Source organism: Triticum urartu, chromosome 4, assembly GCF_003073215.2.
Source record: "Triticum urartu cultivar G1812 chromosome 4, Tu2.1, whole genome shotgun sequence".
Taxonomy (NCBI): domain Eukaryota; kingdom Viridiplantae; phylum Streptophyta; class Magnoliopsida; order Poales; family Poaceae; genus Triticum; species Triticum urartu.
In genome coordinates, this window is record NC_053025.1 from 259,138,473 (window position 1) to 259,210,561 (window position 72,089).

The following is a 72,089-nucleotide window of genomic DNA, read 5'->3' on the forward strand; positions in this document are numbered from 1 at the left end:
AGGGGTAATCTTCACACATCCCATGTACTGAATAAGAAAGGGATAAGGAGTTGGCTTACAATCGCCACTTCACACAATGCATAAATAATCCATACATCATCCAAGGTACATTCAAAGGTCCGACTACGGAACCAAAATAAAGGAAGACAACCCCAAATGCTAGATCCCCGATCGTCCCAACTGGGCTCCACTACTGATCATCAAGAAAGGAAACATAGTAACGGCCCGATTCCTTGTCGAACTCCCATTTGAGTTCAGTATCATCACCTGCACTGGTATCCTCGGCACCTGCAACTGTTTGGAAGTATCCGTGAGTCACGAGGACTCAGCAATCTCACACCCGCGAGATCAAGACTATTTAAGCTTATGGGTAGGAGAAGGTAGTGAGGTGGAGCTGCAGCAGGCACTAAGCTTATATGGTGGCTAACATACGCAAATAAGAGCGAGAAGAGAAGCAGCGGAACGATCGAGAAGCTAGAAATGATCAAGAAGTGATCCTGACACTACTTACATTCAGGCATAACACAAGACCGTGTTCTCTTCCCGGACTTCGCCGAAAAGAGACTATCACGGCTACACACGCGGTTGATTCATTTAAATTAAGTTAAGTGTCAAGTTATCTACAACCGGATATTAACAAATTCCCATCTGCCACATAACCGCAGGCACGGCTCTCGAAAGTTTATACCCTATAGGGGTGTCCCAACTTAGCCCATCACAAGCTCTCATGGTCAACGAAGGATATTCCTTCTCCCGGAAAGACCTGATCAGTCTCGGAATCCCGGTTACAAGACATTTCGACAATGGTAAAACAAGACCAGGAAAGCCACCTGACTGTGCCGACAACTCCCGATAGGAGCTCCACATATCTCATTCTCAGGGCACACCGGATTGTCCAAACTTCCGGTAGGCCAGCCCAGAGTTGCCCCTGGTGGCCACCGGCGGTTGACAGGTTGGACCAACACTCAGAGGAGCACTGGCCTGGGGATTTAAAATAAAGATGACCCTTGAGTCCGCGGAACCCAAGGTAAAAAGGTTTAGGTGGCAAATGTTAAAACGAAGCTTGGGCCTTGTTGGAGGAGTTTTATTCAAAGCGAACTTTCAAGGGGTTCCCATAACACCCAACCGCGTAAGGAACGCAAAATCAAGGAACATAACACCGGTATGACGGAAACTAGGGAAGCAAGAGTGGAACAAAACACCAGTCATAAGGCCGATCCTTCCACCTTTTACCAAGTATATAGATGCATTACAGTAAATAAGATATAATAATGATATCACAACATATCCATGTTCCAACATGGAACAAATTTCAACTTCACCTGCAACTAGCAACGCTATAAGAGGGGCTGAGCAAAAGCGGTAACATAGCCAAACAACGGTTTGCTAGGAAGGTGGGTTAGTGGCTTGACATGGAAATATGGGAGGCATGATATAGCAAGTGGTAGGTAGCGCGACATAGCGATAGAACGAACAACTAGCAAGCAAAGATAGAAGTGATTTCGAGGGTATGGTCATCTTGCCTACAAAGTTCTCAGAGTCGTCGAAAGCTTGATCCTCGTTAGCGTACTTAACAGGTTCCTCAGTCACGTACTCGTCTCCCGGCTCTAGCCAAAGCAAGACCACAAGCAAAGGACCAACAATCAATCATGGTGCAATGCACAAGCAACATGATGCAATACATGCATGATATGCGAGATGTGATATGCAATGCATATGCGTGCTCTGGAACAGAAAGAAAGATCAAGGCATCAACTTGGCAAACCAACTATGCCGCTGGAATGATGAGATGATTTCGGTTGAAATCGATATAAAGATCATCGGAAATGGATGCACGGTTTGCAAATGGCAAGCAAAACAAGAATGACACAATTCTGCGATTAACAGCACGATGGCACTTAGAATACAACAAGAAACTAAGCTACTGCACTCCAACATAGCAACAAAGCATATGGCAGTGATGTACAAGATATGCTTGACAAAACATGAACACTGAGCTACAGCTAAATCACACTAGAACAGGTTCAAACAAGCATGGCAAAAGTGCAAAAGATATCAGCTTCATAGACTTTGTGAAAATACTAACATGTCAAAAACAACATCAGGAAGCAATGTTTAGAGCAAGCAAACAACATGCTACAGGAACATATCATGGCAAACAAAAGCATGGCATGATTCTACTGAAAGCATAGATCAAAAATCCCTTACTGAACATGAGCCAAAAATGCACAGAAGATATGATGACACCCATGTAAACATAGCAAGTTTTATTAACAGTTTCAGACTTAGCATAAAAACAGAGCATGGCATAAACAGAATTATGATAGCAACTTTGCGAGCTCATGCCACTCACCACAAACCATCAAAAGACAACATAAGCATACCAATAGCAAGATGACATGTTCATGAAGCTAACCAAGGCAAGAGAAAGTTCATAGGATGCATGGATCACTAGCAACAACCATGGCAATTTTGATTAACATGTTAACATTCTGCCAGGAACATTTTATAGCAAACGTAGAGCAAAAAAAGGACATGCTAGACCACTCCATATTTGCAATAAGGGGCATGGATGGATAGAGCATAATCACATGTTCAAAACATCCTTACTGAAGTAACTCAAAATAAGCATGGATCTCACTATAGCATCAAGTTTACATGGCATCAAAATAATAGCAGGAAAAGGACTTAGCAAAATCCTAAGTCCCTGAAAACAGCAAGATCACGGAAGCCTAATTTGCATGTTTGTGTTAGTCACCACATAGATCACAAAAATACAAGATAAGCACCCCTGTAAATATGGCATGTTGTAGTTCAAAACTCATGTAGACCTCATGTTCATATGATGCACACATCAAATGCAACAAAATGACAAAACACCATGATCTGATAAGTACCGGCAATTAACATTTTATAGCACTCTTGCATCTATGAAAATGGCATCATAATGGGCAGTAAAATGCATGGAAATGCTTCTAACATGAAGAGCCCAACGAGACAAACAATTTGATATATCATATGCATGATTTGGAGCCACGGTCACCTAGATAGGACATGATGAACAGGGGCATAAAACATATCAGGGGAAAAAGACTTGGGCAATTTTTACCCTTCGAAAAACAATCTAGGGTTTCGGTGGCGCGGACTTCGAGGATCGCCGGTGAGCTCGCCGGAGTTGGAGGGAGACGGCCGGAGCTCGGGGTCGGTGCCAGAGGGACGAGGTCGGCCGGATCCGGGGTCGCCGGCGTCGGAGCGGGCGGCGGCAAGGAGGTGGAGCCGGGGCGGCACGTGGCAGAGGCAGGCGGCGACGGGAGGACGAGGTAGCGACGCGAGCTTCGGGTGGCGGCGCGGGACGGCGAGCTCGGCGCGCGGCGGCCGGACGAGCGCGGGACGGCTGAGCGGCGATCGGGCGGCGTGCGCGCGCGGCGGGAGGAGGAGGCGGCGCTTCGGGCCGAGGGGGGAGACCTCGGGCCCCAGCGGGTCACGGGCGGACGGCGGCGGCGGCGTGATGTGTCGCACCCCGATTGGCGCGGGTGGGCAGCGGACTTGTCTGGTCCAATCCGGACGTGTCCGGCGACGGAGAAGGGCTAGTCTAGGGTTTGGACTGTGAGATTTTTGGAGGGGTGCACATATTTATAGGTAGGTGGAGTTTGTAGTGTCCAAATGATGTGCAGTTTTCGCTCACACGGTCGTGATCCAACGACGGAGGACATGAAGGTGGTTTAGATGGGTTATTGGGCTGATTTGGAGGGGTGTTGGGCTGCACCACACAAGGGGATTTTGCGGTTACCCGGTTAACCGTTGGAGCATCAAACGGACTCCAAATGGAACGAAATTTGATAGGAGGTATACCGGTGATGTACCAAGGCCACTTGGAAAATCTCGGTCTATTCCAAGAACGTTTAACTCCCTCTCACGAAAAGAGAGACAAGAGGGGTGCGCGGGTGCATGTGGGAGTGTCGGATTGCGAAACGATCAACGGGGAAAATGCTCGTATGTATGAGACGAACACGTATGCAAATGCGATGCACATGATGACATGATATGAAATGCATGACATGAACAAAATGCAAAATGAAGACAAAAACCCAACCACGAAGGGAATCTCATAACTTCAAGCCGAAAATGGCAAGAGTCGGAGTTACAAATATGGCAAGTTACATCTGGGGTGTTACAACACTCCACCACTACAAGAGGATCTCATCCCGAGATCTAGGACTGAAAGAACTCTGGATATTCGGAACGGAAGTGATCCTCACGCTCCCAGGTGGCTTCTCGGTCGAAATGGTGTGACCACTTCACTTTCAAGAATTTGATTGACTTGTTGCGAGTCTTGCGCTCGGTTTCTTCAAGAATAGCAACCGGATGCTCATGATAAGACAGATCTTCTTGGAGATCAATCTCTTCGAAGTTGATGGTGCGCTCAGGAGTCTTGAAGCACTTGCGAAGCTGTGACACGTGAAACACATCGTGCACATTTGCGAAGTTGGACGGAAACTCAAGTTGATAGGTGAGCTCGCCTCTTTTGCCAATGATCTTGAAAGGACCCACATATCTCGGGGCAAGCTTCCCTTTGATACCAAAGCGACGAGTGCCTTTCATTGGAGAGACGCGGAGGTAGACATGGTCTCCGATCTCGAAAGCCAAGTCATGGTGCTTGCTATCATAGTAACTCTTCTGGCACGATTGCGTGGCTTTGAGATTTTCACGGCTGACTTTACACATTTCTTCAGCTTCTGTGATTAAGTCATTGCCAAGAAGTTGGCGTTCACCAGTCTCTGACCAATTGAGAGGAGTACGGCACTTTCTGCCATAGAGAATCTCGAATGGGGCCTTGCCCGAACTTGCTTGGAAGCTGTTGTTGTAGGAGAACTCGGCATATGGAAGACAATCCTCCCACTTCATACTGAAGGAGACGACACAAGCCTTGAGCATATCTTCAAGATTCGATTGACTCGCTCGACTTGGACGCTAGTTTGAGGATGGAAAGCTGTGCTGAAGCGAATGTTGGTGCCCATAGCCTTCTGAAAGGAGTCCCAGAACTTGGAGGTGAAAATGCTTCCACGATCTAAGGATATCAATTGTGGAATGCTGTGCAAGGAGACAATCCTGGAGGTGTATAGCTCTGCTAGCTGAGCTGCTGTGATAGATTCTTTGATTGGAAGGAAATGAGCCACTTTTGTAAGCTTGTCGATGACAACGAAAATATCATCATTCCCACGCTTGGACTTAGGAAATCAGTCACGAAGTCCATCTCGATACAGTCAAAACTTGCATTCTAGAATAGCAAGAGGTTGGAGGAGACCAGCTGGTCGTTGGTGTTCTGCTTTCACCCTTCTGCAGACATCACATTCATTCACGAATTGATCAATTTCTCGCTTCATTCGAGTCCACCAATACAACTGCTTGAGGTCATGGTACATCTTCGTACTTCCAGGATGAATGGATATAAGGGAATTGTGCGCCTTGTTCATAATGACTTTCCTTAGATCACCTTTAGGAACCACAATCCGGTCCTCGAAGAATAGAGTGTATTTGTCATCAATGTGATAGCACTTGTATTTGGGTTGGCTCTTGGCAATCCCATGTTTCACCTTCTTCACCATGGAATCCAGGAGTTGTGCCTCACGAATTTGATCTTCCAAAGTAGGAGAGACTAGGAGGTTGGCAAGAAAGCCTTGAGGAACAACTTGGAGGTTCAGTTTGCGGAAAGCTTCACAAAGGTCCGTGGAAGGGCTTGAGAATTAAGCTATTGCAGTAAGCCTTCTTGCTCAAAGCATCTGCAATGACATTGGCCTTGCCTGGAGTATATTCAATACTCGGATTGTATTCTTGAATCATTTCGACCCATCGAGTCTTTCTGGGGTTGAGGTTGGGTTGAGTGAAGATGTACTTGAGGCTCTTATGATCTGTGAAGATGTCCACTTTCCTTCCCAACAAGAGATGTCTCCACGTTAATAATGCATGGACAACTGCCGCCAACTCAAGGTCGTGAGTGGGGTAGTTCCTTTCGTTGGGCTTCAACTAACGAGAGGTATAAGCCATAACTTTCTTCTCTTGCATTAACACAGCACCGAGACCTTGCAAGGAGGCATCACAGAAAACTTCGAATGGCTTGGATTCATCAGGAGGAGTCAAGACAGGAACTATGATCAGCTTCTCTTTGAGGGTGTTGAAAGCAACGTCACACTCAGGCATCCAGACATACTTGACATGCTTCTAGAGGAGGTTGGAAAGAGGCTTTGTAATCTTAGAGAAATTCTCAATGAATCTTCGATAATAGCTTGCAAGCCCAAGAAAACTACGGAGCTGCTTGACATTCTGAGGAGGTTCCCAATTCACAGTTGCAGACACCTTCTCGGGATTAACAGCGATGCCTTTGGCGGAGATGATATGACCAAGGTAAAGAACTTCGTCAAGCCAGAACTCACACTTGGAAAACTTAGCATAGAATTGATGCTCTCTGAGTTTGTCGAGTACCAATCTCAAATGCTTGGCACGATCCTCCTTATTCTTGGAGAAGACCAAGATATCATCGAGATACACCAGGACGAAATCATTTGTGTAAGGGTTGAAGATGAAGTTCATCATGCGAGAGAACGTTGGAGGAGCATTGACAAGGCGGAAAGACATGACAATATATTCATAAGAACCATAGCTTGTTCTGAATGATGTCTTGGGAATATCTTGTTCACGAATGCGAATCTGATGATAACCCGTATGGAGGTCAAGCTTGGAGAATACTTTGGCACCTTTAAGTTGCTCGAATAGCTCATTGATGTTGGGAAGTGGATACTTGTTCTTTATCGTCTTCTTGTTCAATGGACGGTAGTCGACGCAGAGTCGTTCTGTTACATCCTTCTTATTGACAAAAAGAACACCACAACCCCATGGAGATGAACTCGGTCTGATCAGACCCATACGCTCATGTTCATCGAGTTGTTTCTTCAACTCCTCTGGTCCAAGCTTGTAAGAACGCTTGCAAACAGGTTCCGTGCCAGGCTCAAGATCGATAATGAATTCAACTGGCCAGTGAGGAGGCATTCCCAGAAGCTCTTCTGGAAAGACGTCTTGGTATTCACAAACGACTGGAATCTGAGAGATGGCATTCAACTCGCCCTTCTCATTGAGAGAAAACAGTCGAACGTTTTCGTCATGAGCGGCATAGATGATCACATCCTCAGAAGAGTGTGTCAATTGAATCTGCCTGGCAGCACAATCAAGCTGAGCCTTGTGCTTAGAAAGCCAGTCCATGCCGAGAATTAGATCAATATCCGAGTCACCAAGAACAATTGGAGAAGACACAAAATTTATAGTTTCCCATCTTGATAGAAACATCCCGAACCATGGAGCTTGCGTTCATGCATTTACCCAGAGAGACGACTGATAACGGTCTAGGCAAAACTTGGAAAGCCAACTCATGCTTAGATGCAAATGGTCTTGAAATGAAACTAAGCGATGCACCAGTGTCAAAAAGAACTTTTGCAGGAAAGTCATTAACAGGAAGATTACCCATGATCACTTCTGAAGAATCCTCTGCCTGAGCTGTGTTCATCATGTTCACCTTTGCAAACTTGGGATTGTGCTTGACTACTGCATTGCTGGAAGATCTCATAGGAGGAGGAGGCGGAAGGTGCCTTTGGTTGAAGCACTTATTTGCATAGTGCCCTTTCTGCTAACACTTGTTGCAAGTAGCCTCTGAGAGCGGGCGATGATAAGGAGCCTTTGACCTTGGAGTTTGAGATTGGGATTTGTTCTGATAGCCTGGGTTGGGTGGGTGGGAAGATCCATTGCCACCTTTGCTCTTCTGCTGGTAGGGCTAGCGAAACGGAGGAGGAGGCAACCAGAACTTCTGGTGCTTAGCTGCCACTTGTGATGAAGAAGAAGACCGAACTGCGTCCCTGACTCTCTTCTTAGATGCCTCACACTTGAGCTGAGCAGCTTCTTGCTTTAGTGTCATGTTATCGAATTGATCGAACTTAGTCGGCTCAAGAAGCACGAGAGCTAACTGCAGATCCTCTCTGAGGCCACCTCTGAATTGATAGATCATACTCTTTTCATCAGGAACGTCTTGTTTAGCGAAGCGAGCAAGTTTCTGAAACTAGATATTGTATTGATACATAGGCATGCTGCCTTGCTTGAGATTGCGGAACTCCTCAGCCACGCTTGGTGGGATGTGATGAGCTTTGAAGTCTCGGCGGAAATCATCTCAGGTAATCACACGACCTCCTCCGGAATCTCTGTATTGTTGATACCACTCAGCAGCTTGGTCCTTGAGTTGAAACGAAGCAAACTTGACAAAGTCCTCAGGTCTGACATTGCTACATTCAAAATGCTTGCAAATTTCCATGAGCCAATCGTCGGCGTATGTGGCCTCGGCACATTTGCTGAAAGACTTCGGTTGGTTTGCGAGGAACTGGTTGAGGGTAGCAAACTGAGGCTGATTGTTGCCTTGGCCTTGATTTCCTTGGTTGCCTTGACCTTTGTTGCGCTCTTGCAAGAGTTGCAAAAGCATCTGAGTGTTGGCGTTGGTGGATGCCATGACAGCTTGCCATGCCTCCGGAGGTGGAGGTGATGGCGGAGGGTTCGACTGATCCCCATCATTGCGGTCCGGATTCTGATGCGTTGGAGGAGCCATCCTGAAGAGGGTGACATCCGTTAGAATCTTGAAAGACAGATATTCAAGCTGAATCAATGGATAGAAATTGCAACAACCAGTTTACACAATAAACATTCGAACAAAGGATGAACGAATGAATTCCAAAGTAAATCATCACACGTCCATAAGGGTGAGAAGCCACTTAGATCAAGGTAGATGAATAAAGCAACAAGGTACGAATATGAACAAATAAGTGGTAAGGATTACCCAATCACAAACCAAATATCTGCGGGAAGAAAATACTAGAGCTACTTGAATTCCCACCTATAAAACTCCCAAAACTTTCTGGTTATGCAATCAGGTGTTGGGGATACAGGGGAAGCATAATATCTCACCCAAACTAACAATTCCTACATCCAGCTGTATCCATCCTTCAACACATAACGAAGAAACCTTCGGAAATCATGTACCTCAACCTTCAAAAAGCATTTGTTATACGAGTTATGGCAATACTCCCGAACTCCCGCCCTAGTACTGGGTGGCGTCGAGGTTATCTCACCAACAACTGCATAAAAGAGATTTTCGATGTCGGTGAACTTAGGTATTCCAGAACTGCAATGATAAAATTGTGACGACAACACCTCGGAGCTCAACTCCCCGGGACACTGCCACAACCCCTAAATGTCAGGAGGCACCAAGAACAATGTTCTCGTCACAAGACTATCGGAACGATTCCAAGATACCCGCGTGATCCTAAAAAATTCATGAAATTTGAGGACAGGAGAGTCAAAACTTCTACGTCAGGAGGCCTCACCAGAGCGACGAAGGGACTGGGGAGTAAAAAGAATCCTACTCTCCGATATATATAATCCTAAGACTCAAAACATTTTGTTCTAGACTCAACAACGCCAGCGATTCGATTAAGCAGGGGGCTCCTAAGTCGGGGATGGCTCTGATTACCAACTTGTAACACCCACAATGCGGCTATATCTCCCACGTGTCGGGACACGACTTAGAGGCATAGCCGCATGGTAGGCTTGTCGCGAGAGGGGTAATCTTCACACATCCCAAGTACTGAATAAGAAAGGGATAAAGAGTTGACTTACAATCACCACTTCACACAATACATAAATAATCCATACATCATCCAAGGTACATTCAAAGGTCCGACTACGGAACCAAAATAAAGTAAGACAACCCCAAATGCTAGATCCCCGATCGTCCCAACTGGGCTCCACTACTGATCATCAGGAAAGGAAACATAGTAACGGCCCGATTCCTCGTCGAACTCCCACTTGAGTTCAGTATCATCACCTGCACTGGTATCCTTGGCACCTGCAACTGTTTGGAAGTATCCGTGAGTCACGAGGACTCAGCAATCTCACACCCGCAAGATCAAGACTATTTAAGCTTATGGGTAGGAGAAGGTGGTGAGGTGGAGTTGCAGCAGGCACTAAGCTTATATGGTGGCTAACATATGCAAATAAGAGCGAGAAGAGAAGCAGTGCAATGATCAAGAAGCTAAAATGATCAACAAGTGATCCTGAAACTACTTACGTTCAGGCATAACACAAGACCATGTTCTCTTCTCAGACTCCGCCAAAAAGAGACCATCATGGCTACACAAGCAGTTGATTCATTTTAATTAAGTTAAGTGTCAAGTTCTCTACAACCGGATATTAACAAATTCCCATCTCCCACATAACCGTGGGCACGGCTCTCGAAAGTTTATACCCTGCAGGGCTGTCCCAACTTAGCCCATCACAAGCTCTCACGGTCAACGAAGGATATTACTTCTCCCGGAAAGACCCGATCAGTCTCGGAATCCCGATTACAAGACATTTCAACAATGGTAAAACAAGACCAACAAAGCCGCCCGACTTTGCCGACAAATCCTGATAGGACCTGCACATATCTTGTTCTCAGGGCACACTGCATTGTACAAACTTCCGGTAGGTCAGCCCAGAGTTGCCCCTGGTGGCCACCGGCGGTTGACAGGTTGGACCAACACTCAGAGGAGCACTGGCCTGGGGGTTTAAAATAAAGATGACCCTTGAGTCCGCGGAACCCAAGGGAAAAAGGCTTAGGTGGCAAATGTTAAAACGAAGCTTGGGCCTTGCTGGAGGAGTTTTATTCAAAGCGGACTGTCAAGGGGTTCCCATAACACCCAACCGCGTAAGGAACGCAAAATCAAGGAACATAACACCGGTATGACGGAAACTAGGGCGGCAAAAGTGGAACAAAACACCGGGCATAAGGCCGAGCCTTCCATCCTTTACCAAGTATATAGATGCATTAAAGTAAATAAGATATAATAATGATATCCCGACATATCCATGTTCCAACATGGAACAAACTTCAACTTCACCTGCAACTAGCAACGCTATAAGAGGGGCTAAGCAAAAGCGGTAACATAGCCAAACAACGGTTTGCTAGGAAGGTGGGTTAGTGGCTTGACATGGCAATATGGGAGGCATGATATAGCAAGTGGTAGGTAGCGCGACATAGGGATAGAACGAACAACTAGCAAACAAAGATAGAAGTGATTTCGAGGGTATGGTCATCTTGCCTACAAAGTTCTCAGAGTCGTCGAAATCTTGATCCTCGTTAGCGTACTTAACAGGTTTCTCGGTCACGTACTCGTCTCCCGGCTCTACCCAAAGCAAGAACACAAGCAAAGGACCAACAATCAATCATGGTGCAATGCACAAGCAACCTGATGCAATACATGGCATGATATGTGAGATGTGATATACAATGCATATGCGTGCTCCCAAGGTAAAGAAAGATCAAGGCATCAACTTGGCAAACCAAGTATGCCGCTGGAAAGATGAGATGATTTTGGTTGAAATCGATATATAGATCACCGGAAACGGATGCACGGTTTGCAAATGGCAAGCAAAACAAGGATGACACAATTCTATGATTAACAGCACGATGGCACTTAGAATACAACAAGAAACTAAGCTACTGCACTCCAACATAGAAAAAAGGATATGGCAGTGATGTACAAGAGATGCTTGACAAAAGATGAACACTGAGCTACGGCTAAATCACACTAGCACAGGTTCAAACAAGCATGGTAAAAGTGCAAAAGATATCAGCTTCATAGACTTTGTGAAAATACTAACATGTCAAAAACAACATCAGGAAGCAATGTTTAGAGCAAGCAAACAACATGCTACAGGAACATATCATGGCAAACAAAAGCATGGCATGATTCTACTAAAAGCATAGATCAAAAATCCCTTACTAAACATGAGCCAAAAAGGCACAAAAGATATGATGACACCCATGTAAACATAGCAAGTTTTATTAACAGTTTCAGACTTAGCATAAAAACAGAGCATGGCATAAACAGAATTATGATAGCAACTTTGCGAGCTCATGCCACTCACCACAAACCATCAAAAGACAACATAAGCATACCAATAGCAAGATGACATGTTGATGAAGCTAACCAAGGCAAGAGAAAGTTAATAGGATGCATGGATCACTAGCAACAACCATGGCAATTTTGATTAACATGTTAACATTCTGCCAGTAACATTTTATAGCAAACGTAGAGCAAAAAAAGGACATGCTAGACCACTCCATATTTGCAATAAGGGGCATGGATGGATAGAGCATAATCACATGTTCAAAACATCCTTACTGAAGTAACTCAAAATAAGCATGGATCTCACTATAGCATCAAGTTTACATGGCATCAAAATAATAGCAGGAAAAGGACTTAGCAAAATCCTAAGTCCCTGAAAACAGCAAGATCACGGAGCCTAATTTGCATGTTTGTGTTAGTCACCACATAGATCACAAAAATACAAGATAAGCACCCCTGTAAATATGGCATGTTGTAGTTCAAAACTCATGTAGACCTCATGTTCATATGATGCACACATCAAATGCAACAAAATGACAAAACACCATGATCTGATAAGTACCGGCAATTAACATTTTATAGCACTCTTGCATCTATGAAAATGGCATCATAATGGGCAGTAAAATGCATGGAAATGCTTCTAACATGAAGAGCCCAACGAGACAAACAATTTGATATATCATATGCATGATTTGGAGCCACGGTCACCTAGATAGGACATGATGAACAGGGGCATAAAACATATCAGGGGAAAAAGACTTGGGCAATTTTTACCCTTCGAAAAACAATCTAGGGTTTTGGTGGCGCGGACTTCGAGGATCGCTGGTGAGCTCGCCGGAGTTGGAGGGAGACGGCCGGAGCTCGGGGTCGGTGCCAGAGGGACGAGGTCGGCCGGATCCGGGGTCGCCGGTGTCGGAGCGGGCGGCGGCAAGGAGGTGGAGCCGGGGCGGCACGTGGCGGAGGTGGCCGACGACGGGAGGACGAGGTGGCGGCGCGAGCTTCGGGCGGCGACGCAGGACGGCGAGCTCGGCGCGCGACGGCCAGACGGGCACGGGACGGCGGAGCGGCGATCGAGCGGCGCGGGCGCGGGGCGGCGCTTCGAGCCAAGGGGCCCGACCTCGGGCCCCGGCGGGCCACAGGCGGATGGCGACGGCGGCATGACACATCGCGCCCCAATTGGCGCGGGCGGGCGGCGGACTTGTCCGGTCCAATCTGGACGTGTCCGGCGACGGAGAAGGGTTAGTCTAGGGTTTGGACTGCAAGATTTTTAAAAGAGTGCACATATTTATAGGTAGGTGAAGTTTAGAGTGCCCAAATGAGGTGTGGTTTTCGCTCACACGGTCATGATCCCACGACGAGAGACATGGAGGTGGTTTATATAGGTTATTGGGCTGATTTGAAGAGGTGTTGGGTTACAACACACAAGGGGCTTTTGCAATTACCCGGTTAACCGTTGGAGCATCAAACGAACTCCAAATGAAACGAAATTTGACAGGCGGTCTAACGATGATGTACCAAAGCCACTTGATAAATCTCGGTCGATTCCGAGAACGTTTAACTTCCGTTCACGAAAAGAGACAAAAGGATGCGCCGGTGCATGTGGGAGTGTCGGATTGCGAAACGGACAACAAAAAAAATGCTCAAATATATGAGACGAACACGTATGCAAATGTGATGCACATGATCACATCTGAAAAAACACCTATCATCCTTAAAGTTAATAGATGGATAATACGGAGATAAAACCTAGGGATCAACATTCTGTACTGTGCCACCAAAGCGAGCTGTTGCATTCCACATCAAAACTGTTAGGAATATGCAACTTGTATTCCCATGAGGCCATAGGCCGATATATATATACATGTACAGGTGTGGAACATATGCAAGAAACCCCTCATACAACGGGATAAATACAAAGGGGTACATGACTTATATTATAACTCTAACACCCCCCCTCAAACTCATGGTGGATGAACAACACTGAGTTTGGAGAGATAAAAGCCATGTTGTGCTCTAGTCTGAGCCTTCGTCAGGAAATCCGCCAACTGTAACTCGGAAGGCACATACTGAAGAGCAATAACCTGATCCTGCACAGCAGTACGCACATAGAAAGCATCAACACCAATATGCTTGGTGAGCTCATGCTTCACAGGATCGCGTGCAATGCTGAGAGCACCTGTACTGTCAGATAGAAGCAGAGTCGGTGTAGTGACAGAAACACCAAAATCCTGAAGTAACCACCGTAACCAAGTCACCTCTGCCGTCAAAAGAGCCATTGCTCGCAACTCAGCCTCGGCACTCGAACGGGAAACTGCAAGCTGTTTCTTCGTCTTCCAGGCAATGAGAGAACCACCAAGAAAAACACAGTAAGCAGAAAGTGAACAGCGATCGGAAGGATCACTAGCCCACATAGCATCCGAATAGGCCTGGAGCTGTAAAGAACTGGAGCGACGAAAGAAGAGACAGTGAGAGATCGTGCCTCGAAGATAGCGAAGAACACGAAGGAGATGACTATAGTGAATCGAGGTGGGGGCAGAGATAAACTGACTCAGAATATGAACCGGATAAGATATGTCCGGACGAGTGACAGCTAGATAGACAAGACTGCCAACAAGATGACGATAACGCGTCGGATCAGGGAGAGGATCACCATCAGTAGCACGGAGGTGAACATTGAGCTCCATAGGAGTCTCAACAACGCGCTCGTCAGTAAGAGCAGCATGAGCAAGAAGATCCTGGATATACTTTTCCTGGGATATAAAAAAGCCATCAGAGGTAGAAGAGACTTCAATCCCAAGAAAGTAGCGAAGAGGTCCAAGATCAGACATAAGAAACTGCTCACTAAGACGGGCCTTTACAAAGGCAATATAGTCGGGGTCATCCCCCGTGATGATCATGTCATCAACATAAAGAAGAAGAAGTGTCCGACCACGAGGAGAAAGGTGAATAAACAATGCGGGATCATGAGCACTTGCGAAAAAACCAGCAGCAGTGATCACAGAGGCAAAGCGCTCAAACCAGGCGCGGGGGGCTTGCTTAAGGCCATAGAGAGAGCGACGAAGATGACATACCATGCCATCAGGAACAGAATACCCAGGTGGTGGCTGCATGTACACCTCCTCACGCAGCTCACCATTAAGAAAGGCATTCTTAACATCAAGCTGAGATATAGACCAGTGGCGTGCAGAGGCAACGGCAAGGAGGGTACGAACAGTGGTCATATGAGCCACAGGAGCAAAAGTCTCGTCATAATCACGACCATGCTCCTGCTGAAAACCACGAGCCACAAGACGAGCTTTGTGACACTCAAGAGAACCATCGGAGCGAGTCTTAACCTTGTAGACCCACTTACAAGTGATCGGACGGACTCCGGGAGGAAGAGAAACAAGATCCCAAGTACCAGTGCGTTCAAGAGCAGCAATCTCCTCTGCCATCGCAAACTGCCATTCAGGATGAACAACAGCCTGACGGTAAGAAGTTGGCTCAAGCACAGCAGCACCAGCGGTGGGAAAGCCAAAGCGATCAACAGGCGGACGAGGACGAGAACGCAAGCCATAAGGAGGCGGAGAGGAAGATGACGACCCATCCATAGAGGCATCAACTGGTCGTGGACGACGAGTGTAATGCCGAGGAAGAGATGGAATAATAGAAGGAGGAATCGGCAAGGTAGAATCAGGGGGTGGCGACGAAGAAGGCACCGGAGATGAAGGTGTAGAATCCGGTGACAGACTGGGAGAGGAGACCGGGGAGGAAGTCACCGGAGAGGAAGGTGGAGAACCCGGTGACATGCTGGGCGAGGAGACCGGGGAGGATGGTGGTTGCAAATCAACTAGATGTGGAGAAGAAGAGGAAGTGGAACGGAGAGGTACAGTCTCGGCGGGGATGATAGGTGAGTCAGGAAAAGTGAGGAAAGAGATATCCTGCACTGAAAAAGTCGAGGAAGATGAGCGTGGGTAGAAGGGACGAGACTCTTCAAAAGTCACATCTCGAGAGATACGCATCCGACGACCAATAGGATCCCAACAACGATAGCCCTTATGCTCATCACTGTAGCCTAAGAAGACACACTCAACAGACTGAGCGGTCAGTTTGGTGCGTTCGCGAGGGGCAAGAAGAACATAGCAAACACAACCAAACGAGCGAAGCATCGAATAATCGGGAGAACGATCAAAAAGTCGCTCGAAAGGAACACCACCCTGTAGAGCAGCAGAAGGCTGTATATTGATAAGATAGGTGGATGTGGAGACGGCCTCAGCCCAAAAATGAGGCAGGAGAGAGGCGGCAATCATCAATGCACGAGCCGTCTCAAGAAGATGTCGATGCTTTCGCTCAGCCACACCATTCTGAGCATGAGCACCAGGACAAGAGAATTGAGAGAGAGTCCCGTGCTCAGCAAGAACACCACGCAACATCTTAGAGATATACTCGCCAGCGGAGTCAGCACGAAAAACACGAGTGGGTGAAGAGAACTGAGTATGAACCATGGCAGCAAAACGCTTATATATAGACAACACCTCAGAACGAGAAGTCATGAAATAAAGCCATGTGTAATGAGAGAAATCATCTATGAAAATAATATAGTATTTATGACCACCTTTCGAAGCGAAAGGGGCCGGACCCCAGACATCAGAATGAACTAAATCGAAAGGACGCTTAGACACTGACTCACTATGTGAATATGGTAACTGAATCTGCTTGCCAAGACGACAACCCTGACACTCTAAAGAGACATCTCCTGAGACAGACCCCAGAAGGCCTCGACGAACTAAAGAGGACAACCGAGAACCACACAGATGACCAAGTCGATGATGCCACTGCTGGAAGGAACCAGTGACGAAGGCAACAGAAGCAGAAGAACTGGCGATGGTGGTGGCAGCAGAAGGAACATGAAGCCAGTCCAACTCCCAAAGACCCTGAGAATCACGGCGGCGAGGGCCAGCCCCAACCAGAGTGTGCGTGTGACGGTCCTGGACAGAACAAGAGTCGCCATCAAGGATGACGCGACAACCAGAATCCGTAAGTTGACCAGCAGAAAATAAATTCATGGTAAGTCGAGGAACATGAGCAACATCAGGAACAGAATAAGAAGGAGTAGTAAGATGGCCTCTACTAGCAACAGAAAGTGGAGTACCATCAGCAGTGAAGACATGAATAGGAGAATCCAGTGATCGAAGAGAGGACAAAGTGGAAGAATGAGAAGACATATGAAAAGAAGCTCCAGAGTCCAAAACCCATGGGGATGTACCTGACTGTGTAGAGGGTGATTGCTCAGTGCGGGAAGCATCAGTCACAGAACCGGCAGTACCCGTCGAGGAAGAACCTGAAGCCGCGAGCAGACGCTTAAGTCTCAGAATATCCTGCTCAATCAAAGCAATGGCGGAAGCTGTCGAGGTAGATGACGAAGTCCCTGAAGATGATGATCGAGCCTTGCGCAGGTGTTTCTTCTTCGTGTAGCACTGAGACTCAAGATGACCATCATTGTTGCAATAGGCGCAATGTGGACGGGGGCGACCTGAGCCTCCAGAAGGAGTGGGCAAAAGCGGCGGAGCACTTGAGCGAGAAGGGGTCGGTGGAGCAAGTGGCGTAGGAGCACGAGTAGCGAGCACAGAGGGAACCTCCAGCAAACCAGCACCACGTAAGCGAGTCTCCTCAGCACGAATCTCAGAAAGCGCCTCCATGAGAGAAATACGGCCACGAGCAAACAACTGAGCACGTCGGGGCTCAAACTCCTTACGGAGCCGAGACAAGAACTCATAGACATGATGAAACTCCAAATTGGCCTGGACAGCCTGGCAACAGGGGCAGGTACGACACCCAGCACTACGGAGAGAATCAAGCTGGCGCCAGATAGCAGAACTCTGTGCATAGAAGTCATCAACTGTAGAGTCACCCTGCTGAAGAGCATGCTCCTGACGGATCACAGAGAGGTATAATGCATCACCAGAGGGCTGATAGCGCTCACGAAGACGGGTCCACATCTCAAAGACAGTAGAAAGACCCAGAAATTCAGAAGCAAACTGAGGCAGAACACTAGCAGTGAGAACAGCTGCAGCACGAGCATCATCATCAAGCCACTGGGTGTAAACAGACAGAGCACCATGATACGTTTGAAGAGCCTCCTCATAAGCCAAAACCCTCTCATCATAAGCACGATCAGCAGCCTCATCAGCAACCTTAGCTGCATCCTTGGCGGCCTGATTAGCATCCGTAGGAAGAACCGATGGAGTTGGCGGAGTAGGGGCCACCGGAGGAACTGGACGTGGCGGACAGCAGACCTCGCCAGAAAGAACACCCCAAAGGCGGATGCCACGCATGTGAATGCGCATGAAGCCAGTAAACTCGGTGTAGTTAGTACCATCAAAGATCACCGGACAGCGAGGGACAACAACATAGCCCGATGCAGCAGACATTTTTTTTAATTTTTTTTTTGCAGTAGAACGAAGGAAAGCTTCAGCCGAGAACGAAGGAAAGCTTCAGCCGAGCGACACCAGCACAGAACGGGAGGAGCGGGTGCGGCCAAGGGAGGAGGCGAGGGCGGCCTGGGAGGCAATCCCGCGGCGGATCCGCAGCGGCGGGGTCCGGATCCGAAGTGACAGATCGGGCCCGATCCGATGCGGACGGCAGCGACGGCGCGGCGCGGATCGCCCGATCCGACGCGGACGGCAGCGGCGGCAGGTTCCGGGGCGACGGCGCGATCCCTGGGCGACGGCGCGGCGCGAATCCTGTGGACGGGGAGGGAGGGGTGACGCTGGGCGGCTGGGGCGATCGTCCAGAGCGTGCTTGGCGCCGGGGAGGGAGTGGGCCGCCGATTCCGCCGTAGGGAAGGGAGACGTCCCGGCGTGGAAGTCGCGCCGGAGCAGGCTAGGATTCTGCCGGACGAAGATTGGGGAATCGGTGGGGATCTTAGCACGAGTTGCGCGTGCAGAAAAAGAAACCTAAAGCTCTAATACCATGTTAGGAATATGCAACTTGTATTCCCATGAGGCCATAGGCCGATATATATATATATATACATGTACAGGTGTGGAACATATGCAAGAAACCCCTCATACAACGGGATAAATACAAAGAGGTACATGACTTATATTATAACTCTAACAAAAACAAGGACCTTTTTAGCTCATGGAAGCTATTCCAAACGGTTACGATTCAAACTTCAACAAATTTAACTGAACTGTTGACGGCAGCCCCACCTGCTATCAATATAGGGGGTGGGAACATTTCGATGGCTTTCTGCAAAATCTCGAATTACGCGTTTAAGGGTTCTTCCACCTTTTCCTTGCATGTAACCAGGATGGTTTCTGCAATTGTCACCAGTCCTGCTGTGAAGATAGTCCGAGGCGGCATCCTGAAGCACCTTGAGCCACAATGGAATTATCATCTCGGCTTCCCCTTGCCTTAGGTACTCTGAGGGCAAAGAACTCACCTGATCAAGTTTTAAAACATTCAGCTAAATGAAACACATATGGCCTCTATATAACACAAGAACTCAGGAAGGTAGCAAAAAATCTTCAGTGCCAAGTTGCAGCATGCGACTAGACTACCATGACCACATTCTATGACTACATCGACAGATTCTCCTTGCATCAGATGTCAAGTATTGAACACCCTTAGTTAGGTTTAAACAGTTACGAAAAATAGTCTGCAAGAATAGCGCTGCTAAACCTTTCCAATCTGGAAGAGAGAAATGTACGGTAAGCGGATGGCACAAATTACAGCATATGATATTTTCAAAGTTATGGAACTAAAACGAAGATGAGAAAAGCATGAAGGCATGCCTAGCATAATTACAGCAAAACAGTGATCATGGAAATGGTACCGTTGTCTGCAGCCACCCACAAAGGGAATCCCAACAAAGTATCCCCCTCCACATTGTTCTCTCACAGAGGCTACACAATGCCGCCAACTGCTGCAGCATTGTTGCAGATTTATGTACCTGTTGAAGAAAAAATTCAATATTCTGAAACATTTCTATTATCACCTAATCTATCGCTGGTTAGAGCAAAATTAAGAAATATGTAGTATGTAGAACAACAATTAAATCATTAGTATGGCTGTAGTACTAAAATGGAAGAACAGAAGCAAGTTATTATAAGTAGCATCATCAATATGCTAAGGATTAATAGTCGACTTAGTAACAACAAGAGCATCAGTATGCTAGCTTATGCCATGGGAAAATGCAGATAATCTCCAGGTTCCAGAATTTATTGAAAGGCTTTGAGGTGCAAGCATAACACCATGGCCAGTTTTGACACCTCACATAACAAAATGGTGAGTTACAGCAAAAACTGAATGAGGACCAATAGTGCCAAAAAACAACTCGAAAAAGTATTCTTCAAAATCTACCTACCCTTGACAAGGCTGATACACCAAGTAGAGCATAAAATACGTTAGACATAAGACCTTCACCACAGCGTGCCAAAATTTGAACCAGCACCACACCACGTGATTCATCAGAGGGGCATTCTGGAGATTCCAGCACATCAGTAAGGCTAGCATCAAAAAAACCTGCAGGTGTGTATTTCCAAATATTACTTTGAAGTGATCGAATTAGCAACAAAAAAAGTGTTACGCCATGTTAAGCGCAATAGCATGTCATAAGGACTTCATCAGTCAATGATCCTCACTGAATACGAATAATTCAGCAAGTACAAATAGATTTTTAAAGTTCACATAAAAAAAGAAAACTGCCCAAGGTGCTTTCCAAGCTCTAAGTGATATACCAACTTGCTTCGCAAAAATCCTGTGCATAGTTGAAAGTACTACGAAAAATTTACTAAATGTGGTTAAATGATGCCCTACTGTTGCTATACAAATTGGCTGTGCTATCCAGAAGACAAGAGGGATAGAAACTTGTCGGTGCAACAAACCCTGGGTCTGTTGCCCAGATTATGCACAGGCACGAGATCAAGATTGAAGCACCAACCCAAGTCAGTGATTGAAGGACCAAGAGATTTGAAGAACCAACACGCGGTTCAGAGAGACCAAGATCGAGCCAGAAGAGCAAGATATCGGCAAGAGAAGGGCCTCCCTTACCGGGTAGGCGAGCCCGGCAAGGGGCAAGGCCACCGCAAGGAGCAGGCAACCGAGGCACCCCTGGAAGGTCTGTCGGGGCTCGCGGGGGCAGAACCACCCCACCAACCACTCAAGCGCGACCCACGTCATCAATCAGTGCGGTGTCAAGCCGCAAGATGATTGAGTGGCAGCCGTTCGCGACATGGCAGCCATTTCCTACAGAAGAAGTCTACAGATGACACCCGTCATGCGACGTGTCAAGGGAACAGGCGCGGAGCTGGCAAGATAGCCCGGCAAGCCTTGCCGGGCGACCAGTGATGTGACACCAAGCAGCGCATTTAATGCACCCTGTCAGCCCGCAGAGTTAGGTATGATAGCACTGTTTGCTATCATATCAGTGGATAATGACTACTTTGCCATTGTGGTGATCCCTTAATCTATAAAAGGAGGCCCATGGCACTCGTAGGAAGGGTTGGAAAGTTGAAGAACCCAAGCCACCATACGCGCGTAGTCGCCGCGGCCCCGAGGCAAACCCTGCCGGGCAAGTGTACTACGCATCACCACATTCACTCCACCATCAATCCACCAAAGCAGGAGTAGGGTCTTACGCCTCGCGGCGGCCCAAACCTGGGTAAATTGCGTGTGTGCTCTCCGCCGCGCTGCCGTACGTTGGTCTGCTCTTTGTGCAACACGACGTCCCCCTGCCGAATCAGCAAGGGGCCACCCGGTCCCATAGGTGGCCGCGGATATCCCGCGACAAAACTAGACAGAAGTACATTTATGCACTTGAAGTAAAAACACTAACTTGACACAATTGTGCTTCTACCAGCAGTCTGTCCCTTGCACTACTTCATTGGTCACAATTCCAAAAACACTCTGTCCCTACTTGTCTCTTGTACTTGTACATTCGCAGTAAATAAACTAACTTGTAAAGCTTATTCTTCTACCAGCAGTCAACACTCGACAGCCCACGCACTAGTTTATTGTGCACAAAGCATCAACCCTCCCTCATTCTGCGTATCTCGCACTCTTCTTTCGAATGCAACCGGCAAGTTTACTCATTGTACACCTATCTAGCGAACTATGGGAGTAATACGAACATTCAACTGATATATAGCAGAAGGCCATATACAAAAAGTGGTCAAGTGGGACTCACATGACATATATGAAATTGCTGCAAGTGCTGCTCCTCGGTGCATTGCTGTAGAGCATATAGCTGCCTTTTGAAATGACAGCTCGAGCAGCGAGCGAGATGCGACAATAGCTTCCTTGATTAATCATGCAATCAACAGAAGAATTAGTGTCATGTGACGATAGCTTCCTTAATTAATCATGCAATCAACATAAGAATCAGTGCCGTACTGTCAATCCATATTGTGCAACAATAATGAATGAGGAACCTTAACATAATATAAAATGGAACCTTTTGACAGCAGCGGATAAATGCAGATGTGAAGTTTGCATAGGCTTCAATAAGATCGGGTTCTTGATCACATGTGTAAGAAGAATTCAAATTTGATAGTGAAGCTGCAGAGCTAAACGTTTCAATAGTTCTGACACATACAACACTGTATTCTTCCTTGTGGCCAAATTCTTCAATCATGTTGGCAGCTGAAAATGTCGATAATGTCAATGTAGAGTAGACTTTCGAGATACTCCCTCCGTCCCAAAATAAGTGTCTCAGCTTTGTACTAACTCTAGTACAAAGTTGTATTAAGCTTTAGACACTTATTTTGGGACTGAGGGAGTATATTGGAAGAAGGTGCTGCAGTAGTAAGTACACTTGGGTGCTATCAGCCTATTGTATGGCACTGTTATTTCTTTTACAATGTAAAACTATAAAGTAGGTCAAAAATGAAGTCCTATGAGCATGGCATAGTCGTTTAAGTAATCAAGAGAACATAGGTAGGGGAATAAGGAAGTAGTAAGTGGTAGCCATTGATCTTCATGGACGCTCTAACTAAAGACAGGATTATGCAGGACAGCTAAGTTTATTCTTGTAGTTGTAGGTGCAAATTGCAAGCCAAACCCCCTTGTGAATAAAGTATCACCCATTACCTGTTCTTAAGAAGCAGTCATGCCTTTGATACAGCAAGAAATTCGTAGATAAGCATTCAAGAATTTTAGGTAACAAAATTTGGAAATGTTGTCCTGCAAAATGCTTGATCAGCATAATGATCTATATACCATACAGCTTGAAATTTAGCATTTTAGAGATCAGTTGAACTTACCACAAGAATGTATGGCCGAAGAAAGAGAACGACAAGCAGCAGTAGATAAACTAGTGTTCTCCATATGAGATGACTGTGAAAGTTTTTCAAGGAGTGGCCAGAATATACCGAAAAGAACCGAAATCGTATCATCATCAATTAGACCAGATGTAATTGACATCGCCAAATGACTGAACAATGCACCCATTCTGAAAACATAAAAGTATATTTGCTTATACTGTAGATCATATCGAATTTACAAAAACAGGACTTGGAGAGAGCATGCAAAAGATTTGCGTGAATTTTCTGTTAAGAAGAGAGCCAACAGAACCTACAACATATTGCCAACAAGTGGTAACAAATATGTTAGATTAGTAGCAAGGAACTTTAACTGTAATACCCCTTCTCATGTTCGAACTAGTCAAATTATATCAATACTGCCTCTGATAGTTATCAATGACCATTAGTTGAATGTGCCCACTTTCCCATGATACAAATTTTAGCTATGGTCGTTAGCAGAGATTCTATCTCTGCATTTCAACAATTTCACTTCAATGAATGACCGAGCATACATTCTTGACCATCACGAGATGCCTGCTACCATGCTTTTGCTCTTCCACTTTCTTGTTCTGTTCTTCACTTGTTAATCTCAACTGGTTTTAGTTTCTACAAACAAAGTTTCCCGCATGTCTACAGTAACTTTTCTTTTGATGATATTTCTTTTGATGATAGCGAGAAAACACACTACTCCTTTATGTACACACCAATGCCCACCATATATTTTCAATCATCTAGATCTTACCAACGTGTGCCATTTGCAGAGCTTATAAGTACATTAGTCTATACTTGTTGATGCAAACCATAATTGTACCCACATAAATATGATTTTCGTTTCTTCAAAAAAGGGCAGCCCGGTGCATGTAGCTCCCGCTTGCGCAGGGTCCGCGGAAGGGTCCGACCACTTTTTAAACTAGAAAAAAATCACTTTGAATTGGCAAACAAACTCGACCCACCATTAACTGGACCATGCTTGAAATAATACATCAAACTTGTAGCAGGAGCGCTGGAAAGTGTGGCACCCTTGAAGTATCATTTCTATTATTAAAATCTAAAAAAGAACACCAGGGCGGAGCATGCAAGAGTCAAACATTGTAAGCACCTGTGAAGTCCACGAACTGCGATGTTCAAGGCTTGTGCGTAAGCACTAGAATTTTGCCTTAGCAATTCATCTCTGTCTATGTCAATCTGCATAAGAGGAAAAGAAATGCATTGTGATTTTAGATAAGGACTTTAATAGAGAGCAAACGTGAGACCTACAGCACTGCGCGACCACAAAATCTCCTTCTCAGTTGCATGCATGTGAGGAGGACAAGGCAGATGATGTCATCATGTGACCCCAAACTTGAAATTTCAAAACAAAAAAAAACTCCCAAACCACAAGTCTAATTTACGATCCGTGAAGAGATCCGTCTTCACGGTTGGGTTTTCCACAACAAGGGCTTCGATAATAGATCACATGTGTATGTTTTAGCGAAAAAATTCAACTTAAAAGTTGCAGCCCAATGATTTTAAAGCTGCCACCCAATGATTTATAAAGTTGCCACTGTAAAAAGGGCAGCCCGGTGCACGTAGCTCCCGCTTGGAAAGGGTCCGGGGGAGGGTCCAACCACTTAAAAAGGTTGTCACTGTATTGGTGGTAAAGTTGCCACATGGTAACTTGTTGCAAAATAGGTTGGCAACTAATGCACTACTACTTGGTAACAAAAGAGTCCAAAAAATATTCATAGAAAGATTGCAAATCGAACATACGGTTTAGCCTACAACAGGGTCGTGGCCCATATATCCCAGTTCATTGTTGTTTATCCCCAATCTTTACAATATCTTGAACTCCATTTTGCTTGATTTTTGCCTACATATATATGCCTTGTGTTAGGTGTGTGAGCTCTCATACAAGGTTCATAACCAAGCCCCACTCATTTCCATAACAATTGTGAGGTATTGGTCCTTCAAATACATCAGAAAGAAGTAACTAGGCATATTTCATTTCCATTTAGCTGCTCACACCTTGCTTAGTGTCACAATGTCTAGGGAAAATGGATCTCATCCGGGCCTTCGCGACCAACTGCGTCTTCAAAGCCGTCAAAGATTGGGAACTCCAGCTTGTGAAATTTGGGTTTCCATTGTGGGAAGGTCATTTTGTGGTGTCCATCTTCATGCTCGTCCATGTACTGGCCCTTGCCGAAGTCACCCTGCTCCAGACACTCGATGGCCAGGCGATTGACTGATGCTTGCTCCCAAACTTCTTCAATGTCCTCTTCAAATTTCTCGAAGACAGCGCCCTTCAGTTCATCCAGAAGTTCTTTCTGGTGGGCAGACAGCATCTCATCTAAAAGGTTGTTGGTCTCTGCGATGGTGGCCATGGAGGATGGTTGCGGGGATTGGCCAAGGATCAGTACATCGATAGCAAGTTGTCACGACCTAGATTACATAGGGGATAGTCGTTGTTGGAATTTCGCCCTCAGGATCGATCAGATCAAAAACATGACGAACGCGCGCACGCAAAAACTTGTAGCCGGGCCTTGTCATGTCCTTTTTTTCTTTATTTCCTTTACTCTTTTCCACGATACAATATTGGAGCCCTATGCATATGTATATATAAACGCACGTAGCCAGACTACCAACGGGACACGGACCGACTCAAATAACCTAGACGTACACGGACTCCAACTTAAAGCCTACCTGGACTAGTACTCGTACATACACAACTTTGCTTCCCTAATCTAATCACCGACAACGCTGATCACACTACTAATCCTAACTGGACTCAACACATATTTGCTGCAAGATGGCATGCAAGACAATCAAAGCACGTATGCCTAAACTTACCTAATCATAACTAGCACATGTTTGAATTATTCTGACAGTCGTGGGTGTTAGGAAGGCAAGGGGGGGTTAGGCTTGGGCGTCGTGATGGCTGGGGAATAAATTGGTTCTGGAGGTAAACTGATTATATGTGTGGTTACATGTGAACTGTCTTTGCTTTATAAGGCAGCTTGGCAGTAATTTAGCTAAGACTTGAACTGACTCCACTAACAAGGAAAGGCCTAAACAGAAACGGAAGACCCTAAACAGAATCCAAACTAACAAGACTAGGAAACCAAGGAAACATATTCGGCTGGGTCCAATACCCTATGACGTGACATAGATGACCATAGTGGCGCCACTAGTTTCTTCAAGATTGAGTTGAAGAGTGGTTATCCCCAAATCCATATGCAATTTGGCGATGAATGGAAAATGACTTTGAAAACCAATTTTGGGCTTTTTGGTTTTGCTTAATGCACACTTGCATGTGTCTCATGAATCATGTGCTTAGACACCTTACAAGAAAATTAGTTGTTGTGTACTTTGATGGCATCTTGATATATAGCAAATCTACTTATGATCATCCTATGCATGTTGCCTAAGTTCTTGAGGTGCTAAGAAATAAGAAACTTTGTGATAATCTTGAAAATGCACATTTTGCACAACTCAACTCATTTCTTAGGATCCATTGTTTCCTCAAATGGCATTGAAGACAATGAGTCTAAAATCGACTCGACTAAAAGTTGGCCTCAATCCACGAATGTGACGCAAGTTCGTAGTTTCCTTGGGTTCGCCGGATTTTACCATTGTTTAGTCAAAGACTTTAGCACTATTGCTTTAACTTTGCATCCTCTTCCAAACAAGGATATGACTTTTAGTTGGGTCCATTGCAAGACAAAGCTCTTTTCTTGAACTTTAACACAACTTAAACTTTAGAGAGCTTTGCTCATCTATCTCCCTAAGGGGGGCAAGGCCTCCCTCTTATGTGAGAAGACTTCATTGGAGTTCAAGACCTCCCTTGTGGAGAAGATTGCTCCATTGGCATTCAAGACCTCCTGGAGATGAACTATATCTTGTTTACCTTTTCCCTTTGTTCTTTGGATACAAGATGCACCTCTTGTATTGACTTTTGCTTTATGAGATGAGTACTTGGTGCCTTGTGGTGAATCTAGCTTCCCTTGTGTCTTTCCTAGTGCTTTTCCCCTCTAGTTCTCCATTCTCTTGTGTTTTCCCCTCAAATCCCCATCCAATTGGTGAAGATCAGTCCACCCCTAAGCTTTGCCCTGCATCAAACTTCTAAGCATATGGAGAAAACCTCGTATAAACTAAGAGCTGAACATTCGGAAATCCATTTTGGCTCTAGGGAGCACATGCTCCTGCGTGCCAAAAATGGATTTTACAAATGTCAAAAAAAAAGATGTGTTCATTGGCACACCCAAATGGTACATGCAAATTTCCGCGTGTGTGTGTGTGTGGGGGGGGGGATGTAAGCATTTCGACCTGTGCAAAAGAAAAACAAGTCGAACGCCAAATGTTACACTTAATTTTGTTTTTTTCACGGAGGAAGCACTGCTATCCCATATGGCATAAAATTGCCAAGCACACTTGCTACACTAATACGAACATCAACAAAAAAAAACCAGAAATTTTAAATTTATTTACTATTTATTTTGATTTTACTGTTCATTAGGGAGCATATGCTCCCCAGAGCCAAAAATCGGCGTCTGAACATTTATATTTTAAGTTGGAAAGATATGCTTAAAAATATTTCACATGAAAGCATCATCTAAAGTAAGAACTGCAATATTTTATATTGTATGGCCAGAAAGACACGCTTCAAAATATTTCACATAAAAATTCTATACTACCATAAAAACCTTCAGACCCATCAATGAAAAAATGATTCAACCACCTATAACATCTGACTCACTATTAAATTGCAGTAACATAACCGCTTCACTTGACCTTTGTAGGATCCTTTAGTATGTGGGGGGGGGGGGGGGGGGGGGGGGGGGGGGGGGGGTAGACTGCAAGCAAACCAAAGGGACGTTTCCCAATTTTAAGTTTCCTTGCCAATTTTGTGTTTTTCTATTGGTAATCTACCAACACCCTACACATGGATGTCTAATAGAGTACACCAACGAAAGACAACTTGCACAAGTAGAAGTAAAGGTAGAGTTGGAGTCATGCAAACATGCGATGGCTGGATGAAGATTTTTTAACCATGGTTTGGATAGTTGGCACTATCCTACTCCACGTTGATGGAGGTTGCTTGGTGATGAATCCCTTGCTCTTGTGCTTCAAAAGATAATCTCCTTCACACTTAAAACTCTCAAGATATGGCTTTGGATTGGAGAGGTAGGAATGGATCAGAGGCTTGGCTTGATAGTTAGAGTAGAAAGCCCTTTGAACTTAGCACAAGGAGGTGGGTTCTCTCTCAGAAAGTATGATGGGAGTAGAGTTTGTTTCGAGTGAACTAATGGGATGGGCAGGGGGTATAAATTGGAAGGACTGGAAATTTGACTGTTATACACTTTTTAACACTGCTCGAAGGCTCCTAGTGATCAGCTCGGAATCACCGAATGATGCTAAAGGTGGCAACGTTCAAACTACTCGAAAGGGCTGACCAGACATTGTTCGGAGGGTCTGACTAACCGACGTCACACTTGCACATGACTCTGTAACGCCTTTGAAAATTTCAAGCACGTATGTTTGAAGGTTAAAAAGAGGACGCAGAAGAGTATGTTCTAAGTAGAATCGTTCGAGAGCTTCGAGCAACGAGGGTTTTGCCACGGCTATATCTGGACAACTATTCGAAGGATCCGAAATGAAAGAGCTCGAAGGCTCCAAAGGAGTGAAAATAGGTCGATATAGTGGAGAAATGAAAGAAATTCAGCTTAGCAACCTCATTCCCCTTTTGATAGTATCGGCATACCTATGGACTCAATGTGATCTTGGATCACTAAAACGAAAAATCTAAGTCCTTAGCTTGGCTAACACTTATCTTCATGGAAATTTGAGAGGGTCACCAATCATTTCCTTGTTGCAACCTTTTGGAATTAACCTGAGATAAACTTGATAATTCCTTCAGATATGTTGACATTAATTACAAAATCCACCAAGTGAATTAAGATGCACATTCAACCTTAACAGCAATTTAAAAATAGAAAATATCCAAGCAAACGGTTTGAAGTGGGTCCACCACACCCGAGAGTTATGCTAGAGGCGATTGCGCTGGAGATCGGTAGGTGATCAAGTAACTAGGGTTTCTCGGGCGAGGGTAGCTTTCTCTAGTGGCGAGGGGACTTTGAACGTGTACTGCTATCATCAGCCGACTCAAGATGGCCCTACGGTGCATGCTTGATGTTCGGTTTGTGGAGGAGCGGTTGGGTGTTAATGGCCTGCCGACAGAAGGAGCACACGAAAGGTGGACCTCTAGATAGGATCCCATCTCGGTCCCCGACAGGGAGAATGTTGAGGAGGTTGACGCCAGCCTCTCGGCAACGCTGGGTGGACTGATCTTGACAAAGAAGGAAAAGGCTAGTATCTTTGAAGACGAGTCATCGGTCCGGTACAGGACAAGAACCTTAGATGGGATGTTGTTGGCAAGGTCAACACCAAAGCTCAATATTTATGTGTTGGGGAGAGCGAAAAATAGTGGGGGCTTCATAGTGTCGGACAGTACAGGAGGCAGTGGTGTCGTTCCACAGGACCATCATGACAATTTCCATGCAGGAGCATGCCATTTTTTTAGCTCATTGGCTGAACCACAGTGTGTAGAGCACATAATGGCACGAGCTTTGTACTTGGCAGAGGAGGTTGGGGTCACAAGGCTCGTCCTGGAGACAAATAGTGTTGGCGTTGCTGCTAAGAGCATCTCCACTCGCGCCCCCAACAGATCCCCCCCCCCCAGGTCGAGATTTTTTTTCCGTCAGTGCTAGAAAAAAAACCTAGCCGGCCCCCTAGGACGCCGAATTCCGCCGGTTCAGCCCTTTTTTTGGCCCGGCGATCCCAGGCCGACTGGGGGGCGCTTGGGGGCTCCGGCGGAAGGAAAAACGGCGCATGGGCCACCACTGTCAGGCGAAAAATAATTTTTCCACGCCCAGACTCGCCCCCCGCGCGCACTACCCCTTCCTTCCGCCGCCGTGCCGATCCTGACGACGCCTACCTGCCCACCGCCGCTAGGAAGGCCATTTCCCCGCCGGAAAGAGAGGGTTCGCCGCTGCATCCTCCATCCCACTCCTGGGCGAGCTTTCCGGCGCTCTGGCCACACAGGCGGGGACGCGCCTACCATACCCGCCAGGTGTTCTGTGGTTTGTCTGCTCGGTGATTGACTCGGACGACGAGGAGGCGTTCGCTGCGCTGCTAGAGGAGGAAGTCCAGGCCAACGCCCAGGACGAAGAGCACCTCATGGTCCTCGCCGCTCTGGCCGGCCTGTTCGCGAGCAATGCAAAGCTGCGGCAAGGTCGCTCGGTGACGGGCCGACAGAAGAGCAAGCAGAGGCATCGTTTGGAGGGCTATTGCTTGCTCTACGCCGACTACTTCGCCGACACTCCACTGCATGACGAGAGAGTATTTCGGCGCCGCTATCGGATGAGCCGAAAGCTCTTCCTCAGGATTGTGAATTCCATCCGGGAGTTAAACAGCTACTTCAAGTGCAAGAAGGATTGCACCAGCACACTTGGATTCACCTCACTCCAGAAGTGCACGACAGCTATGAGGATGCTTGCATACGGAGCTCATGGACGCATGGCCGAGTCCACCACCATCGAGTGTTTGTACAAGTTCTGTAGGGCAATGCTGGCAGTGTTTGGACCACAATACTTGCGATCATCCAATGCTGAAGACACTGCTCGGATCCTAGCACAGAATGCAGCAAAAGGATTTCCTAGGATGCTTGGAAGCATCGACTGCAAGCATTGGGCATGGAAAAACTGTCCATTTGCTTGGCAGGGGATGTACAAAGGCGCCAAAGGAGCTTGCAGTGTGGTACTTGAGGCAGTGGCCATACAGGACCTCTGGATTTGGCACTCCTTTGGTATGCCAGGAACTCACAATGGCATCAACGTATTGCAGTGCTCGAATGTCTTTGCCAAGCTTGTTGAAGGTCATGCTCCTCCGGTGAACTTCGAGGTCAATGGACGCCACTACAACAAGGGATACTACCTAGCAGAAGATGACATCTATCCGAGATGGTCCACATTTGTGAAGACTATCTCAAACCCTGTGCCAGGAGGCAAGAACTCTTACTTTGCCAAGTGTCAGGAGTCTTGCAGGAAGGATGTCGAGTGGGCATTTGGTGTGCTCCAACCTCGATTTGCTGTTGTCCGGTACCCCACTCTAACCTGGTCGAAAGATCAAATGTGGGAAATCATGACTTGTTGTGTCATCTTGCACAACATGATCATTGAGAGCGAGCAGGAAGAGCCAGCGTTTGACACTGAACCATATTACAGGCAGGGTCCTCTTGCCCAAGTTGATGACCAGCTACCGGCAACCTGGGCTGCCTTCCTCAATATGCGTCAGGAGATCCGAGACCCACAGGTACATCAAGAACTGCAACACGATCCGGTGGAGCACCTATGGAGGCTCAAAGGGCAATGCCTAGCTTGACGTGTGATGAAATATGAGTTTTTATTTGTGTTTGAATTATGAGTTTGATTCATTGAACTATTTGATTTGTATTGATTTATGTGATGAAATATGTGATAAAAATTAGTTTTTGTTGAATTTGTGCCAAAACACGCCGAATGTCGGCCGGATTTGGGCCACCAATTTGCGCCGAAATTGGCGGATGGGGGCGAACTTGGGGGGTCGGCTAGGAACCCGAGCCACCCCCCCCCCCCACCCCACACCGATTTTACCACCGGTTGGCCCCCAAGCGACGCTATTTCAAGCCCCTGGGGGGCCGAACGGCTAGAGATGCTCTAAGTTGGTGTTACAAGAGAGGGTCAGGTCCTCGCATGGTCCACAGGCCGAGGAGGTTAAGGGTTTGCTACGTGGCTTTCAGGAGATCGCTGTCAAATCAATTAGGAGATCAGCGCATGAGGTAGCTCATTAAGTTAGCAAAGTATGGCTACATAAATAAAAGGTATTACCGCTTGGCTTAGGTTCCCACCAGATTGTATTGCCGACATGCTAGGCACGGAATGTATGTCCAAGGAGTCTTAATAAATTCCCAGCATGCTTTCTCTCATAAAATAGCAATTCAAACTTTTTGGCTTTTGGATTGGGAAAATATGCTGCTCAAATAGTCAAATTCAAAAAGAAATTGTTCGGATTACTTCACAAGAGTGAGTTTAGAGAAGATATGCTCAACATATATAAGTAAATCTGTTCATGAACATGTCACTAGTTATCATAATGTACACAACTACACATTCACCAACACAAACTAGCAGGCGCAAACAAAGACTGGCATCTGGTGGGATCTGCAAACATACTGGATATGGTTATATGATTATGATCCTCCAAATGAAGAAGATATAACTGAAAATATAGATTTCAGACAACACTCCAAGAAAGGCTGCACTAGGGAAAGAAAACAAAGAATCTTGTATGTGGTAATAAGATTATGAGCCCATAAATGAACATAATGTGACAAGATATAATTGAAAATATAAATTACAGACAACCATCCAAGAAAGGCTGCTAGGGGAAGAAAACATACAATCTTTTCAACTGCTGAGTAGCTTGAACAAAGTAGTCTGGCCAGTGAAGTTTTCCTCAATTCTTTGTCAAGAATAGAACATAGAGCATGTGTAATTGCACTAATGATCTCTTCCTCATCCTCTATCCGCAGGTTCCCCTCGCCCATACCCTAAAGAACACGGTTCTTTGAATACTACATTGGATACATTATACAAAGCCCAAATTGAATGTATATGCTAAATTGATAAGGCAGAGTGCCATGGCAAGTGGTAGACCATATTCATGGAACTAAATTAAATTAAACAGAGCTAAAACATGGAACTGCAGGCATTTTGCATGAACTGCATTGGCCCCTAGCCATCAAAGTATCATGCCAGATTAAATTCACTATGATAGAAGTATGTTTACCTCACTAATCCAGAAAAGAATTTCTAGAATCGGAGGCTCGTGGATGAATGACGAAGCATCCTCACAAAGTTTACGTAAAGCTACGGAGCAAGAGTTTGATGATATGGATTTTGAAATCCCTGAAGCGCAGAATAGGCTGTCCATGGTGGCAAAACATATTCAAGTATGTGTGGAAAATAAATAAAATTGATGTTAAACTTCATTACATACTGAACATACTTACAGTAATGGCTTAATATTACTTTTGGAAGATGATAACCACTTTGAATAAGAACCAATGACATCACCAAATGATTTGTATACCTAGAACAAATAGGAAAACACACAAGAGAACATTAGCTTCACAAGACACAATCAAGAAATATCCGATCATCTTAAGAAGCATATTGAGGAAGTCTTACCAAGAACTGGCATCCATTCAGTTCAGCAGGTGTTCTGCTGGACAGAATGTTCACAAAGTGCATTACAACTGAAAAATCGAAGGGGCTTCCATCTTGTAAAATTGTGTCAGCAACCTGAAATTTGGTAACTTATGAGAATGCCATGTAAATCCGGCAGACTAGTATACAGTTCTGTATGCTTATATCTAGCACCACAGGGCGGTGCATATGCCAACCCAAAAAATGGAAAAGGTAAGGCATTTTAACTCATAAATGAATCGATAGCACAAGAGTCCAAAACAGAACACGAGGAAGCAAGTAGAAGAATTTACTCAAGATAAGATCACAAGATTGATATGATCATTATTCATGTACATCACCAATAGATCTAAAGGCTAAAAAGACGAGATCATAGTAGTGGTAGCATTGGTCATTTCCAAAGCATGTGGTTTTTTCTGCCTAATGCCTATTTCTTATGACACTGTTTCAGTAGGAGGAAAATCAGGCATCCCCAAAGTAGACCGCTTTTCTAGTGGTGCTCTGAAAAAGCCTAATAAACCCCCAGCAAGATTATTATTTGCTTCTTGCACATTAAAATCATTTGTATTTGTAGTGAGAAGCTTAAAGGGGGCTATTTGCCAATGGACTAATAGACTTGTGAAACAACCATAAGCACCTCCGAACAGATCACATCATCCTAGAGACCAACTTAATGGTAAGCAATCAAGACTACTCCACATTTGAACAAAGTAAATGGAAGGACCTAGTGGATAAGCATATCAAGGTCAGCATAATCAACGTCAGGATCAAATTACATTACATCCTATAAGAACAACAAAATTATCATCTGCATTCTGTAGAAACTTATAAATCAAATTACCAAATAGATGTGGCACACTTACCATGCTAAGTGCGTACATTCTAACTTCTACCTCTTTCCAAGGTATTGATTGGCTAGCCAGTCCCCATCCGCTAGAAAGAAGCTACGTGGAATGCAAAGGTATGAGAATGAAAGTAATCCACATAATGAACACACAAAAAGGAGTAGAGGATAGGAAAAAACATTAAAACAATTGTCACAAGAGATTCAGTGCTCCCACATGACAGAAACATTGTCTCTACTATCTAGAAAGAACGTAAAGTCCCCTTTCCTGCCAGATAGAACGCGGTCTGCCCAACATTCGTCCGCCCTCCATTCTCCCACCGTTTTTTTTTTCGTCCACCCCACCACGGTTTAATTCCCTTGCGTGATCCCTCAGAACAGCCCGTCTCCCATGTTCGAGAAACAAGAACAACCTATCTCTTCCTCCCTGCCCATCTTGCCCTCACGAACCCTAGCCGCCGGCGGAAGTGCTTCTGCGTAAGTCATATCGCACGACTACGTCGTGGACTACCACCACAAACAACCATGCATCCTCTCCCACCACCAGCCCTGGCGACCACGGTACACAAACCGTCTCTCTTCCTCCCTGCCCATCTGGGCCTCACGAACCCTAGCCGCCAGCAGAAGTGCTTCGACATGAGTCATATCGCTCGACTACACCATGGAACACCACCTTGTAGAGCAGCGGAAGGCTGTATATTGATAAGATAGGTGGATGTGGAGACGGCCTCAGCCCAAAAATGAGGCGGGAGAGAGGCAGCAATCATCAATGCACGAGCCGTCTCAAGAAGATGTCGATGCTTTCGCTCAGCTACACCATTCTGAGCATGAGCACCAGGACAAGAGAATTGAGAGAGAGTCCCGTGCTCAGCAAGAACACCACGCAACATCTTAGAGATATACTCGCCAGCGGAGTCAGCACGAAAAACACGAGTGGGTGAAGAGAACTGAGTATGAACCATGGCAGCAAAACGCTTATATATAGACAACACCTCAGAACGAGAAGTCATGAAATAAAGCCATGTGTAATGAGAGAAATCATCTATGAAAATAATATAGTATTTATGACCACCTTTCGAAGCGAAAGGGGCCGGACCCCAGACATCAGAATGAACTAAATCGAAAGGACGCTTAGACACTGACTCACTATGTGAATATGGTAACTGAATCTGCTTGCCAAGACGACAACCCTGACACTCTAAAGAGACATCTCCTGAGACAGACCCCAGAAGGCCTCGACGAACTAAAGAGGACAACCGAGAACCACACAGATGACCAAGTCGATGATGCCACTGCTGGAAGGAAACCAGTGACGGAGGCGACAGAAGCGGAAGAACTGGCGATGGTGGTGGCAGCAGAAGGAACATGAAGCCAGTCCAACTCCCAAAGACCCTGAGAATCACGGCGGCGAGGGCCAGCCCCAACCAGAGTGTGCGTGTGACGGTCCTGGACAGAACAAGAGTCAACGTCAAGGATGACGCGACAACCAGAATCCGTAAGTTGACCAGCAGAAAACAAATTCATGGTAAGTCGAGGAACATGAGCAACATCAGGAACAGAATAAGAAGGAGTAGTAAGATTGCCTCTACTAGCAACAGAAAGTGGAGTACCATCAGCAGTGAAGACATGAATAGGAGAATCCAGTGAATCGAAGAGAGGACAAAGTGGAAGAATGAGAAGACATATGAAAAGAAGCTCCAGAGTCCAGAACCCATGGGGATGTACCTGACTGTGTAGAGGGTGATTGCTCAGTGCGGGAAGCATCAGTCACAGAACCGGCAGTACCCGTCGAGGAAGAACCTGAAGCCGCGAGCAGACGCTTAAGTCTCAGAATATCCTGCTCAGTCAAAGCAATGGCTGAAGCTGTCGAGGTAGATGACGAAGTCCCTGAAGATGATGATCGAGCCTTGCGCAGGTGTTTCTTCTTCGTGTAGCACTGAGACTCAAGATGACCATCATTGTTGCAATAGGCGCAATGTGGACGGGGGCGACCTGAGCCTCCAGAAGGAGTGGGCAAGAGCGGCGGAGCACTCGAGCGAGAAGGGGTCGGTGAGCAGTGGCGTAGGAGCACGAGTAGCGAGCACAGAGGGAACCTCCAGCAAACCAGCACCACGTAAGCGAGTCTCCTCAGCACGAATCTCAGAAAGCGCCTCCATGAGAGAAATACGGCCACGAGCAAACAACTGAGCACGCCGGGGCTCAAACTCCTTACGGAGCCGAGACAGAACTCATAGACGCGATGAAACTCCAAATTGGCCTGGACAGCCTGGCAACAGGGGCAGGTACGACACCCAGCACTACGGAGAGAATCAAGCTGGCGCCAGATAGCAGAACTCTGTGCATAGAAGTCATCAACAGTAGAGTCACCCTGCTGAAGAGCATGCTCCTGACGGATCACAGAGAGGTATAAGGCATCACCAGAGGGCTGATAGCGCTCACGAAGACGGGTCCACATCTCAAAGACAGTAGAAAGACCCAGAAATTCAGAAGCAAACTGAGGCAGAACACTAGCAGTGAGAACAGCTGCAGCACGAGCATCATCATCAAGCCACTGGGTGTAAACAGACAGAGCACCATGATACGTCTGAAGAGCCTCCTCATAAGCCAAAACCCTCTCATCATAAGCACGATCAGCAGCCTCATCAGCAACCTTAGCCGCATCCTTGGCGGCCTGATTAGCATCCGTAGGAAGAACCGATGGAGTTGGCGGAGTAGGGGCCACCGGAGGAACTGGACGTGGCGGACAGCAGACCTCGCCAGAAAGAACACCCCAAAGACGGATGCCACGCATGTGAATGCGCATGAAGCCAGTAAACTCGATGTAGTTAGTACAATCAAAGATCACCGGACAGCGAGGAACAGCAACATAGCGATGCAGCAGATTTTTTTTTGAGAACCGACGAGAGCACCAGCGACAGCAGAGTCGGGAACTAGCAGAATCAGCGCGAGATACTGGAGGATCGGGCGCCTGATCGTGGCGGGGCAGGGCGACCTGATCGGGTGCAGGCTGCGGATCGCGGGCGACTCGTGGCTGAGCGAGCGGCGCCGGCGAGGATGATCGCAAGGCCAGCTGGGGAGAGTCCGATCGGGAGGGCTGGCTGGGGAGATCCGATCGGGAGAGTTGCGATCGGCGGGAGTCGCGCCGGGGGCTGATCGATCGGGAGACTCAGGAGATCAAGGACGGAGGCTTCGATCAAGAGCGAGATGAGACAGGCGGCTGGGAATCGATAGCACGAGTTGCAACGTGCAGACAAAATTAACCCTAGCTCTAATACCATGTTAGGAATATGCAACTTGTATTCCCATGAGGCCATAGGCCGATATATATATACATGTACAGGTGTGGAACATATGCAGGAAACCCCTTATACAACCGGATAAATACAAAGGGGTACATGACTTATATTATAACTCTAACAGCATCCTCACCCACCACCAGACATAGCGATCGCGGTGCACACTGTGTGTCGCCTCCCTCTCAACCTCACGCCCACGCTCGTCCGTCCCTTCTGCGCCGCTGCCACCGCCCAGGTCGCCAAACGCATCGAGCTCGTTCTCGCCAATCGCCCTGGACAGCAGGCACCGCAAGGTGATCAGCCCGCCCACTCCCCCCCCCCCCCCGGCGGACGGTCATGAGATGCCCTACAGTGTTTAATTTTAGGGGATTAGTGTGCTATTATGAAGTTGCATAGGAGAATCGGCTGTGTAAGTGGAATATATACTCTGGTATTTTTGTTAGTTGGTATGGCATCCTTGATACTCCATATAGTTTATTTCTTTAACAAGACATGAACAATAGTATATACCATATATACTTTGATATTTTCGGTAACACATGATCATGGTGATGATTGAACTACAATAGTATATGAAAAAGAATGGCTTAACAATACTGTTATTAATGCGAGTAAAGATTTAAAATTATATCTCTATAATCTGAACTGAACTAAGCTTTCATTTCAATCAGCTATATCTTGTATCTTTGTATGTCCAAATCTCCATGTGTGAAGAAATAATTCCGATCAATGCATTAACTTGCAAATTCTCTGCTTGTATAACCTATTATGTTGTTCATATTTGGGCAGGCAACTCTGGATACTCAGCCAGACAGCCTTGCTGGCTCGCAAGACTCTGGGTGAGCGGCCCACGCCAAATATCAGCCCATTTGCTTTTCATCCATCAGTCACAGGTACATGACCTTTTGAATTTTGTGTTTTCCCACAATATAATAGAATTGCGCTCTCTTCAGATGTACTGTGATATAATACTCCTGCGATCCATATTAGGGAGTATCATGTTTGGAATAGATACTTCTAAATGACACCAATTATTTTACAGAGGAATCGTGAGTACAATTGAGCTAAGGAAATAGCAATGAAGCAGTGGCAGTGTGCAGTCCACAACTGGACAGACAAATATGACTCGCAGCAATCACATACACATGCTTATGGAATCTTCTCACTTATAGTGGGCTATAAGAGATATGATTTAATTACCACACTGCCTGATTTGGCTATGGAAGCACCACATGGATGTTGTGCTTGATGTGTGGGTTGATAAGAAAGAACAAAAATTCGATCAAGGGAAATACTGCATGTTGTTTTGTACCAATGCACGGGCGCCTTTTCCTCAGAAATATGATCAAGATCAACAGGCTACACTTTTTCTTGGACTGAATCGTGATAATAAACATGTCACTCGACATTTAAGTATTGAGTCACCTAAATTGTACTCCCTCCGTAAAGAAATATAAGAGTGTTGGGAGTACTTAATATGAGTATAATGTGATATTTATCGCAACACAATCATAAGCCCCATGTGATGTGCACGTTGTAAATTGAGATCTCTTGTAAATTGTAATGATGTATTGATCATTGTCTTTATTTCTAATTTTGTTATTCCATGGCAATGCACTGGCAATCACCTATATACTTTAAAAAAGGATAATGTTCTCGTTTCCCTCCTTCATTCCTCTTGAAATCCTTACATACAGACCGCCAAATATTGTAGATACTATGCCGGTGGATACTGATTTAGGAAATATCAGTAGGTTCTTCCTTCTCCCCCCCCCCCCACACCCCCCCCCCCCCCCTCCTATCATTGTTTTTTTCCAGCGGTTTTTCCAACCACCCAACCAAACATAATCACGTTTTTTTGTTAAGTCAATAAGTGATGATTCAATTGGCCGTTAAAACCCATTTTTTGTCTATACAATCACATTAACTCAGTAAGTATTTGTACTGAAGAAAAACCAGTAAAATATTTTGTGCCTCCCGTTGCAACGCACGGGCAATTACCTAGTAAGGAATCAATACAGGTTCTATAAAGCTACACCCATGAGCGGGGCACATTATCTGGACAGTACAAGATGATTTATTTTTTTCAGGAAAATGCAAAAACTTTGTGTTTTGATGCATTGATAGAAGCAGAGAGTAGCCATGGGAGGTAATGCCACCTTTTAGCAAAACAGACATACCTTATTAATGTATGCAGGAGCACCTAGAAGCAAACAAATATCAACAAGAAGCTCCTCCAGGTTCAGCCTGAACTGTACTAGTCCATCAGGTATGGAAGATACTCGGCCAGTGCAATGCTCATCGATATCAATAATCTGTGAATTACCAGAATTTAAAAGGCATAAGAAAATAGTTGGATCTCTAGAACTTCTGTACAAAAACGCCAGATATAGGAGAAATGTCGAATATATGAGAGGCAATAGGAAATTTTCTAGTATAATGATAGGTCAAACTGGAAATGATATTGAGGGAAAAGAGACAAACCTGAGCACGAAAAAGAAGAGCATCTAGCAGTGAAGAAAAAACAGGGAGAAACAACTCTTGTGTGGCACTCCTTTTGGATGTTTGCTCATCGATTCCAAGAATACAATGTGCCAAACTGCACCTACAAAATTTCGGTACTGTGTGTATAAATAATTCATTGATTAAGAACTTTGCTTCACTTCAGAAAAACAGTTGTGGAAATGATATTCAAATCTGAACACAAATACAAGCTAACACTTTGCCTACTAATTGATGCTCATATAAGCAACAGTAAGCCACAGCTAGAGCAACCAGCAGGTGTTTCATTCCATGTGTGTGTGCGCGTGCGCACACACCAGAGAGAGAGAGAGAGAGAGAGAGAGATGTTCCAAAGTACATGTGTATTACTTGCTCGCACACACACACACACACGACAGAGAGAGAGAGAGAGAGATGTTCCGAAGTACATGTGTATTACTTGCTCGCACACACACACGCGCCAGAGAGAGAGAGAGAGAGAGAGAGAGATGTTCCGAAGTACATGTGTATTACTTGCTAACCCCAACCCAGGAAAGGAAGACATTTGTGATTCATGAAAATAGGTGGGAATTTACCAAAATTGCAAGGTGGATTCTGCGATCTCCCAGTCTTCACTAGAAAAAGCTATACATCTGCAATTGAGAGTAAAGTCCTTCAGGATCATAAGAGGTAATGAGTGAACTAAACTACAGTGTAGCATTAGCATCAAGTGTTAAAGCCAATAATTTCAAAACTCAGGGAAAAGTACCACATTGGCAGTGCAATAGATTGACCTCAAAAGTGCATCTGAAAGAGAAAGTGCTTCATTACTCCCTTCTGCAACCAAACCAGGTGCCTAGAAAATCGAATAATTATCAGCTTCTGTTCAACAAAGTCTCAAACAAAACAAAAAAACTGCATTTTGGAGATGAATAAAAAACATGACCATATGCGCGTTCGAGCAACTGGGACGAGCTCTGCCTTTTCATGAAGGAGAAGAATATTTCCAAAGTGGACATGTTCTGAAACAGGGACACACCAAAACCCCTAATAACAACTCCTCATGCCAAGTACTCCTGGTTCTGGTTAACTCTTGGCTGGAAAGCCATGCATGGCCCTCTGCATGATATCCTCAAATCCAAGGTGTGCCACCTTGATGTACATCAATCTCGTACCGTTGAAGATGTGGCGGTTTCTCAATCCAGGCGTTCCACATGATGTAGATAAGTAACCCACTACACGCCACCGCTTGTGGTTGTTGTCTATACCTCTCAAGGCCCCATCCCATCATGTGTCAATCGACGGGAAGGTGATTGTCGATGAAGCAGCACAAAGGTTGTGGAGGAGCAACTCCACCTTGCTGCTACAATGTGTACAGCACAAGTGTTGAAGGAACAACTTCATGTTGTGCTAGATATCGCTCTAGAGGCGAATGTAGGCCGATAGGGCAGCAAAAGTTCAATCCAGAACTCCTAGGGCACAAGATCTACTCCAAGATCTTAGATAAGAACAAGTTCTATTATAGGTAGTGGCTACATAGTCTCCGTTACAAAGTAGAGGTGAGGACTGAGGACCTCTATTTATAGGGCTTTGGGAAGCCTTCACATACTTCTACTTATAGTTGGAACACTCTAGAAAACATTATTTAGGATTCATCTCTCTACTCACAACTACTTATAACTAGAAAACTCTAGAAACAGCAGGTAGGGTAAAAAAAAGAAAAGAAATACTAGACCACAACAGAAGTATCTAGAAGTAGCCAGACAGATCTGGCATGTGTTTTTCTTTCTTCTCATCTAGTGTCCCTCGTCATTCTCCCCTGGTTGTTTGGAACTCGCCCTCGAGTTATCTTCATAGAGCGCTTCTTCTGGATGGTAGAGAGTCAAGTCCGCAACATTGAAAGTGTTGGAGATACCCATGTCGCTTGGAAGATCTATCACATAAGCATTATGATTTATCTTCTTCACGATAGAGAAGGGCCCACACTTCGCTGCCTAAGCTTTCCCTTAACACCTAAAGGCAGCCTCTCTTTTCGGAGGTAGACCATCACCAACTTGGAATGATTTCGGCCTCCTTTTGCAATCAGCAAGTTGTTTATATTTCTGATTTTGTGCTTCCAAAACGCCACGAATCTCTTCAAATAACTCAGTGTAATTATCAGCAAAGGACAATGCTGATTTTGAGTTTCCCCTTGATGGTAGCTTCACCAGGTCCACCACATGTGTTGGAACTTTAGTGTAGACAATGGAAAAAGGACTCCTTCCTGTGGATCTATGCTTGGAGTTATTGTAGAACTCTGCAAGAGATAGACTATTGTCTACACTAAAGCATAGATCCACAAGAAGTAGTCCTACAATAACTCCAAGCATAGATCCACAAGAAGTAGTCCTTATTCCATTGCTACACTAAAGGTCCAACACATGTGGTGGACCTGGTGAAGCTACCATCAAGGGGAAACTCAAAATAAGCATTGCCCTTTGCTGATAATTACACTGTTATTGAAGAAATTCGTGGTGTTCTGGATGCACAAAATCAGAAATATAAACAACTTGGTCTACATCTGAAAAGAAAGATTGCCTATTATGAGGGAGATAAATGATTATGGTTATGTGATAGGTTTTCCAAGCGAGATGGGTATATCCAACACATTCAATGTTGCGGACTTGACTCTCTATCACCCATAAGAAGCACTCTATGAAGATAATTCGAGGTCGAGTTCCAAACAGCCAGGGGAGAATGATGAGGAACAATAGAGGGGGAAAACATATGTCAAATCTGTTTAGCTACTTCCAGATACTTCTACTCTAGTAGTATTTCTTTTCTTTTCTTAACCCTACCTAGTGTTTTCTAGAGTCTTCTGGCTATGAGTAGAATGGTGAATCTTGAGTAATGTTTTCTAGAGTGTTCCAGCTATAAGTAGAAGTGGGATGTGAAGGCTTTCACCTCTAATTTGTAACCATACTACGTACCCCGCTACCTATAATAGAACTTGGTGTTCTTATCTAAGATTTTGGACTAGATCTTGTGCTCTAGGAGTTTCGGATTGAACTCATGCTGCCATATCGGCCTATGTTCGCCTCTAGAGCGATATCTAGCGCAATACATTTAAGTAGTTCCTTCAACACTTGTGTTGTACACTTTGTAGCAGCAAGGTGGAGTTGCTCCTCCACGACCTTGTGCTGCTTTAGTCACCTCCAAATCTCCAATCTCAGTGGTAGTGGTCTCTTTGTACCTCAGTCCATTTACGCTCTCCAACTCAGTAGCAATGGTCTCTTTGTCTCTCAGTCCAATTTACGCTTCCAAATTTCTCCAGCATGCAACCAGAGTGGAGATCAATAGACCAACTATAGTTGCCTGCTTATTAGTAGTTGCATCATAGCTCGATTTAAGTACGTATGACAAATCTATGAATTTTGTCATTCCATCTGGAGAGTTTTTTTTAATTTATCTTGCATAAGGTGTTGATCCAATTCATTTTTTTGCCCCATTCGCTTTTTAGATGATTTTTATCGCATTCATCATCTAGGAAAGACTAAATAGATCTCTAGATGTTGCTATCACTAGTGGTTGTGAACTACATTCAGTGGGTAGCCTAAAAATCTCATTTGTGATCACCAGTTAGGTCAAGAAAATGTGATTATATATGATAGTAATTTTTTTCACCCAAAACTCACAAGCTAGAATTAGTAGCTTGTTTTGGTTTGTTTGTGCCTGCTTGCAATAATACTTTTTGAAGCAATATTAAGAAGTTGGTCCATCACTAGAAACTAATTTCATTTGCTTGATGTATCTAACCTTCTGCACTATTTACTGAATGACAATTGTTACTTCAATCTTCAGCTTGCAAAATTAAATGGCTCTTATGAAAAACGCTCATGTTTAGCAATTCATCTTTAGTATTCTTGTATATAGAACGGATGCCCGATGGCATATGGCAATATGATCAATCTTCACAAAACAAATTGCATAGGTTCTGTTAGGAGCTAGGGTTCTGCCCGGTCTTGGCCGTAGGCAGTAGGGGAAGGAGGGGGCTGGGCGTGGCGATGAGCGGCCGCGCCGGCGGCTGGGCGCCGTCGCGGGAGAGGAGGATGGCGGCGGCAGCGCAAGAGGCAGGGGGCGGCTAGGGTTCCGGCTCCTCTGGGAGCCGGGCAATAGAGATAATCTTCTTATTGCTTAATTCTAAAAAGAGTCTTACAGCCTATATTTATAACCTAGATAACTTGCAGAAGAATTAACCTAAGATAACTTGCATAAGAATTAACCTAAGATAACTTGTGGGCTAAGATTGCCCGGTGGGCCTAGCTAAACCGGCCATAACACTTCTCCCCGCCTGCACAAACAGCTCGTCCTCGAGCTGTAAGGTGGGGAAGCACTTGCGGAACTCCTGGAGGCGATTAACCAGCGTCAAACACCTTCTCGACAGCTGGGGCGGCCAGGTCGGCGGCGACGGTGTCCTCCGGAATGTAGTCTGCAACCTCCAGGTAGAAGAGTCGCGGGCAGGCATGGCCGGGCGTGTAGGGCTCATCGCAGTTGAAGCATAACCCTTGGCGACGACGCTCGAGCAGTTCGGCTGATGTGAGCCGGCGGAACTGCCGCACCGCGGTCGCGACGAGGGGTGTCGCAGAAGCCTGCGCAGGCCGACCCTGCGCGGAATCCGGCCTGGGTAGCAACCCGGCGGTCCGGGACGGTGATTCCTGCTGGATGGCCACCGCATGGCGCTCGAACGCGCGGGCGTAGTACATGGCCGTCTGAAGGTCTTGTGGCCCCTTCATCTCGACGTCCACGCGGATGTGGTCGGGAAGGCCGCCGACGAAGAGCTCCGCCCGCTGTAAGGCCGTCACACCAGGCGCGTGGCATGCTAGTGCCTGGAAGCGGTCGGCGAAATCCTGCACCATGGAGGTGAACGGTAGGCGGCCCAACTCGGCCAAGCGGCTCCCGCGTACCGGTGGTCCGAATCGAAGAAGACATAGCTCACGAAAGCGATCCCACGGTGGCATGCCGCCCTCGTCCTGCTCGAGGGCGTAGTACCATGTCTGGGCGGCCCCGCGGAGATGGTAGGAAGCCAGCCAAGTGCGCTCCGACACGGGCGTGCGCTATCCACGGAAGAACTGGTCACACTGGTTGAGCCAGTTAAGCGGGTCGTCCGAACCGTCATACGTGGCGAAGTCGATCTTTGCGAACCGGGGCGGCTGCTGGTGTGGCGCGCCCTGGCCCACTGCCTCGGCGGTACGGAGGGCTGATGACGGAGCTCGGTCCAGGGTGGAAGGGCCGGCGTAGTCCCCTGTGGCTCCCGACGCCTCGGGCTACAACTGGAACCCTGACGGCTGCCGGGCCTCCGTGGAAGCTGACGGCGGCCCGTGGAGCCAGCCAGGAAGTGGCGACGGTGACGAAGGGAAACGGACCTCCTGGATCGGAAGGCCGCTCGGCGAGGACCAGCCCAGGCTAGGGTTGGGCGGGGGCGGTGGTGGAACCTGCACCGTTGCCGCCGGGAGGGATGGCGCGGTGAGGGACGGCGCGGTTGGCGCCGCGAACGGCGTCAGCCACTGAGGCCAAGGCGGCGTCGAAGCCGCCAGTCGTGGCCGCCGGTACTGAGTACCATGGCAGCGCCTGCTGGCCCGCGGACGCGGCCGGATGAAGCGGTGGAGGCAGCCCATATGGGCCCGCCAAGTAGAGGCGGATGCCCTGGACCGCGACGACCAGGTCGTTGAGCACGCCGGCCATGGCCTCCGGTGTGAACTGCGGCGGCGCTGGGGGAGGCGACGGCGGTGGTTGCTGGAGGGGGGTTTGTGGCTGGCCCTGGCCCGGCGTGGTGCCGGGTGCGAGGGAGATTGGCGCCGATAGGGAGGCCGTGGTGCCCGACGACGCAGCGGCGGCGTTGGTGGGATTGGTGGCAGCGGCGGTGGGGGAGGCGTTGGGCAGCGGCGGCTGCGGTGGTGGCGGGTTTGGAGGCGGTGAAGACATGGTCGAAACCCGGGTACCTGATACCAAGGTGTTAGGAGCTAGGGTTCTGCCCGGTCTTGGCCGTAGGCAGTAGGGGAAGGAGGGGGCTGGGCGTGGCGATGAGCGGCCGCGCCGGCGGCTGGGCGCCGTCGCGGGAGAGGAGGATGGCGGCTGCAGCGCAAGAGGCAGGGGGCGGCTAGGGTTCCGGCTCCTCTGGGAGCCGGGCAATAGAGATAATCTTCTTATTGCTTAATTCCAAAAAGAGTCTTACAGCCTATATTTATAACCTAGATAACTTGCAGAAGAATTAACCTAAGATAACTTGCATAAGAATTAACCTAAGATAACTTGTGGGCTAAGATTGCCCGGTGGGCCTAGCTAAACCGGCCATAACAGGTTCTCTCCTATTTAGTGCGTACTTGACCACGTGCCAATTTTTTATAGCAATATCAATGCAGACAATCCAAAATATATAACAACAACAACAACAACAACAACAACAAAGCCTGTAGTCCCAAACAAGTTGGGGTAGGCTAGAGGTGAAACCCATAAGATCTTGCAACCAACTCATGGCTCTGGCACATGGATAGCAAGCTTCCACGCACCCCTGTCCATAGCTAGCTCTTTGGTGATACTCCAATCCTTCAGGTCTCTCTTAACGGACTCCTCCCATGTCAACTTCGGTCTACCGAGAACGTATCTGGTGAAACGAGCAAACTGGTGCACAAGATGCTCCAGCCATACATGGGCCGTTGGATTCAAAATAGAGGGACAGGATTTAGTGCGAGGATGGGACTGCTGGCACATTTGCAGAATAGTCCTTGCAGTGCAGTTAAATGCAGCAATTTGACCTCACCGATCGTGTTCTTCCCCTTGCCAGATTCTGTACCAGTGCAGCCGCCTGGTGCTATTGTTAAGGTCCAGCGAGCTGAAGAACCGATCTCTCTCTCTCTCTTCTCTCTCTCTCTCTCTTCTGTACCACTCCAACAGGCGAAATAGGTTAGTAAATTTCGCTTGATCTCTCTCAATCATGTACCAATGGAGCGTCGTCTCACTGAAATCCAGATGGGTGACCTGATTTGTTGAAAGCAGTGCCTCGATTTCGTCTTCCGCAGCAGCGCCTCGTTGTGAGGGCATACTCAATCTACCACTAACGCCGCCGGTGGCACTATCCAACTACAGCAGCTCAAGGATCTAGATCTAGGTCTGTATGCTTTTTCTCAAAAGGCATGTTTTTATTGATTAAGATTTGGAATAGTGCGCTGTCAGCACAATATTTAGGTATGAGCTACGAGTATATTTCTACGATCTTCATGCAAATTACAAGGGATGCACTCCCTGTTTGGATCCTTTATTCGTAAACAATATTAAACAGAACTTGTACTTTACAATGTTCAACTGAACTTCGTGAAAGCATTAACAAGTTCATCTTCCTGATTTTATTATCTACAGTGGTTCATCTTTTGGACGAAACTGGTTTTTTTCAGTCTCCTATATACAATGTATACTAAATCATGACTTGCAGAATGTGGGTGTTCCTTACAATCCGTTGCAAAACCTCATATATTGTTCCCTATAATTTGTTTGAAAAACATGATATAGTAGTGAACTGACCTTTTTATTCTATAAATGTGATACTTTGGGATCCCTGTTTTATCTGGTAGCAAATTTTTAGTAAAAGACAATGCAATGTTAGTTTCACATAGAGGATAGAGCTGCCTATGATTGCTTATGTGATTGCTATGAGATTCATAACCTATGTTAGTTTCAATGGATTTGCAGGATGGGGTGTCACTCCAAAGTTTGGCTTGGCTCATTACTATGTTGGAAGGTCATTATGGAGTCTTATTGCCTGGAGCTAGTAAATCTGTTGAAGATGGGGACCGCGAACAGGGCTGCAATTCTTCATGTTCTTATGCAAATCAGAAGATGCATTTGACATTGACAAGGCAGGTAGCCAAAGTTGTTGCATCCAAGAATTATGCATAAAACGATGCATCGCCATTTCCTGCTCTTGGTTGCATAGGTGGCATGTCCCTGGTTTGGAAGCACACCCTTGTACCTTATTATCATCTTATTTAGGTTGTCAAATTGATTCCTTCAGTGGATAGAATTTCATGCTCACTTTATTTGCATGCCACTGGACTGGAGGATTTGTTTTAGTAAACTATAGTTGACTAGATATTGGTACTGATTTTAATCTGAGGTAATATCACAGCAACTTATTTCATATAATATTTGGGTACACTTTCACTTTATTGTTTTCATCTAATATGTTGGGGCTATTTTTGACAAAAAGATATGAGATAATTATCATATTTTTTTCAGAAATCAGAATGCAAACTTGTTGTGCTTCTTTTTCTTCTGTTTTTCGTTTGAGTTATTGTCCCTTCCTCCATCTCACTATCCTTTGCTTCCCAATAACGACTGTTTATACTATATAGCTGCAGTGAAGAATGACATATCAAGATTACTTGCATACATATTGTCAGGCCACATAAGCCTCTTCGGCAACCACTCATTGGCAGGTAAATATTTCTATATCATGTTTTTTATGGTTGCTCCAGAACTGACTATTCGGTGATTATTCAGATTCAGGACCATCTTTCATGCTCCAACAATATTTTGCCTTTGATCTTCAAATCGATTAGTTGAAGGCATGACCGGACAATCTTCAAAGTAGGAGTCATCTTCATATGTCTCCTAGTTGGCAGCTCATGAAACTGATAATGTCACCTCCCATACTAGTACAGATCATGTCTGGTTGTCTCAGGCTCCGATTTTTTTGGAACCATGTAATCAGCAAGAAAGTACACTTGGTAACAAAATTTAGTATGCGGCTTGTTTGTAGTTTAGAAGGGTGGTTGCCGTACAATTGATGTGTATGCTTGTGATGTCTTAATGTAAAAGACGTGATGTTCTTCCATGGAAGCATCTAAAGATCTTTGGTTCAGTTGCAAAACAACATCTGCTTCTCTGAAACTTTTTTTAGGAAAGAGGCCACATCTGCTTCTCTGCTTATCTGATACAGTACTTCTTAATATTGTTGAGCTTTCCAACTGTGTGAAGAATCAATTTGAATTTTTTGTAATTTTTGCTAAAGTCAGCAATGAGCAATCACATAACAGTTAGATTAGCTGATACAAGAGCACACCTTGTCAAATTTCTCAGCTTGTTTAAAACAGTAGCTCGGTAGTACAGAGCGACCTGGAGTAGTAGTACAGAACAGAGGAAAAGCGAGGTAGACGAACTAGCCTTGGGAGGTCCATCCGATATATTTAGCTAGATTTGAAGGTCTGTTTTGCAAATGTACCAACAGCTCCCCTTGCAGATGCATCTTGCCCCTTGATTTCGAATCTAATGGCCCATAACCTGGTGGTGCACCTGGTGCATGAGTCCGTCCGTTTCACAGGATACGTTCTCTCGGTCTACCCCGCCCTCTCTTGACATTCTCTGCATGCTTTAGCCGTCCGCTATGCACTGGAGCTTCTGGAGGCCTGCGCTGAATGTGCCCAAACCATCTCAGACGATGTTGGACAAGCTTCTCTTCAATTGGTGCTACCCCAACTCTATCTCGTATATCATCATTCCGGACTCGATCCTTCCTCGTGTGGCCACACATCCATCTCAACATACGCATCTCCGCCACACCTAACTGTTGAACATGTCGCCTTTTAGTCGGCCAACACTCAGCGCCATACAACATTGCGGGTCGAACCGCCGTCCTGTAGAACTTGCCTTTTAGCTTTGGCACTCTCTTGTCACAGAGAATGCCAGAAGCTTGGCGCCACTTCATCCATCCGGCTTTGATTCGATGGTTCACATCTTCATCAATACCCCCATCCTCCAGCAGCATTGACCCCAAATACCGAAAGGTGTCCTTCCGAGGTACCACCTGGCCATCAAGGCTAACCTCCTCATCCTCACACCTAGTAGTACTGAAACCGCACATCATGTACTCGGTTTTAGTTCTACTAAGCCTAAACCCTTTCGATTCCAAGGTTTGTCTCCATAACTCTAACTTCCTATTTACCCCCGCCCGACTATCGTCAACTAGCACCACATCATCCACAAAGAGCATACACCATGGGATATCTCCTTGTATATCCCTTGTGACCTCATCCATCACCAATGCAAAAAGATAAGGGCTCAAAGCTGACCCCTGATGCAGTCCTATCTTAATCGAGAAATCATCGGTGTCGACATCACTTGTTCGAACACTTGTCACAAAATTATCATACATGTCCAAAATATATCAGTACTCCATTAGTACAAAAACATTTTAATGATTCCATTGAAACCAAGGCGTTCATAGCATTTAGAAATCTACTCGATGTCCCGCTGCAACGCTATGTTGCCTCAACATAGCCGGTCCCAAACCCAAGTAAAGGAGGAGGGTTGTGATAGGCTTGGCGAGCCAACATCAAAACTCAACCACTCTTATGGAGATGAAACCCAGAAGAACACTCAGCCACTCCTATATGATACTCCCTCTGGAAAGAAATATAAGAGCGCTTAGATCACTATTTTAGTGACCTAAACGTTCTTACATTTATTTACGGAGGGAGTACATCGTTGGGGCATAACCCTCTTAGCGACGCGCCATATGGGAACATGGGTGTGGTGTTAAATGGGCAAGGGACGGGCATCACGCCCTTGGGAGGCGTCGTATCTTGATTTGGATATGGTGATGAGTGAACAAGGATCGGGTCGATGCATCCTTAGTGGCGCTCTACATCAACGCCTGGGTGTAGTGAAAAATGAGCTAGGGCCTTCGCATTTGAAGTGTGAAGGGTAAGCAAGCTAGCCGAGCCTAGTCGGATCCGCTTAGGTGGTTGGAACAAAAGGGTCTGTGACAGGTAAGTTATGGGAGCTAGTTGATACAGCGGTGAGGAGAGGTGTTGATATCCCATGCGTCCAAGAAACCAAATGGAGGGGACAAAAGGCGAAGAAGGTGGAGTATACCGGCTTCAAGTTGTGTGGTGCACGGGGACAACTACAAACAAAAATGGAGTAGGCATCTTGATCAACAAGAGCCTCGAGTATGGAGTGGTAGACGTCAAGTGGCAAGGGGGCTAGATTGTCCTCGTCAAGCTAGTAGTTGGGGACTTGGTTCTCAATGTTATCAGCGCGAGAGCACCAAGGGGGAGTTCTGGGAAGGCCTGGAAGACATGGTTAGGGGTGTACCTATTGGCGAGACACTCTTCGTAGGAGGAGACCTCGAAGGCCACGTGGGTATATCTAACACGGGTTTTGAAGGGGCACATGGGGTCTTCGGCTATGGCATCAGGAATCAAGGAGAAGATGTATTGACCTTGACTATCCTATGACATGATTGTAGATAACACCCTCTTTTAAAAGAGAGAATTCCATCTAGTGAATTTTAGTAGTGGTCAATTCTAGCAAGATTGATTTCGTCCTCTTGAGAAGAGAAGACATGTGTGCTGCCTAGATTGTAAGGTGATACCAAGAGAGTGTTGTCACTCAACATAAGCTTGTGGTGGCTGACTTCCACTTTCGTATTCTTGTCCAGCAGGATAGGCGTGCCAAAGACGCTAGAACGAAATGGTGGAAGCTCAAGGGGGAGGCAGCACAGACTTTCAAGGACAGGGTTATTAAGGAGGGCCCTTGGGAGGAAGGAGATGATGCAAATAATGTGGATGAAGATGGCGACTTGCATTCGTAAGGTGGCTTCAGAGTTTGGGGTGAACAGGGGAAGTAGAATCGAAGCTAACGATACCTGGTAGTGGAATAGATGTCCAGAAGGCTATTAACGGTTTCAGAAGCCTACACTTGGATAGGAGTGCAAACAACATAGATAAGTACAAGGTGGCAAAGAAGGCCGCAAAGCGAGCTGTGAGTGAAGCAAGGGGTAGGGCATACGAGGACCTCTACTAGCGCTTAGACACGAATGAAGGCGAAAGGGACATCTATAAGATAGCCAAGATCCAAGAGAGCAAGACGAGGGATGTGAACCAAGTCAAATGCATGAAGGACGGATAAGATCAGCTCCTGGTGAAGGACGAGGAGATCACATAGATGGTGGGCGTACTTCGACAAGCAATTCAATGAAGAGAATGAGAGCTCTACCATTGAGTTGGACAACTCCTTCGAATGATACCAGTAGGCATTTTGTGCGATGAATCCAGGAATTTGAGGTTAGTGGGGCTTTAAAATGATGAAAGGAGGCAAGGCAATGGGCCCTATTTTTATCCCCATTGAGGTTGGAGAGGCCTCAAAGACATAGCAATAGTATGGCTACTAAGCTTTTAAAACCTCATTTTCCGGGCAAACAAGATGCAACAAGAATGGAGGTGGAGTATATTAGTACCAATCTTCAAGAAGGGGGTGTTCAAAGTTGTAGTAATTACCGTGGAATTAAGCTGATGAGCCATACAATAAAGCTATGGAAGAGGGTCATTGAGCACCGCTTAAGAAGAATGACCGGCGTGACCAAAAATCGGTTTGGTTTCATGCCTCGAAGGTCGACAATGGAAGCCATTTTCTTGGTACGACAACTTATGGAGAGATACAGGGACCAAAAGGACCTGCATATGATGTTCATTGACTTGGAGAAGGCCTACAATAAGATGTCGCGGAATGTCATGTGGTGGGCCTTGGAGAAACACAAAGTCTCAACAAAGTACATTACCCTCATCAAGGACATGTAAGTATCCAAACAAGTGATGGCGACACTGATGACTTTCCAATTAAAATAGGTGCACCAAGGGTCACCTTTGAGCCCTTATCTTTTTGCTTTGGTGATGGATGAGGTCACAAGGGATACACAAGGAGATATCCCATGGTGTATGCTCTTTGCAGATGATGTGCTGCTAGTCGATCATAGTCGGGCGGGGATCAATAGAAAGTTAGAGCTATGGAGACAAACTCTGGAATCGAAAGGCTTTAAACTTCAGTAGAACTAAAACTGAGTACATGAGGTGCAGTTTCAATACAACTAGGCATGAGGGGGGAGGTTAGCCTTGATGGACAGGTGGTGCCTCATAAGGACACCTTTCGATATTTGGGGTCAATGCTGTAGAAGGATGGTAATATCGATGAAGATGTGAGCCATCGAATCGAAGTCGTATGGATGAAGTGGCGCCAAGCTTCTAGCGTTCTCTGTGATAAGAGAGTGCCACAAAAGCTAAAAGGTAGAATCAACAATATATTGTCCATCCAAAGCAAACCCTAACTGGGAAACTAATTTTGACTAGACATATTGTGAGTATCTAGACTACGGCTCTGTTTGTTTCAGCTTTAGGCAGCAGCTTCTCATAGGAAAAATCAGAAGCCGAAACAAACAGCTATCTGAAATCAGCTTTGCCAGTGAAGCTGAATCTGGATTCGGGCCATTTTCAGTGCAATTGCCTGAAGCACGTCCAGGTGTACTTCAGTGGCAAAGTTGATTCCCAATGAAGCGAATTCACATGTGATTTGAAGCCAATTGAAGCTGAAACAAACAAGGCCTGCCCATCATGCTAAAACACAAAAAACTTTACAAGAAAAAACTTACTGCTTGACCAACTTCGCACATCAAACTAGTAAGACCAGCAATAATCTTCTCACTTCTGTTGGCTAGAGCTGGCAAAAGAAGAACCTCTCTGATGTATGGCATCTTGCTTAGAAATGCCTGCGGTAATTCCTACAATCATACCAGCATACATCAGAATTCTCATTCATTATGAGTTGGAAGCACATTTGCTGAACGGTGCTTTGCTAGTCAGCAACCTCAACAGAAGGACAGTGGCTTTTTCTAAGAAACAGAAACAAAAGGGGGCGCAACATCCGCCATTTTATAACTTTACAGTACCATTGCATAGTCAACAACACTGCATGATACTTGGCTGGGCAATACATAGGCAAAACAACACATAATTGAACAGGAAAAATAAGGAACATTCAATTCATCAACTCAGGCTATGTACTCCTACTTCATACCATGACACGCAGGGGCGGAGCTGGGCCCCGGGCACCCAGGGCCCAGGCCTGGGGCGTGGAATTTTTACTAGGCTATTATATATGTATGTTTTTCTGTAGGCCCGGGGTGCAGCCCAGTAAAATGAAGAAAGCCCAGAGCGTCATGGGCTGTCTGACCTCATTAAACGGACATAACTACGAGGAAACCTCCAACTCGCGCACGCACGCAGCAGGTGAGTAGGAGACCTCCCCCACGAGCCACGATCTAACTTAACCTAGAAAAAATTCTAACTCGCACGCGACAGGAGACGTCAGCCTGGGCCGTCTCATCTCAAACTGACGGATGGACGCACGACACGAGTCTGTCAGGAGACGCCAGCGCTAGCGCGGCCCCCGCCGACCTAAATCGCAACGACGCACTCAAGATCAATCTCCAGTGTCCAGACTTCAGCGCTAGCGCCGGCCACCGGCGCCGCCGCCGTCCCGGCCACTCCGGACCGCCCTCCTGTGCGTCGTTCATCCAATCGCCCGCGTGGCGTGCCTGGCTGCTTGACTACCACACCTTGGTATTTTTTGTTATGCTTTCCCAATTTCCCCTTATGCTTCCACTTCTATCGTGTTCTACAATGTCAGTTTATAAACTGCTCCCAACTAAATTGCAATAATGTGTGTATGTATCCAGACATATATCTAGGGTATTGTTGAACTCAAATTGATGTAATCTGCCAATTTCATTTAATATTGTAGAAAAACAAGATGAAGAGATTTCATATTGAGCGAGATGTATTTGCAAGTATTGATGATAAGGTCTCGCAAAGGGCTTTTACCTCGTCGAAGTGGTAAGTTCTTATATTTGTATCAACGATAATTGTTTCACTTGACGTTTATGCATTCTCTTATGAAATTTTTCTTTTGATTTGGTACTCTTTTTCATCACATACTGTTCTTGGTAGTTTTTGACATGTTTTTATCCATTTTGTTGTATAGTTACACATTGAGTTTAAATTCTAAAATTTTCGTGCAATTGAGCCATATTTTGTATGGGGTATCTTTTACGATAGCTAAAAGCCCTATGGACGTTATTTTTTTCCCTTGCGGCAATTTTTTTTTGGGCCCGGGGCTTGCTCCAATCCTGGCTCCGCCACTGACACGGAGCTTCTTAGCCCACCAACCACACAGAAGCAGCAAAAATGCAGTGGTTGCACGTGCAAAGAGAAGCAAAAATGCATGTGTTGCACGTGAAAAGAGAACAGAACTGGAATCAACTGAAATGTCCAGACCCAGATTATTTCATGATGCTTCATAAAGATAACTACAATTTAACTGAAAGAAAGGCACTGCACGAAAAGTAAGTAGTACACTGAGAAGTTGGTATAGGGTCCATTTCAAGCACTATTTCATACAACAATTAAACAGTAGATGTTACTCAATGAGTCGATTGCACTAATGCAGTACAGAAGAACGGAACTTACTTGGTACTGGCTGACAAGTTCGGTCATAACCTCTATGGCCACTTCAAACGAGAAGAACGCCTTTATCAGCCACACAGGAATGAAACAACATGTGAGGACGTGATGAGTGAACAACCAATTGGTCGAAGTGGGTACACTGTTCGCACCTGCAGGGAGTTGAACGCGAACGTCAGAAGTGGGTGTGCGGCGAGGGCGGACGCCGGCGCTCCCGAGAAGCATCCCGCGCGAACCTACAACAATGCCGTTTCTCTTAGCACAGGGAGAGCGAGAGACGAACGCAATTGAAATATTGAGTTGAGGGTGAAGCAAGGAAGGACCGTACATACCCAGCTGAGTAGGCATCGCAGGAGTCTATGGTTGCGCTCGTGGAGGGGCACCCCGTCCGCGGCGGCCGGCTTCTCAGACTGCGCTAGCAGGAACTCAAGCACGGCGGGCGCGTGCGTGAGCAGCTCACGCGTGAACCTGCACCGCGTGACGGAGTCGACCCCCGTGTCACCGCTCTCATCCTGCGCCACCTCCTCGGGGAGCACGGTGAGCAGCTCCAGCAAGGCGGGGTCGGGTAGGTGCGGCATTCGAGCGAAAAGCCCGTCTACCCCTCCCTCCGCACGGAGCGCCAGCGCCGCGAGGGCCAGGCAGATCTGCGTGAGCAGCCGGGGAGGGGCAAGGCAGAAACGCCGGGCCGCGACAAGGAGCGCGTCGAGGAGCTGCGCGGCGTTGTTCGGGAGCGGGTAGTCGGGTGACTGAATCTTCCGGCGAAGCATCTGGGCGGCGAAGAAGAGTAGATCGGCGGAAGGGGCCGGATGATCCGCGCACGCGAGGAGCGAGGCCGCCAGCGCCCACGCCTGCGGCGAGCGCTGCAGGCCGAGGAGCCACTGGTTGGCGGCTAGACGTGCGGAGGGATGCGAGGCGTGATTAAGTGCGTGCACGGCCGCGGCCAGCTGCGCCTGGAGGTCCGGTGACTCGGCGACGTCCATCGCTGCCGCTCCGGCGGCGGGGAGGTGGGCGCGTGCGTAGGTGGATGGATTCGGGTGGGGAAGAGGGGTAAGAGGGGATTGACTGGGCCGAGTGGCACGCACGGCATGAGAAGATTTTTGGCCGCCTATTTCATAATTACATGCATATTTAAGCAAGGACCAACTTTAGTTGTGAAGCATAACAACTTTCTGTTTGGATAGTAAGTTTCAGTTTTTTGATTTTGTTTCTTATGGCAATTTAAGTTGTAAAAATATCAAAACGGTATTACTTCGTGCCATACATGTGGCATTCATTATTTGGGTTAAGCAAACTATAACATGATAATTAAAACTTTGCAGTAATACAGCGATTAACAACATTTTAAATTCAAGTTCAAATTCAGTCTAAACCGCAAGCATTATGCACCAACAACACACAAAAAAGTCATAGAACACGAATACATATAGCTCTCAAATGGCATTGCCTCCATTACCATCGCTGGCATTTGCATTCTCCTCATCACGACCATTGTTTTCTATTGTCACATATGCCATCATCAAAAAAGTTTCAACATCCACACTACACGCATCAAATTTGAAGAAAATACCCCAGACATCATATCAAAATGCATACAAAATGTAAAGTCCCATAAAAATCAATGAAAATGAAAAACTAAATTTTGTATGTCATGGTCATTTCACCGAACATGTTGGGACGCCAGTTGTTGTGGCAGCGGCTCTGTTGGAAAAGGCAGTGCCTAGGAGGCGCTTAGGCACGCCTAGGCGCTAGGCAATGGTCCAACGCCTCGCCTAGGGCATAAGCAGAAGTCTAGACAGAGTAAGTAAGAAATTGTCTACCCAAGCGAGAAATCATGCCATATCGCACTGATATGCCAAAAGGGCCCCATTCCAATCGTAGTAGCTGATCGTTAACGTACTTATATGCCCTAAATTAATAGAATACACATATAATAACCACATATACACCCTAATAGTAAAAATTATATAATCGCCTAGGCTACGCCTAGGGCGTTTAAGCACCGCCTAGGCACTAGGCGAAGGACAACTAGGGATGGCAATGGATAGGGTATGGGCGGGTACAACCTCCTTCTGCCCAAACCCATACCCATAGAAAATTTCTATACCTACCCACTTCAATACCCATGGCGTAAATTGGTACCCACACCCATACCATCGGGTATCCTATACCCAATGGATACCCAGTGAGTTCAATATATAACATTTAAATTTTTAACAGGTATAAAATGAGTTTAAAATTCAAGTGATGATGGGCGAGCAATATAGCACTAACGGGAGCTCCTCCGATGGGTGGCGCAAGCCCAACGCAGTGGGAGGCAGTGGTGGGAATGGGGGTTGCTGAATCGAGAGTTGGACAAGAGTCTGGTAGCGAGGAGTCGAGATTTAATCTTTTCGAGGAGTCCCATAAGACGTAGGAGGAGTGGTGGCCAGGTAATTACAGGCCTATGAGTCATGGCCGGTATAAGGAATACGAGATTTGGAGTGGGCCACAGGAGTTAGATGTTGATCCTACATGCCATAAGAGTTATTTCCATTAATAAAATTTTCATGGGTATCCATTGAGTTACTCGTGGTCAAAATTTCATACCCATACCCTACTCATATATATTGCGGGTATGGATACCCATTACCCGTGGGTACAAAATCTCTCCAAGTCTTGCCCATGCCCATTGTTTTCAGGTAGGGTACCCGCGGGTACCCATACCCATGGGCAAAACTGTCATCTCTAAGGACAACCGCCTCGCTTACGCCTACCGCTTTTTCCAACCTTGGGCAGCGGGTTGTGTCGGCTCATCCTCATGCAGTGGGGGGGGGGGTCCTAGGCGGTTGTAACACCCCCATGTACTAAGCTATAGTAATCCATCTTGATTATGCTATGACATTTTGATTTGCAGTGCTTAATTACTTGGGTTCAAATTTCATTTCAAATTTCACCTATGAATTCAATTCAAATTTAAAGTGAGAATTTAATTCACAAACATGGTGGGAAAATAGTTCACCATTTAGCAAAATATTCCAAAACAAATTATGGTTGAGGAAAACAACATCACTTGTTGCTCATTTGGGCTCTAGCATTTAAAACAGGGCCAAAACAATATTTTAAGTGCTATTCCAAGTTATAAAAAATCCATACTAATTTAAATAACTCCCAAACTTTTTGTGGCAGTGTCTAAAATTGCAATATAAATATTCGACCAAGTTTCATATTTTGTAAAACTCAAATGTTATTAAAAATTAAGGCAAAACAGAAAGTAATAAAGAAAACAGAAAATGAAATGAAATGGAAAAAGGAAGAGCTGGGCAGATTGGGCTCTAGTCCACAGTGGCCGGCCCAGCCCACCTCACCTTCTCCCTCCTCCATCTGTCGAGCCGCACCGCAACAGTGCGCTCGTCCCCGCCGCGGGAGGGGATAAGGGCGCCACCCCGTGGCCTCTCGGACTCCTCCCCTCCATTTTCTCCCACTCCCCCAACGCTCTCCCCTCTCCCCTCGCCTTCTCCGCCCATCACCGAGCGCCACCGTCGCCCTCGTGCCCCGCCAGCGAGTCCTGGAGCTACGTCAAGCTCCGCTACGTCGTCTGCACCCTCGACATTAAGCTCAGAGCCACCACATTGCCACCACGCCCCCTTCTTCCTCCTCTGCCCCGCCGGTCGCCATCGTCAAAGGCTTCGACAAGCCCTCCCCGAGCCCGCTACCCTCCTCTACCGAATCACCATGAGCACACTCCCCTCTCGACCCCTTACCCCTTTGTTCCCGTGCTCCAGCGGCACTCAGATTGGCCAAGTTATTTTGAGAAAACATAATTGCTTTGTTAGTATGCTTGAAGTATTATTATTTTTATGTCAATATTAAACTTTTGTCTTGAATCTTTCGGATCTGAATATTCATACAATAATTAAGAAGAATTACATTAAAATTATGCCAAGTAGCAATCCACATCAAAAATTCTGTTTTTATCATTTACCTACTCGAGGACGAGCAGGAATTAAGCTTGGGGATGCTTGATACGTCTCCAACGTATCTATAATTCTTGATTGCTCCATGTTATATTATCTACTATTTTGGACATTATTGGGCTTTATTATCCACTTTTATATTATTTTTGGGACTAACCTATTAACCGGAGGCCCAGCCCAGAATTGCTGTTTTTGCCTGTTTTAGGGTTTCGGAGAAAAGGAATATCAAACGGAGTCCAAACGGAATGAAACCTTCGGGAACGTGATTTTCTCAACAAACAAGACCTGGGAGACTTAGACCCTATGTCAAGACACAAAAGAGGAGGCCACGAGGTAGGGGGGCGCGCCCACCCCCACCAGGCGCGCCCTCCACCCTCGTGGGTCCCATGTTGCTCCAACGACGTACTCATCCCTCCTATATATACCTACGTACCCCAAAACGGTCAGATATGGAGCCAAAAACCTAATTCCACCGCCGCAACTTTCTGCATCCACGAGATCCCATCTTGGGGCCTGTTTCGGAGCTCCGCCGGAGGGGGCATCGATCACGGAGGGCTTCTACATCAACACCATAGCCTCTCCGATGAGGCGTGAGTAGTTTACCTCAGACCTACCGGTCCATAGTTATTAGCTAGATGGCTTCTTCTCTCTTTTTGGATCTCAATACAATGTTCTCCCCCTCTCTTGTGGAGAACTATTCGATGTAATCTTCTTTTTGCGGTGTGTTTGTTGAGACCAATGAATTGTGGGTTTATGATCAAGTCTATCTATGAACAATATTTGAATCTTCTCTGAATTCTTTTATGTATGATTGGTTATCTTTGCAAGTCTCTTCAAATTATCAGTTTGGTTTGGCCTACTAGATTGATCTTTCTTGTAATGGGAGAAGTGCTTAGCTTTGGGTTCAATCATGCGGTGTCCTTTCCCAGTGACAGTAGGGGTAGCAAGGCACATATTGTATTGTTGCCATCAAGGATAACAGGATGGGGTTTTCATCATATTGCATGAGTTTATCCCTCTACATCATGTCACCTTGCTTAAGGCGTTACTCTATTTTTAACTTAATACTCTAGATGCATGCTGGATAGCGGTCGATGAGTGGAGTAATAGTAGTAGATGCAGGCAGGAGTCGGTCTACTTGTCTCGGACGTGATGCCTATATACATGATCATACCTAGATATTCTCATAACTATGCTCAATTCTGTCAATTGCTCAACAGTAATTTGTTCACCCACCGTAGAATACTTATGCTCTTGAGAGAAACCACTAGTGAAACCTATGGCCCCCGGGTCTATCTTTATCATATTAATCTCCTACTACTTAGTTATTTCCTTTGCTTTTTCCTTTGCTTTTATTTTACTTTGCATCTTTATGACAAAAATACCAAAAAATATTATCTTATCATATCTATCAGATCTCACTCTCGTAAGTGGCCGTGTAGGGATTGACAACCCCTATCCGCGTTGGTTGCGAGGATTTATTTGTTTTGTGTAGGTATGAGGGACTCGCGCGTAGCCTCCTACTGGATTGATACCTTGGTTCTAAAAAACTGAGGGAAATACTTACGCTACTTTGCTGCATCATCCCTTCCTCTTCGGGGAAAACCAACGCAGTGCTCAAGAGGTAGCACCGAGAAACCTCTGTGGTCAATAACCAATAGCGGAACCTGGATGTCCATATTTGTTCCTACATATTCTACAAAGATCTTTATCGGTCGAACCGTTATGACAACATATGTAATTCCCTTTGTCTGTCGGTATGTTACTTGCCCGAGATTTGATCGTCGGTATCTTCATACCTAGTTCAATCTCGTTACCATCAAGCCTCTTTACTCGTTCTGTAATACATCATCGTGCAACTAAATCTTTAGACACTTTGCTTGCAAGGCTTCTTATGATGTGTATTATCGAGAGGGCCCAAAGATACCTCTCCGATACTCGGAGTGACAAATCCTAATCTCGATCTATGGCAACTCAACAAATACCTTCGGAGATACCTGTAGAGCATCTTTATGATCACCCAGTTACGTTGTGATGTTTGATAGAACACAAGGTATTCCTCCTGTATCCGGGAGTTGCATAATCTCATAGTTGAAGGAATATGTATTTGACATTAAGAAAGCTATAGCAATAAACTGAACGATCAATATGCTAAGCTAATGGATGGGTCTTGTCCATCACATCATTCTCCTAATGATGTGATCACGTTATCAAATGACAACTCATGTCTATGGTTAGGAAACCTTAACCATCTTTGGTCAACGAGCTAGTCTAGTAGAGGCTTACTAGGGACACGATATTTGTTTATGCATTCACACATGTATTTAAGTTCTCGATCAATACAATTCTAGCATGAATAATATACCTTTATAATGAATAAGGAAATATAAAATAACAACTTTATTATTGCCGCTAGGGCATATTTCCTTCAGTCTCCCACTTGCACTAGAGTGAATAATCTAGTTCACATCGCCATGTGATTAACATCCATAGTTCACATCGCCATGTGACCAATACCCAAAGTGTTTACTAGAGTCAATAATCTAGTTCACATCACCATGTGATTAACACCCAAAGAGTACTAAGGTGTGATCATATTTTGCTTGTGAGAGAGGTTTAGTCAACGGTTCTGTCACATTCAGATCTGTATGTATTTTGCAAATTTCTATGTCTACAATGTTGTGCACGGAGCTACTCTAGCTAATTGCTCCCACTTTCAATACGTATCCAGAATAAGACTCAAAGTTATCTGAATCGGTGTCAAAGCTTGCATTGACGTGACCCTTTACGACAAAATCTTTATCACCTCCATAACCGAGAAATATTTCCTTAGTCCTGTTAGGTAACTAAGGATAATTTTGACTGTTGTCAAGTGATCTACACCTAGATCACTATTGTACCCCCTTGCCAAACTCGTGGCAAGGTACACAATAGGTCTGGTACACAATATGGCATATTTTATAGGACTTATGGCTGAGGCATAGGGAATGACTTCCATTCTCTCTCTATCTTCTGCCGTGGTCAGGCTTTGAGTCTTACTCAACTTCACACCTTACAATACAGGCTAGAACTCCTTCTTTGACTGATCCATTTTGAACTCCTTCAAAATCTTTTCAAGGCATGTAATCATTGAAAATCTTAGCAAGCGTCTTGATCTATCTCTATAGATCTTGATGCCCAATATGTAAGCAGCTTCACCGAGGTCTTTTATTGAAAAGTTCTTATTCAAGTATCCTTTCATGCTATCCAAAAATTCTATATCATTTCCAATCAGCAATATGTCATCCACATATAATATCAGAAATGCTATAGAGCTCCCACTCACTTTCTTGTAAATACAGGCTTCACTATAAGTCTGTATAAAACCATATGCATTGATCACCTCATCAAAGCGTATATTCCAACTCTGAGATGCTTGCACCAGTCCATAGATGGATCGTTGGAGCTTGCACACTTTGTTAGCACCTTTAGGATCGACAAAACCTTCTGGTTGCATCATATACAACTCTTCTTCAAGAAATCCATTAAGGAATGTAGTTTTGACATCCATTTGCCAGATTTCATAATTATAAAATGCGGCAATTGCTAACATGATTTGGACTGACTTAAGCATCGCTACAGGTGAGAAGGTCTCATCATAGTCAACTCCTTGAACTTGTCGAAAACCTTTTGCGTCAAGTCGAGCTTTGTAGATAGTGACATTACCATCAGCGTCCGTCTTCTTCTTGAAGATCCATTTATTCTCAATGGCTTGTCGATCATCGGACAAGTCCACCAAAGTCCACACTTTGTTCTCATACATCAATCCTATCTCAAATTTCATGGCCTCGAGCCATTTATCGAAACCTGGGCTCATCATGGCTTCTTCATAGTTCGTAGGTTCGCCATGGTCTAATAACATGACTTCCAGGACAGGATTACCGTACCACTCTGGTGCGGAACATGCTCTGGACGACCTACGAGGTCCCGTAGTAACTTGATCTGAAGTTTCATGATCATCATCATTAGCTTCATCTCTAGTTGGTGTAGGCATCACGGGAACGGTTTTCTCTGATGTGCTACTTTCCAATTCGAGAGAAGGTACAATTACCTCATCAAGTTCTACATTTCTCCCACTCACTTCTTTCGAGAGAAACTCCTCTTTAGAAAGGATCCATTCTGGGCAAAAAAAGATCTTCCCTTCGGATCTGTGGTAGAAGGTGTACCCGATTGTTTCCTTAGGGTATCCTATGAAGACACACTTCTCTGATTTTGGTTCGAGCTTATCAGGCTGAAGCTTTTTGACATAAGCGTCGCATCCCCAAACTTTTAAGAAACGACAGCTTGAGTTTCTTTCCAAACCATACTTCATACGGTGCCGTCTCAACGGATTTAGATGGTGCCCTATTTAACGTGAATGCAGATGTCTCTAATTCATAACCCCAAAACGATAGTGGTAAATCGGTAAGAGACATCATAGAACACACCATATCTAATAAAGTACGGTTACGACATTCGGACACACCATTACGCCGTGGTGTTCTAGGTGGCGTGAGTTGTGAAACTATTCCACATTGTTTTAAATGAAGGCCAAACTAGTAACTCAAATATTCGCCTCCGCGATCAGATCGTAGAAACTTTATTTTCTTGTTACGATGATTCTCCACTTCACTCTGAAATTCTTTAAACTTTTAAAACGCTTCAGACTTGTGTTTCATCAAGTAGATATGCCCATACCTACTCAACTCATTTGTGAAGGTGAGAAAATAACGATACCCGCCGCGTGCTTCAACACTCATCGGGTCTCATACATCGGTATGTATTATTCCCAATAAGTCATCAGCTTGCTCCATTGTTCTAGAGAACGGAGTTTTAGTCATCTTGCTCATGAGGCATGGTTCACAAGTATCAAATGATTCATAATCAAGTGATTCCAAAAGTCCATCCGCATGGAGTTTCTTCATGCGCTTTACACCAATATGACGTAAACGGCAGTGTCACAAGTATGTTGCACCATCATTATCAACTTTGCATCTTTTGGCATCAATATTATGAATATGTGTATTACTACAACCGAGATTCAATAAACCATTCACATTGGGTGTATGACCATAGAAGGTTTTATTCATGTAAGTAGAATAAGAATTATTCTCTGACTTAAATGAATAACTGTTGTAATAAACATGATCTAATCATATTCATGCTCAACACAAACCCCAAATAACATTTATTTAGGTTCAACACTAATCCGGAAGGTAGAGGGAGTGTGTGATGGTGATCGTATCAACCTTGCAATCACTTCCAACACACATCGTCACCTCGCCCTTAACTAGTCTCTATTTATTTTGCAACTCCTATTTTGAGTTACTAATCCTAGCAACCGAACCGGTATCAGAATACCCAGGGCTACTATGAACACTAGTATGGTACACATCAATAGCATGGGTTGTCTCATTGAAACCGTCCTCAGGAACTGAGTTTTGTGTTTGTGATCCATGAACAGCTACTACCACGCATTGGGCCCGAAACCAATGGACCCTCTCGACTTATTAACTGCCCCTGTCCTCTGTCCGGGAGTTGCAAGTAGTTTCTGGTGTTTGTAGTATACTGGAGGTCGTGCGCAGCACTGACCCTCAGGGTGGGCTGTGATGCGGTAGGTACGTGGCACGGTGTACCGGGCGCCCGTTTGGTGTCTCGGGAACCCTGCACACATCGTTCGGGGCCGTATGTGGAAATTTCGGCCAGACTCCCTGTGGATGGAACCTGAATAGCCGATAAACATGGACTAGGGACTTGTGTGGTTAGTCAGGTCGCGGCCGACACCCTCGCTGGGCTTCCGCTTGAAGGTTGCCGAGTCCATGTCGTGTAAACGGCGATAAGTGGTGAGAGCGTGTGTGAAGAAGTACACCCCTGCAGGGTTAACATCATCTATTCGATAGCCGCATCCGCGGTAAAGGACCTCTGGGTTGCCTATACAGTTCATAGACAAGTGAAAGTGGATACTCTAAAATGCGCAAGATAAGCGTGAGTGCTATGGATGGCGTTCTTGTAGGGAGACGGGAGCGGATCCATAGTGGCGTATTGATTGGTGAATATGTGGACTCGTGTGCGCCACCTCAAAAGAGTTACTTGCAGTCGTAGTTTAGGATAGCCACCAAGTCAAAGCTGGCTTGCTGCAATTAAACTCCACCACCCCCTTTGTTGATACTGATGCATATGTAGCTAGTTTTGATGTAATTCTTGCTGGGTACATTTGTACTCATGTTTGCTTAATTTTTGTTTTGCAGAGAGACTTCAGTCTCACTAGTAGTTCCGCATGGACTTCGACGTTTAGCTTTTACCTCAGCTACGATCTTGTGCCCTCGACGGGGTCTTGTAGATAGTCAGGCTTCTCAGCCTTTTCATTTGTAGTTGTCTGTACTCAGACAAGTTAAGCTTCTGCATGTGCTTGTTGCTTGTATGACTTGAATGTTGGGTCATCAGACCCAAGTTTGTAATATCTGGCTCCTCGAAGCCTAATGAATAAATACTTTAAGTCATAGAGTTATGTTGTGATGCCATGTTGTATTTGCACATATCGAGCATATTGTGTGTATGTTATTGAAATGCTTGGTATGTGTGGGATCCGACAACCTAGTTGTTTATACTTGGTAGCCTCTCTTATGGGGAAATGTCTCCTAGTGCTTCCACTGAGCCATGGTAGCTTGCTACTGCTCCGGAACACTTAGGCTGGCCGGCATGTGTCCTTCTTCGTTCATGTGTCTCAATCCACCCAGATGTGTGTTAGGTTGCCACCTTAGATAAACCATTAAAATTATCAATCTCACATCTGTCATGGATATCACTCACCCAATCCACGTCTACTAGCATAGCATGGCATAATAAGCAAACGTAGAAGTAACTCCCAAAGGTTTCATAATAATACAGGTAATAGGTACTACCTCATCTACTTCCCATCCCACAATTTAATTAGATCCTAATCATGTAATGTGGGAGGATTGATCTAATGCAATAAAACTGGGTTGTAGAAAAGGTATGATCAAAGTGTTACTTGCCTTGCTGATGATCCGCGAGTCCTAGGGTTTTGAAGTAACAAGCGGCGCAATCCGGGTAATCTATCGCAGACAAACAACAAGCATACAATAAGTACTCATCTAATGCACAGGTAAAACTCGAACAAGAGATCGAACCAAGTAGTTCAACTTAAGAACTCCGGTTGCAAAGAAAGAACGAAAAACAAACGGCAGAAGAAAACAACTCGGTTCTAGCAAGTTGAATCTAGGTCAAAATTTTACTGTAGCAAAAGCTTGTTCAAGTTGATTAGACGGAACGGCGGTTTCGAGACGAAACTCCAGGCGCTTGAATCACCTGATTCCGATAAACGAGCGAAAAGAAAGACTAGAAAGAAGATCGGATCTGAGATCGCGATCGCGGAATAAATCCGACGAGAAGAAAAAGAAGAACGGTTAAACGAACGGACGTCGTTAACCTAGAAGAATCCGGTGATCACGTTCGTTAGGACGAACGGTCCGGCGAACGGTCCAAAGGCAACTAAATCGGAGAAGAAAACGAATCCGATCTAGGGTTTCGGAGAAGAAAACCGATCTAGAAAACCGGAACGGTTTAGAGAAGAAAAGAATCGGAACGATTAGAAGAAAACGATCCGAGAAAAAGAATAGATGTAGCGCGGGGCTACCTCCGGCGAGGTCTCCGGTGAGGGGCTCCGGCGGCGTGGGGCGTAGGCGGCGGCAAGGTGTGGCGGCGGCGGTCGGGCGCGGCGCGGGTGTGGGGTGGCGGCGCGGCAAGGTGCGGCGGCGGCGGTGACGCAGGCGCGGGCGGCTTAGGGGCGGCGCGGCGCGGGGTGTGGTGGAGCTCTAGGCTTTGGGTTTGATGATTTAGAGGGGGTGCTTGGGTATTTATATTGGGGTGAGGAGGAGGTTTACTTGGGGTAGGGGACAAGAATTAGACTAGGAATTAGATAGGAAGGAAAAGATCTAGAAATAGAAAAGGAATATACGGAAGTAGGACAAAAGTCCTACTAGGATTCGGTTTAAGAGGCGGCGGCCTCCTGCGCCTGCGCCTGGCGCGCGGCTCCCTGGGGCGGTGGCCTTTGGCCGTGGTCTTGGCCGGCTGGGCCTTTGGCCCAAGGCGCTGGACTTTGATTTTTTTAAACGGTTCTGCGCTCGGAAAAACACAAAAAAACAAAATCTACCGGACTCCAAAACTAATAAAGTTAATTTTCCTCGACTCCTAAAAATGAGCCGAACAAAATGAACTTTTCTCCGGACCTAAAATGCAATTTTTGAAAACGCGCATTTTTCCTATCCAAATAAAATGCGAATAAACTCCGACAAACAAACTTTGATCTATTTATTAAATCTTCATTTTTCCTAAATTTGGGAAAGTCATATTATTCCCTCTCTCATATATTTTGACACCGGAAAAATTATTGAAGATCAAATAAATAAATCAAATGATCCTATTTTCAAAATTCGAGAAAACTCTCAAATATGAAAATAACGAAATCTCCAACTCTCTCCGAGGGTCCTTGAGTTGCGTGAAATTTCTAGGATCAACCAAAATGCAAGAAAAATATGATATGCATGATGATCTAGTGTATAACATTCCAAATTAAAATTTGGGATGTTACAAACCTACCCCCCTTAAGATGAATCTCGCCCTCGAGATTCAGGTCGGCTAGAAAATAGGTGAGGGTGGTCCTTGAGCAAATCTTCCTCTCTCTCCCAGGTGGCTTCATCCTCTGAGTGGTGGTTCCACTGAACTTTGCAAAACTTGATAACCTTGCTGCGAGTAACTCTACTGGCAAACTCGAGAATCTTGACTGGCTTCTCCTCATACGTTAGGTCATCCTTTAACTGAATCGCTTCAAGCGGTACGGTATCTCTTAGCGGTATCTCTGCCATCTCGGCATGACATCTCTTCAGCTGAGACACATGGAATACGTCATGAACTCCTGACAGTCCCTCTGGTAATTCCAACTTATAAGCGACTTCTCCCATACGTTTCACGATCTTAAATGGTCCAACGAAACGCGGTGCTAACTTTCCCTTAACTCCAAAGCGCTTAACTCCTCGAAGTGGGGATACTCGGAGATAAACTCTGTCTCCAGTTTCGTAAACTATCTCCTTGCGTTTTGAATCTGCGTAGCTCTTCTGCCTGGACTGGGCTACCTTGAGCCTGTCGCGAATCAACTTAACTTTCCGTTCAGACTCCTTAATCAAATCTGGTCCAAAGAACTGACGGTCTCCAACTTCGTTCCATGACAACGGTGTCCTGCACCTCCTTCCGTATAAAGCTTCGAAAGGGGCCATCTTCAAACTGGTTTGGTAACTGTTGTTATAAGAAAACTCCGCATACGGCAAGTTTTCGTCCCAACTTGATCCATAATCTAGTGCACAAGCTCTCAGCATATCTTCCAAAATCTGATTGACTCTCTCGGTCTGTCCATCCGTCTGTGGGTGAAAAGCTGTGCTGAACTCTAGTCTGGTTCCTAAAGTTTCATGCAACTGATTCCAAAACTTTGAGGTAAATTGGGTTCCTCTATCTGATACGATACTCCTCGGAACTCCATGCAAACAAACGATTTTAGTCATGTATATCTTTGCCAACTTAGCACTGGTGTAAGTGGTCTTAACTGGAATGAAATGTGCTACCTTCGTCAAACGATCAACTACTACCCATATCGAGTCATATCCTGCTTTCGTCCTGGGTAGTCCTGTGATAAAATCCATGCCTATCTTATCCCACTTCCATTCGGGTATCGGCAATGGTTGTAACAGTCCTGCTGGCTTTTGATGTCCTGCCTTTACTCTCTGACATACGTCACAAACTGCTACATAGGCTGCAATATCCTTCTTCATTCCGGTCCACCAGAATGTTTCCTTTAAATCCAAATACATCTTGGTATTCCCTGGGTGAATCGAATATGGTGAATCATGTGCCTCTTGCAAAATCAACTTCCTGATCTCCGGGTCATTGGGCACATAAACACGGTCCTCAAACCATAAGGTATCGTGCTCATCCTCACGAAATCCCTTAGCTTTTCCTTTGCTAAGTTTCTCTTTTATAGCAGCAATCTCCTTGTCAGATTTCTGAGCTTCTCTGATCTTATCCATCAATGTTGACTGAATCTCCAATGCTGCTACATAGCCTCTCGGAACTATTTCCAAACATAGCTCACGAAGGTTTTCTGCTAATTCCTTTGGTATTTTCCCCGTCACTAGGGTATTGACATGGCTCTTACGGCTCAATGCGTTAGCTACTACATTAGCCTTTCCGGGATGGTAATGCAATCTCATGTCATAATCCTTGATGAGCTCCAACCATCTCCTTTGTCGGAGGTTCAACTCCTTCTGCATGAAAATGTACTTCAAACTCTTGTGATCCGTGTACACCTCGCAATGATTTCCAATGAGGAAATGTCTCCACGTCTTCAATGCATGCACTACGGCTGCTAACTCCAAATCATGCATGGCATAATTCAACTCATGAGGCTTCAGTTGTCGTGAAGCATACGAAACAACTCTTCCTTCCTGCATAAGCACTGCTCCAAGTCCTCGACGTGAAGCGTCGCAATACACCTCATAATCCTTGGTCTGATCTGGCAAAATCAATACCGGTGAGGTAACCAAGCGTTTCTTCAACTCCTGGAAACTAGCCTCACACTCCTCAGTCCATTTGAACTTAGTATCCTTCTTCAACAATTCAGTCATAGGCTTTGCAATCTTTGAAAAGTTCTCAATGAATCTCCGGTAGTATCCTGCGAGTCCAAGAAAACTCCGGATCTCTCCAACTGTTGTTGGTGCTTCCCATTCGGTTACGGTCTCAAACTTTGTGGGGTCAACTGCTATACCTTCTCCGGATATAACGTGTCCGAGGAATCCAACTTCCTTCAACCAAAACTCACATTTGCTGAATTTGGCGTATAACTGATGTTCCCTTAGTTTCTCCAAAACCAAACGCAAATGTTCCTTGTGCTCCTCTTCATTCTTCGAATAAACCAGGATGTCATCAATGAACACTACGATGAACTTATCCAAAAACTCCATAAACACTTTGTTCATCAGGTTCATAAAATAGGCAGGTGCGTTAGTCAATCCAAATGACATAACGGTATACTCATACAGTCCATATCTTGTGGTGAATGCTGTCTTAGGTATGTCCTGCTCTCGAATCTTCAACTGATGGTACCCTGATCGCAAATCGATCTTGGAAAACACTTTAGCTCCTTGCAATCGATCAAACAGATCGTTGATCATTGGCAGTGGGTACTTATTCTTGATGGTTACTTCATTCAATCCCCGATAATCTACAACCATCCTTAATGATCCATCCCTCTTTTCCACTAGAAGTACGGGTGATCCCCAAGGCGAAGAACTTGGGCGAATGTAACCTTTATCCAATAATTCCTTAATCTGATTCTTAATTTCCACCAAATCCTTTGCTGGCATCCGGTACGGTCGCTTCGATATTGGGCCTGTACCTGGCAATAACTCAATCAAAAACTCAATGTCTCTATCCGGTGGCATGCCTGGTAATTCCTCAGGAAATACATCAGGAAAATCCTTTACCACTGGTACTTCCTCCTGCACAACTCCTGTTAGGCAATTCACTTGTGTCCTGTTTGGCACATGCCGGGATACATACTTGATCCTTCTTCCTTCTGGTGTGGTAAGCAAAATTGTCTTACTGGCGCAATCGATGTTTCCTCCATACATCGACAGCCAATCCATACCAAGAATCACATCCAACCCTTGGGATTCCAGAATAATTAAATCCGTTGGGAATACATGCCTTCCTATACTCAATGGTACTTGGAAACATCCTTGTCTGGCCATGTATTCTGCTCCTGGCGAGCTTACTAGCATAGGTGTTTTAAGATTCCTAGTGGGCAGGCTATACTTTTCCACAAATCCCCTTGATATGTATGAATGCGATGCACCAGTATCAAAAAGAACGAGTGCAGTAAATGACTTAACCAAAAACTTACCTATTACTGCATCGGGCTGATCTTCAATCTCCTCCACATTAACGTGGTTCACCTGTCCCCTATTGAAAGGGTTCGGCTTCTTCCCAGAGCTTCCATTGCCATTTCCATTCTGGCCTTCGGGACATTCATTGGCATAATGTCCGGTCTTCGAACACTTGAAACAGGTGACTTGACTCAGGTCTCTCTTGGTTGGGGTCGATGGGGTGGTCCGGTTCTGGCCGTTGCTTCCTCCATTCCCATTACCATTCTTGTGGCCATTATGGTTGTGCGAGCTACCTCCTCCATGGGTATGCTGAAACTAAAATCCCGGTTTAGGGGTAAAACGGGGCTTCTGCTGGGCTCCAGAGTTATACTTCCCCCGTCCATACTTCCTCTTACGGTTCTCAATCTGCTGTTGCTTCCCTTCTATCATGATGGCATGATCTACCAACTCCTGGTAGTTGTTGAAACTCGCTACCATCAACTGCATGCTTAGTTCATCATTCAGTCCTTCCAGAAACTTCTCCTGCTTAGCTGCATCCGTAGCAACGTCATCTGGGGCATAACGTGCTAACTTGCTGAAGTCGTCAACGTACTGACCAACTGTCCTTCCTCCTTGGCGTAAGTTGCGAAACTCACGCTTCTTTATGGCCATAGCTCCTGCTGAAACATGGGCAG

General features: G+C 45.7%; 1 protein-coding gene across 1 annotated transcript; it reads right to left on the reverse strand.

The window, feature by feature from the left end:
• Window positions 1-18,930: 18,930 nt before the first annotated feature.
• Window positions 18,931-56,580, reverse strand: LOC125551427 (transportin MOS14). The gene is made up of 21 exons (XM_048714675.1): window positions 55,823-56,580; window positions 55,643-55,726; window positions 55,497-55,556; window positions 53,621-53,749; window positions 40,959-41,020; window positions 40,761-40,817; window positions 40,168-40,288; window positions 39,864-39,998; window positions 34,407-34,487; window positions 33,526-33,639; window positions 33,348-33,427; window positions 33,125-33,260; window positions 32,736-32,885; window positions 24,363-24,448; window positions 23,225-23,412; window positions 23,052-23,144; window positions 22,417-22,604; window positions 22,150-22,261; window positions 20,329-20,486; window positions 19,798-19,914; window positions 18,931-19,404 (listed from the first exon to the last, which is right to left on the reverse strand). Exons 1-21 carry the CDS (start codon window positions 56,468-56,470, stop codon window positions 19,144-19,146), a joined length of 3,060 nt encoding a protein of 1,019 aa, XP_048570632.1. The 5' UTR covers window positions 56,471-56,580; the 3' UTR covers window positions 18,931-19,143.
• Window positions 56,581-72,089: the final 15,509 nt, after the last annotated feature.

Bases quoted from the DNA above. Each gene is read 5' to 3' on its own strand.
- LOC125551427 (XM_048714675.1), bottom strand. From the start codon at position 56,470: ATGGACGTCGCCGAGTCACCGGACCTCCAGGCGCAGCTGGCCGCGGCC. The intron at 33,428-33,525 runs GTAAGACTTCCT...TATTTGTTCTAG, and splicing joins TGAATGGATGCCAGTTCTTG to GTATACAAATCATTTGGTGA. The intron at 24,449-32,735 runs GTATGTTTTCTT...CCTCTTATGCAG, and splicing joins ACTCAGCAGTTGAAAAGATT to ATTGACATAGACAGAGATGA.